Raw genomic sequence first — 71,543 nt, 5'->3', positions numbered from 1 at the left:
AACCCAGTTGGTGTCCTAGGTCCTGTCCTTAATTCCTAGGCCCAAATGGCTCCTTTCTGTTTATTACAGATGCTTCTCCCAGTGGAATATCAGAGGGGTTTCAATGAGGCAAAGCCCACCAAGACTACTTTCACCCGTGACCATTCATGTTCCTTCCACAGTTGAGTCTGAAGCAATGGGGCAGGGGCACCCTTGAGTTTTTTTTATAGATGTACTCAAGGTCTACAGAATCACAGGACCAATGGGAAGAGACATAGCTGATCGATGGTGATCTGGGACTGGAGGATTATCAAGGGTCAGTGTAGGATTTGGGCAGGTTAACTGTAAACTGTAACTCAAGTGCAAGACAGTGGGAGAGAGCCTAAGGGGAAGAACACAAAGGAATCGCAGAGAGTTTCAGGGTTCCAGAGCCTTTAACATCTCTGAGGAAACCATTTGAAAACCTGATGTGCACTTCCCACAACCTAGCACTCTTGACTCAGAACATTAGGAGGAGGTCTGTCTGGTGTTGTGTGAGAGGCTGTCTAGGGGAGACCCAACAAATACATGTACCCACCCAAGAAAGGAACCTGCAACAGACCAGTGTGTCCATTGCTCTCAAGTCCAACTTAAAAAAAAAAACCGAAAGTTTCATTAGTGCTGATAACAGAAGTGTGGGTGTGGGGCTACTTATAAGAGCAAGAAAGACACAAAAGTAACTGTGTCACCAAGAAGCTCAACCCACAGACTCACGAAAGCCTTCTGTGCCCAAGTGAAAAAATCTCCTCTCCACAGCCGGGATGATGAGAGTCAACTTCTGGCAGCTGTTGTTTACTGTTTCTCAACAACGAAGAGGGGCCTTTTAAGTCTTGCAAGTTTCAACTTTCCCGGACATGTTTGTTTACCTCTTGAGTCTCATGATCTTCCTGTCTCAGTCCTGGAGGTAATATTTTAATGTCAAGGAAACTACTTATATAACACCCGGACACTTATGTTGTCAAGAGCAGCCCCAGCGAATCTAAGTATCTAACTTAGAAACCATCTGTCTAGTGCAAAAGTGAACAATATGTGTACAGACTCCCCCCCTCCCCACCAACCCTGGCAGTCCAGTTGCAGAGTCACAGCCTGAAGAGACATCGAAGTTGCGACACTCAGTGGCGTGCAGCGCCTCCATGATGGCAAGTTGAACGAGGACCTCTGCAACATAGAGACAGAGCATCACAGAAGACGTGAAGAAATATCTACCCGAAGCTGGGTACATGGTGTCCATGTCGCCACTCTCTCTGTCTGTCATCTTTCCCCTTCATCTGACAAGACTTGCCCGCTGCCACAAGCCTCTCTAAGTGGCACATATGGGGATGTGTCTGTTATCTTTCTTCCAGAGTAGCGTGTGCTCCTATAGTAGGCTGGGGCATTGGTCCTGACTGATGCTTGGAGGTGGAGCCTTTGTGGCAGATGAGACACCCAGAGCTACTGGATCTGGTGGGAGGGTGACACAAGCCTGTTTGCCTCTACACTGAGTCACTAGATAGTGACCTTAGGCAGTGCCTATCCCGTGAGAGGATTCTTAGCCCTGCCCGGAGTACACTTGAGTACATGTTTGAAATAGTTTTTCTACCAGCTTATCCCCAGCCCGTGTACACGCGATGCTGTGTATGTGCGTGGAGTCGTGCTGCTTAGAAGTGTGACTCCTAGAGCTGTAGGAATCTGTGAACTCTTCCCCCCCCGATCCCTTCATCTCTTGCCTGTAATGCAGGCCCACAAAACTGAGGTCCAGAAAGGGAACTTGACATACGTCTTTGCACAGAGATTCTGTGCCACTTCCGGCACCGGCGTCATCTCAGCTTCTGACACTGCTTTCTGCAGATGCCATCCTCTTCTCCCTCAGACTTGCAGGCTAAGTTGGTCCCCACTGCAGGGAGAAGGTTGATTTCTGCAATAAGTCCCAATTTGGAAAAAGAAGTTGGCCAAGCTTTTTTGCTGCAGAGGACATTTGGGGGAGACCCCAAGGAAGAGGAGGTCTTATCTCCAAGCACAGACTAGGTACCTCTGCACTGGGACAGTAAGAGCAATTAGCATCATGTGGTATTTGAGAAGTTGGTCCTAGGACCTGGTGCCCAGCAATCACAGTCTGTCCTTACCTTCCATACATCTCAGTGCAGCCTGCTAGTGCTATGAGCCATTACCATTTTTCCATGGCCACAAGAAGCATACTACTAATTAGGTCTCCTCCCTTTCTCGCTAGTTCCAATGCCCTTTGTGATAAATTCTTTGTCACCTTTGGGATAAAGTCAGGTTGTACATCTTGGCACCTTAAGGTCATTCCAAATATGGTTCTGTGCTTGTCATCTTGAATTTTTCTGATTTTTTTTTTTTTTTTTTTTTTTTTTTACCAAGAGCAAGATGCAAAGCCTGCCAGTTAGGATTTCTGTCTCTTTTTGTCTTTTCCTGTCCACTCTACATAGATCCCCTTTCATCTCACTCCATCTTGGCCACTGGAAAGGGAAATATAACCACTATGGTCATTGCTGCCTCTTTCCCTGGGGGGAGTGTCTCTCTCTTCATAGATAAGTGAGTCATTGTCTAGGCTAAGAGTAGATTAGATGGAGATGACAAGGAGCGGAGGATGTTCTGGACGGTATTGCAATGGGTTGGGGGAGGCACTTGCCCCAACGGGTGGGAGATGGTCTGCTGAGCAGGAGGAGGAAGGAGTATCCTGTAGGGAAGAATAAACATGTTTTTGTTTTGATTCCAAGTGTGGGATAGGGAACAGACTTGTGAGAGAGCAGGATGTTTATCCACTTAGAAGTCGAACCACTTCATGGGGGAGCTTGGTTGTTGCCAGCTGAAAAACATCCTAGAAAGGACTCTGAGAGGAGATATATTATGAGCCCCAAACAAGAGACTGGGCTTTAATGGGGCTTGGTATTGCTTGGCTGTTCAAGATGCTCCTAGAGAGAACAGCTCCGGGGGTTCCAGGCTTCGGGCTCCAGCAGAAACTTTGAAGGAATTGCTGGTCTGCTGGAATCCTGCTGACTATGACAGGAGAATTGTCCCCAGGAACTGATACCCAGAAGATTTCATTCTTGTTTTCCTTAATCTCCTTTCCCTCTTGTTTAGGATAGTCATGTTGTAAAGGAGATACAAGTTCATAATAAAGTGTAACTGTTAAGGACATTGAGCCTACTGTAACCAAAGGCTGGACAGACAGCAACCATAATCTTGGCTTCCAGGAAGCTGATACTGGGTACTGAAACCACCACATCAGCACAGCCATGGAATACAGAGTAGGCCTGAGCTCAAAGCTGGTGTCAAGGAAACTGCCAGAAGCATGGCCTGTGTTGAATCCCAGAATCTGTATGAGAAAGACGACTGTGGTGGCACGTGCTTGCATTCCTCGAACAGGAGAGGCAGAGACTGGAAGATTCCTAAGGCTTTGGCCAGCTACCTCACCTCCTTGGCGAGTTTCACACCAGTGTGAGAGACTCTGCCAAAAAGCCAGTTGGACAGTTGAGCCTAGAGAATATCTGAGATTGTCCTCCTCTGGCTTAAACATAAATACATGCACACACACACACACACACACACACACACACACACACACACACACACCACAACACAAAATGAGAGACCCTGTGTCAAAATCAAGGTAGACAGTGATTGAGAATGACATCTGAGGATTCCTCTCTCTCTCTCTCTCTCTCTCTCTCTCTCTCTCTCTCTCACACACACACACACACACACACACACACACACACACACACACACACACAATTTATTAGTTATCTGATTGTCCCAGAGGTGCCTAATCTTGCTACAGGGATGAAGGGTTCCTGCTGTGCTGAGCAAGCTCCGGGAGTGTCGTGTGCAGAAGCACTGCTGATCCGTCATGTTGGAGGAGTCTAGTTGTCTAGTTTTCTCTTGGCCTCTCTACTTTGAGGGCTTTTCCTGGTTTTTACAGGCTTTCATCCTGCTCCTTGATAGCAGATGGAAGTCCCAGAGATGAGAGGAATTCCTTGGCAGGTCATGGTCTAGGAATGATGACATGAGATCTCCAATCTGCAGAATAGGCACTGTGCTTTGGGGAAATTTCCAGGAAGTGAAAGAGGGAACCTGTGGGCTTGGGGGTGATCAGAGACTTCCATCCACTCATGAGGCTCACAGGGAGAGACAGGGAAAAGAGGAGCAGCCAGATTCCATCTAAGGACCGAAAAAGCTGGGAGTTGGATCACCCTGCTGGCTCTACTTCCTCTGCCTTGGAATGTTTTCTGTGGAAAAGGGAGAAAAAGAAGCTGTGGTTCTCAGAGAGGTGAGCAGACCCAGGTCCTTCTAGTGTTGGCCCCATCAGCATTTCAGGCTGTAGGCCTTGTTGAGTGAGTACATTGGCGGAATGAAGGACTATAGAAGTCTTACCAGAAGAATGTTCTAGGGTCTGGTTATCAAAGGATATCAAAGCTGGGGCCAGTGGGGGGTTATGGGGTGCTTTGGCTTTTCAAGCCCCTGTTAAGTTGTCAGAGTTTTACCAGAGTGAATGGTAGCAGGGATTCCAAAGTGTGGGCAAGTGGAGTAGACTGATGCAGGATCTGGAAGAGACTGATGCTCACTCCTAGCTCCAGAGAACAGCACAGTATAAAATACATGGACCCAGCACACACAACACACACACACACACACACACACACACACACACACACACACACACACACACACAACCACATGGGGAAAAGGTGTCTGATGCAGCATAGACAGAGCTTCTTCTGACGCCTTGCTCCCCCCAGTGGACAGTGAATGCAGCATGGTAAATTCTACGCCATATAGCAGAAAGCTACATCAGCTACCATAATGGAGTAGCTTTCTGTCCAGCTTTGTTTGTGGTCCATGCATCCCTGTGCTGTCTGCTCCTCCTCACCTTCATCATCAACTTCTCGAATTGTTGCCTTCCTCCATACCTATTATTCCAAATTCCTCCCTCTTCCGTGCATCACCCAGCACTGCTCAGATTTTATATTACACAACAGCGTTTTCATGGTCTGGGTTGCAGGTTCCAGTCAGTCTTTAGTAGGCATGATGGACAGGCCTTTTCTTCTTCCTCATATCTGAAGAGGATTTCCTCAATCATCCTGTGGCCCCACAGATGAAAAAACTGCAATACTTGGCTATTGTAAAGGATGCAGGGGCCCCAACAAGAGGACACATGATACCCTTTGGGAGTGTTGGATCAATAGGTGAAAGGCTATGTCCTGTACTTGCCTCAGAGTATTTTCTGTTCTGAGACCAGGCAGGATGCTCACTTGTGTCTACTGGGTAGATGCAGGATGCTCACTTGTGTCTACTGGGTAGATGCAGGATGCTCACTTGTATCTACTGGGTAGATGCAGGATGCTCACTTGTGTCTACTGGGTAGATGCAGGATGCTCACTTGTGTCTACTGGGTAGATGCAGGATGCTCACTTGTGTCTACTGGGTAGATGCAGGATGCTCACTTGTGTCTACTGGGTAGATGCAGGATGCTCACTTGTGTCTACTGAGTAGATGCAGGGTGCTCACTGTGTCTACTGAGTAGATGCAGGATGCTCACTTGTGTCTACTAGGTAGATGCCCTGTGCTCACCTGCCATGGGATATGGGAAAGGGTGAAGGATATGTAGCTGTAACTCAGTTTGTACTTCAAGAACTGGTAGTACCAACAGAAAGGGTCAACAGGTTGACACATGAAAAGTATTTAACAGTGTGTGTGTGTGTGTGTGTGTGTGTGTATTCATGTGTGTGCACCCATGTGTACATATATTTGTGAAGGCTAGAGGTTGATGTTAGGTGTCTTTCTCTATTTCTTCTCCACCATATTTTAATTTCAGACGAGATCTCTTCTGGAACTTGCAGCTTGATGATTCAACTAGACCAGCTGTCCACCAAGCCCCGGAGATCCTCCTGTCTCTGCCCACACAGGTGCTGGAATTGCAGGTGCATACTGCTGTATCCAGCTTTGTATGGGAGTTCTTGGAATCTGAATTCAGATCCTTGCACTTACAAAGGAACTTTATTGACTAAGCCACCTTCCCCAGCCCTGAAGTGTTTTATCAGTGACAAGCACATAAAACATTTTCAGTAAATGTAATAGTCATTGGGATCAAGGATGTCAGAGGAAGTCTGGGATTATGTGAAGGCCAAGTAAGAGAGTAATTCTCAAATTTTCTCCCAGAGGGTGAGTCATGCTTTTAAACTGGGCATAGCAGTGGGCTTGATTTTCCAAGGAATATCTTTGTTCCAGAAAAGATAGATAAGAAATACCAGATAAAGGAAAGAGGCCCAAGGTCTCTTGCCAAGGACTAGACCTCTCTGGGCCTGAAGGGTGTGGCTAATGTGAACCAGAGAGCCTGACAGCCTGGGTGACTGGCTGAGGTTCAATGATGTTAGGCAGTTGGATTGCTATTGCTAATCTGGGCTTTTTTATTAATTTATTCATATTACATCTCAGCTGTTAGCCCATCCCTTGTATCCTCTCATTCCTCCCTCCCTCCCACTTCCCCCCACCTACTCCCCTCCCCTATGTCTCTGACTGAGGGGGACCTCCTCCCCCTGCATATGCATATGCTCATAGGGTATCGAGTCTCTTCTTGGTGACCTGTTATCCTTTCTCTTCCTCTGAGTGCCACCAGGCCTCCCCATCAAGGGGAGGTGGTCAGAAACGGGACACCAGAGTTTGTATGAAAGTCAGAGCTAATCTGAGTTTTTAACCCAGACTGCAGCTCACTGCTATCCACAGGGCTTCAGTGGGTCCTGTCAGGCCATCATTTTAGCTTTGCCTCTGGCAGTTACTCTGTCCAGCTCAGTTGCCCCCAGTGGGGAGCAAGGGGCTGCCTGGCTTCTTTGTGTATTTCTCTTCTGTGGTGGCTTTGTGCAGCAGCTGTTGACTGTGAATGTAAGTCATCTTCTCCATTACTGGAGAATGGGAAGAAAGCACATGGCCAGAAATAACTCTGATGGGAGCTAGGAACAACTCACCGATGGAGAATAGGTTCCCTGGCTTTCTACCTGGTCTCCAGAGAGTACAGGTGCTAGGGGCCACAGAGCTGGAGATCTGATTCCCAGCTTTACTCTGTAGCTGTCTCTGATCCCCTGGACCATACAATTAGGGGAAGTACCATACAATTAGGACCCCAGAGCTGACTCTGTTCCATCCTATCCTTCCCCAGAGTGGAAAAATGAGGGCTTAGGAAGGACAGAAACAAGATGCTTAAGGCATCAGTAGGCTCCGTGTCTCACACAGAGGTCCCATGTCCATCTCCTGAGCCTGTGTGTATTCTCTAATGCCTGGGCTTCAGTTTAGTTACGTGCTAAAGAGAACACATTTGGATTTTGCTAGTAACTTTGGCCAGAGTTGCTTAGCACTCCATAGATGAAATGTTTTCACAAACCCAATTTTAATACAGAAGTGTATACCATGCGTGCTTAATAAATATTGATGGCTACTCTTCATGCCAGGACTTTAGAGTTGGTGTGTTAAGTAGTTCAATCCTTAAGATAAATCTCTGGTGTAAACACTGCTTCTCTGGCATTCAGTATAAAGTTCTTAGTCCCAAGGCTCAGGGAAGCTGTGTGTTTTCCCCACAGGAGACAAAGCCTGTGGATATGCCCTTTGCCCCTGCTGAGCACATACCCACACACCAAAACATATAGCATTGCTTGTTTATTATTCATAAAGGCCTTAGGCATGTTTATGCCTTCTTCTCCAGTGTGACCAAGTGTGGGGTGTCAGAACTGTGGGAAGGCCAGGAGGTGGAGCACAGCCCTGCTGTGGCACAGCAAAGGAGAGCCTCTGGAGAAGGTGCTTTAGAATCTACGCTTGGGTTGGTGAGGCAGCTCTGCATAGAGAGGTGCTTGCATGCAGGCCTGATGATCTGAGCCTTGAATCCCCGCATGGTAGGAGGGGATTGCACTTCGTTGTCCTCTGACCTCCTCACATAAGCCATGGCGTATGTATACAGCTTTGGGCAAACACACACACACACACACACACACACACACACACACACACACACACACACACACACTTACTTTATAATCTGTGCTTTTGAACACATCCCTGGCTATTTAATACAGAGATGTATAAGAAGAAGAATATGAATAAGATGTATAGTTCCTAAAGCCCTGGAGGAAATATGAGGTAGAGAACAAAGTTATGACTAGCCAACTGTGCCTCAGGTCTGGCATACGTCCTGTCTTGGTACCCCATTGCTCTACCCAGAGCTCCGTCAGGATCAGGAAAGACATTCCTTAGCTTTGGAACTGCTGGTAGGCTGTGAGTCTCTACTGGGGGGGGGTCTCCTTAAAAACTGCTGTGGGGAATAGAATGACTTTGCAGCACTACTGCCCATCATGAACTGGGTTTAGGAAATCCGCTAAATTGTGGCACGGGGTGCAATGGTACAGCAGCGGTCCCCTGGGAGACGAAGCTGTTGGTCCACTGGGATTAACACAAACAAGATACAGGAAGCCAAATGAACAGGTGGCTCAGATCTCCACATCAGCCTTTCTGCCATGACACTTACTCTGTTGCCACCATGGCTACCCGATCAGTCTCTTATGAGAAGTCACAGTAGAGAAAGGCTGACCACGATTGCTGAAAGGTTTAGCCTCATATGTGTGGGTGCAAGGCAAACACAAGTACCAATCAGTCTACTGCCCACGTCAGAGCGGCCACAAAAGACAGAAGTAGCAGGGACACCCTAGTGGCTATAGTTTGGGGAGCTCTTCTGCTTGTATAGAAAGAGAGGAGGCCTGGGGTTAGAATGTGATATCTGAAGGGCAGAGACAGTGTCCTAAGATATGTGTCACTGGATTTGGTCACTGTGTGAATACCACAAGGTACTCAAAATAAACCTATTGGCACTGCCTCGGCACACCCAGGCTGTGTGGTACAGGCTACGGTTCTGTGATATTTTTCTTCTGGAGAACCATTTTCCTCCCTGACTGGCTTCCCTAAATTGTCTTCATAGAAACATTCGGCAGTTTGCCGCTCAATTTTCTATCTCATCATGAATACCAATGCTTGAACTATATGAGGTTCACCGGAAGTTAGCTCAAAATCTGACAGCATGCTCAGACCCAGCCTCCTCCTCCCGCAACACTGAAAACCATCATGATTCAGCCAAGATCACCATGGGACATCATGGGGCATGCCTCTGTGCACCCCTCACTCAGGTCACCAGAATTCTCTCTGAGGCAGGCCGTTCTTGAATTGGTGTTAGTCTCATGGCCTTTAATGGAGTGAAAGCTTTAATAGCCTCCTTTGCTTTGCTTTTGTTCTTCAAGATGGCCACCGTGATAAAACAGGACATGGTTGGAGAGTGATAACAGCCTCTGCTTTTCTACCTTCATGATCCCGAATCACGTTTAATTTCATTTTCGGATCAGTCATTTGATGGGGCGACTTACTGAGACCGTCTGATATGCTAACAGGGCATAACAAGCAGGATGCCATGAGACTCGATGAATCAGCAGCAGAGAAAAGGATGCAATAAAGAAATACAGTCACCGAGCTGCTTGGTGTTGCTGACAGTGGAACACAGCACACCGCTTTGCAGTTCTCTTAAAACAGAAGCATAACTGGAAGTAGTGCACTCTAAAAGAATGCTGGAAAGTATGGCATAGTAAATAAACACAGGAGCTAGCAAGCAGTGATTTACTGCCTTTGGGAAGTATGATGGAATTTGCCTACCTGAGACACCAAGGATCCACTTCCAAACCCTTGCAATAAAATGATATTCCAGAGAAGAGAGCCACATGAATTTTGTTGTTGTTTCTCAGTGCATATAAAATTTAGCTTTAGGGTCTGCTCTATTCCATTAAATGTACACCGGAGTTATGTCTGGAATCAGTGGACACTCCTTATTCAAAAACGTCTCTTTACAGGGAAAAAAAAAACCGCTAATGATTATGGTGATCTTCATTGAGTCATTACCTTTCCTTGCTGGTGGAGGGTCTTGGCTGGGTATCAATGGCAGCTGCTCACTTAGACTGGCCACTGAATGATGGAGTGACTGGGACAAGCATTTGTTTGTTTATTTTTAAGGTTTATTTATTTTCATTTTGTGTGTATGGGTATTTTGCCTGCATGCGTGTCTGTGTACCACGTACATGCAGTGGCCTCCGAGACCAGGAGAGGATATGAGATCTCTTGGGATAGGAGTTACAGGCAGTTGTGAGCTACCATGTGAGTACAGGAAACTAAACCTGGGTCCTCTGGAAGAGCAGCCAGTAGTCTTGACCACTGAGCCATCTCTCTAGCCTCCCTGAGCCAACAGTGGAATTTACGGTATTGCCTTTTTCTTTCATGGAGGATCTCTCTGCAGTGGGTGATACTGTTCAACGTTTTGTTATACAAAGCTGATCTTTAATTTTTTGTTTGTTTGTTTGTTTTGTTTTGTTTTTTTTTTTTCAAAATCAAACCCTTGTAAAACCACATTATCGGGTAAATTTATGTGAGGTCCTAAAGCTTCTATTATCATCTCAGCAATGTTCACAGCGTCTGCACTGGGAGCTGACTCATTTCAAAGACCCGTGATAATGTCATCCCTAGGCGTGTCTCATTGCACACGGTCCCCTGGGCCCTCCCATCTTGTGTGATGTCTGCAATTGACATACTTTTTTGGCATGTGTCTCTACATGTGCCAATAGATAATGATTACTGCTCTGGATGGTTTGTAAGGGGCCTGATAAAAGAGAAGCAAAACCTTATTTGGAGTAAGAGGCACAGTCGATGTGTCTACAAGAGCGCACACAGCGCAAGAAGACATACTGACCTCAGGGAAGCCAACCCCCCGATTTTTGTTATCACAGTGCTGGGACAGTGAGAACACGATTAAATTAGTCATAGGAGCAGGTTTATCTAATGCCCGGGCCCCATGGCAAGAGATCCTGCCTACAAAGATTGATGTAGCTGACGGTACAGCAGGCTAGGAACAGAGGCTAATGCTGATCCCGGCTGTGGGACCATCCACCCAGGGAACGTAACCAGCTATAGCACAAGCTATGCGTCTGATTAATGTAGTCAGGCTCTACCCTGAAAATGGCAACAATTCTTTTTTAACTGGAACAAACACTCTCCAGGTGTGAGTTTGACACTTTTAGCTCCAGTACTGCAGCCAGCACCACTTCCCGAGACTGCATAGGATGTTTATTCTCAGCACAATGAGTGACTTCTCGTCACTGCAGAATACCGGGAACAGTGAAGCAAATGAGGTGCATCACTGGATTGCACCCCCAAGATCCTTGGCTCCTATGGAGAACCTATGTTTCCCTAGGAGCTCCCAGCAAGAGAGTGTAGTGGATGGCCTGTGGAAGGTATAGCTGAGCTACTAGCTTAGAGAGAACACCTTATAAAGATGGAGTCCACCTTTGAGAATGGACACATATCCCCAAAGTCATTACAATATGGTGTTGTATCCCTAGTAGGTGAAATCCACAAAACAAGACCCAAATACGGAAGCAATAATGACCTCACTTTTCATCCTTTCTTATGGCCCACTTCAAGTATTTATGTCTACTGTTCCTATCCATCGGGGTGGTGTGGTTGAGAAATCTTGGCTCGTAGGAGAAGAATATATTCATGCATTCTAGAAATACCTCATATAATATCAAGTTATAGCCATGTTATCATGTCGTCACTTGCAGGTCAATAGACTCAGAGGCAAGGAGAAGAAGGTAGAAATCGCCCCTACCTGGATGGGGGCTGGATCCGTGGCCATTAGCAGGAGATGGAGCTACTCCTTCTCCCTGAGCATTTTTTGGCATCTGGGTGGTACAGTCACATATTTCTTGTGGTTCTTTCACCCAAGGTTGACATGGGGATAAGGGCAGCCGATGCAAGCTGGCCTTCAGAAGAACAAGATGACTGAAGGTTCAACCTTCATGCATGGAGGTCTTAGTCAACAGCGAAGTCCAGCTGCTGGGCCCAGCTTAGGTGTTGGCTGAGGTTGGGGGACTGTAGGATGAGGGTTCAAGGAAGGGGAGCACTGTTTACAGTCTCAAAAGCATGCATAGCAGTTGGAAGGAAGTTGAAGTTCACCCTATTGACCTTTCTCTTGCAAGTTTTCAGGGCGGGCGGGAGGGCGAGGGAGCTTGAAAGACTTCTGGAATTTTCTAGATTTCATGTGATCCAATGAATCTGAACAGCAATAAGGGAGGATCCTAATAGAGTCTGGTGTTCTGCCCAGATTTTCCCTGCCCCAGGATTGAGGCTCTCCTTCAAAGTGTGAGCTGCAAACAGTTCCCAGCAAACTCTCCTCTACAGGATCTCCCCCTGAAGCCATCAGCCAGGAGGCAGGCCGCACTCTTTGGGTTAGCCTCGTCTGGTACTCTCTGCAGGATTAGCTGGCTAGGACTACATTGTGATGAAAATTCTCTATTTTCTTTCAATTCCAGCACTCAACCTGAATCTCATCACCTAGGAGTTTCCTTTCCAGCAGACCAGTGACATCCCAGGTCTTGATTAGAGTCTGTCTACCTGTATGTGGCTGCAACATGCATGGGCTTTGAAAACCTGACTTCCTATTCCAGATCACGCTATGATCTACCAGTGGTGAAACTGGACTCAAGATGCTTCAAAAGATAGGAGAGAAAGCTTGGTGTAGGGGATGTGACCAAATTCTATTCAGTCCTTCACATCACGAGGGTATCTCTCCCCTTTGCTCCTCTTTTCTGAGGTCGCCTTGGTATTTGACTGACACTGGAGGGTCTGATGGTGTGTTGGTCTCAGTGGGATGTCTCATGGTCACTTCATGACTGGTATGTGCCTCCTAGGCATGCATTTCATCTCTGGTTGATGTTTAGAACTGGACCATAGAAGAGATAAAGGGCTTTTACTTGAAGTCAGAACCATGACACCCCTGAATGGGAGCCATTATGTAGTTGCTACTAGAAGTTGTTTCATAGGGAACCTTTTAGAAAGGTTCAGTGTAAGATTAGGGATTCCAGGTACTCAGTGTGTAGAACTTTCTTGCTCCTGTGAGCGGAGACTGTTCTCCACATAGGTAATCTTACAGGGTCATTGGCCAGAGGCCTCAGTTTTCTACCTAAAAGACAGTATCACACGAACACTACAAAGACCCAAAACAACAGTAAGAGCGATCACTCACAGTTGTATACTGAGATCGTTCACTTCCCAGAACAATGTGATTCTGAGTGCCTCGTGCTGACCTCTTTATCATCTTGGACCACGGTGATCATGGTCCCAGGAGAGCTTGGTGTAATGGTACAGAGTTATTTAATGTGGTGGCCCTTCTGTGCACAGCCTAACCCAGAAAACTATAGCTTCAGGACTGGCAGCTTCAGATGATACAGTTATTCAGGCAGGAAGCCATGACCTTTTCCAACCTTGGGGACAGAGCTGGTCTCTGTGGCTAGGTATGAGAGTCATGTGAGGTCAGAGATGCTGGTCCATCTGAAGATGCTGAAGGGGGATGCAGATTTGAGCTGTTTATGCAGGAAGAAGTGCCCCGTCTCTTTGCGGCTGGGTTCTCTCAAGTGTGTAACATTGGAGTCTAATGCTGGTCCTCTTAGTCTGCTGTTAGAAAATAGCTTTAATTGTGGCTTTGGTGGAGCTTGGGAAGTTTTTGCTACCAGTTTCTTAACATGTGGTATTTAATCTGGAATTGGACCACTCTTGTGGTTACTCCTTCTTCCTATTTATCTACCAGTGGTTACCCCCAACACCACACACACACACACACACACACACACACACACACACACACACCACAGTTTCTTGCCTCCCTAGTGGAATAGTATGTCAGCCGCTTTTCCCTTTTCCACTCAGCAATCCTGCCCATAGCTACCTGTTTTTCCTGCAGTTTCTCTCTTCTCACTAACTGGAAACAATGTGTGTTATAACCAGGGTGATGGTTTACTAACTTACACCCTTTTTCTAAGAGGAATTAATCATAGCTCCTTTTCATTCTGAAAATCGCCCCAATTTGGGAGATAACACGTTCTGTTCACTTATGCGTAGCTATCTGAACTCCTCCCCTTGACGGCCTGGCCTGCATGCTTTTTGCCCTCCACGCCAGATATTTATACCTATGGGAGGCGCCCAGTGAATTTGGTAGACGTCGCTCATCCTCATCCCTAGGCACTGGCTGAACAATGGCTCTTCTCTGCCTGGATCAAGATCCCTCAGTGTCTGTGTGGTCTGTGTCGCAAGACAGAGCAGTAAGGGTGAGGTGAGAGACTACCACAGGCAGTTGCAATGGGTTCCAGGGAAGACTTGGAACAAGCATGGTGTTACATCATGGTGTGGGTGGGGCGGGGCTTCAGCAGAATGAGTGAGGACTGTGGAGCTGGGACCTTTCTCTGATAGGAGCAGGAATCCCAGAGCTGAGCACAGGTGCAGTGGGGGACACCTGCAGAGTGACTGGCTCAGTTTTGTGTGTGTGTGTGTGTGTGTGTGTGTGTGTGTGTGTGCATGTGTGTAGTTAGGACCTTGTTGATGGAAGCAAGAACTGTAGGGACAGAATGGAATATCTGAATTTTGAAAAGCACTAGCCAAGTCAAAGTGTCATTTTTGTAAGGAACACAGCCCCACCTCACAAATGATTCTTCCCCAACTGGCATCTTTTCCCCCCACCCCCAGATGAATGGGCTTTCCCACCCCCCCAAAAAAAACCCAACACAAATGCAGTGGTAATAAGATATGCATAGATTTTATGAATGTCCAAACCAATCCACTTTCATTAAATACCACACACCCTGCACCCACAATAACAATATCCTTCTAGAAATACAAAACACTTCGACAATAGTGACCTTTACATGGTAAATGGGAGGAGAGCACAAAAGGGCTTAACCAGAACTAACAGATGGACAAGAATCTCAAAGCTTTAGAACTTAAAAATAACATGTTGTGGTAAAATATTATGTATTCTTGATATATACCAATAAAAATCATTTAGGCTTGGCATGGTGGAGCATGCCTTTAATCCCAGCGCTTTAAAGGGAGAGGCAGATAGATCTCTGTGAGTTTGAAGTCAGTCTGGTCTACACAATGAGTTCTAAGACAGCCAGGATGATACAGTGAGACCCTGTCTCAAACAAACAAACAAACAAACAAACAACCCAACAAACGAACTGATATCCATGAAAAATATGCTTTAAAACTCCAATTATTTAAATGTAACTTGTTTTAAAATATTAACATTTTGAGCTGGGTATGGTGGCACACACCTTTAATCCCAGCACTTGGGAGGAAGAAGCAGGAGGATCACTGTGAGTTCGAGGCCAGCCTGGTCTGCAAAGAGAGTTCCAGGACAGCCAGGGCTATTACACAGAGAAACTTTGTCTTGAAAAACCAATATATATATAATATTAAATTTTAATTAGTGTATATTCATTGTGCAAAACAGTGGATCATATTGTGACATTTCCATATGTGTCTTTAAGGTGCTTTGACAGTATTCACTCCTCTATTATCCTCAATTATTCTCCCATCCCATTCCATCCTATTCCTCAGTAATCCCACATCTACATTCATGCCCCCCCTTTTAAGATTCTGCACATGCCAGAAGTTACACAATCTTTTGAGTCTGGCTAATTTCACCCAACATAATGAGTTCCAGTTCCATCTATAACTACACGAAGCCAAGTCCTTGGGCACGGTGCAGAGATTGCCTCAGAGTGCATCTTGGAGAAGAGAAGGAGTCAAGCATTTCTTAGGCTCTGGTTTAATCTCAAAAGACAGTTGTTTATGGTTTGGAAGTTGGGCGTTTTTGGTCCAGGTGTTTTGTAGCATCCTGGACCCACTTCTGCTTGGGGTCAGCACAGATCTCTTTGCCCAACTTGGTCTTGAAACTGTAGAAAACAAACAAACAATCAGGAGAATACTGCGAAAATTCTCCCCCTTCCCTCCCAAACCCTCCCGGATCATTTGTTATGGCGTGCAGAGGCCACTGTGGTACAAAAATGATGGTCAGAGGAAGAATGGGCGCCGGGCTTGCCTCCTGCTCTTGATGGCCCAGTAAAGACATCTTTTCTCTTGACCGGAAAGATCTAATCTGGCCAGGAACCAGTTCATGAAGAGAGCTGGGAATAAACACCACATTCTGTGAAAGCTCATGGATTGAGTTTCAGCTCTCAAACAGTGTGATTCTTTAATTAGGACACAGCTCTTGACTGTGTGTCTTGGAAAGGAGTTTGGGGCCTGAGGAGTGTGTGCGTGTGCATGTGTGTGCGTGTGTGTATGTGTGTGTGCGCGCGCGCCCATGCCTGCATGCATATGTGCGGTCGGGTGTTTTACTCACACTATGGCTTTCAAGGTGCATCTGCTGTTGGTGATTCTTTTGTAGCTCTTCAGTAGTGGGTTGGGGATCTTCTTACCGGTCATAACAAAGCAGCAGGAAATTGGGATAGCGCCTAAATTTGGGAAGAAGGAAATGGACAGGAAGAATAAGTCCCCTTAGTCTGGAGTCTGTAAGAAGAAAATCTATAGGGAGAAAGTAAGGGTGCGTCAAGGGTGGAGGTAAAGTCATGAGACCCTGTACTTTGATGTGATGCACTCACCTCCCCATGGTTCCTTTGTGCAGTGGGGACCCACTGCCTCTGACAAGGTACGATGTACTTTACACTGGTAAATTGTGATAGATTGTTGAGCCCACCGAGAAGCTGGCTCCTGAAGCGGGTTTACCCTAATCCTTCCATTTCTGACCTAAGCGTGTTTGGGTCAAGTTTCCCCCAAGATTTGTCTGGCAAGGGGATGAGTGTCCAACTCTGTGATATAGAAGAGGAAACAGCAGAATAGATCCCAAGGAATAGTACTGTGCCCCAGAGAACAGTTAGAAGGGAAACTGTCGTTAGCAGGACACAGAGAGCTGCAGCCAGGAAGTACTCTGGGAGACTCCACAAGGGCTTCCTTAGCCAGTTTCTGCTGGTTTAAGCCCCCAATTTGATGATGTTACCTTTCCATTATTAATTTGTTCTCTAGGGAGGGCACTTTCTCCTCTCTCTCTCTCTCTCTCTCTCTCTCTCTCTGTGTGTGTGTGTGTGTGTGTGTGTGTGTGTGTGTGTGTGTGTGTGTGTGTTTGTTACTTTTATTTTTACTATTACGTTGGCTTTATAGGTACTTAATAAATACACTCCCTCATTCAAAACTTCAAGTGTGGCTACAGAGACCACTCCCCCGACCACAGAGAATGTAATTGGCATCGTCAGCAGGCTGTGAACTGCCGTTTCTGTTTTAAAGAAGTAACTCTCATAAAAAGTGAAAAGGGGTGTGCACAATGGCAGTGATGGAGGGAGTAATGACACCCCCATAGATACCTGGCTCCCCGTGTGCCCGTCACTAGGACAAGGGAACGGGCATCTTCTGTGCCTGAAACTACTACTGCAGGGGTAACATGTAAAGATTTCATCTCTCTGTGAACACTTTCTTTGGTCTTTTCTCATTTACAAAGAGTGTTGACTGAGCAAGGGCGTTGATTTCCCTGCGGGTTCTTGGAACAGTGCAGGAAGTTTCTCAAGACTCTGAAACCAGAAGGGAGAAAAGTAAAAATTCAAGTGCTAAGAAGGGTTGTCTGAAGACAACAGAAACAAACAAACAAAAACAACCCCCAAGGAAAAATAATAATGATAATAATAATAACAACAATAATAGATTTTTTAATAATATATATGGTCTTATAATGTTAATTTCCTATACAGTAGTATGCATATAATTTGCATTCAACTCTTATTTACAGAGATGAATTGTTTAAGTAGCTAGATGAGAAGAAGGGGCTTAAAGAATGTAAATATGAGATAATTTTCCATTAAATGGGTAAATTTTAAAAAATAAACGTGAATTTTGTTTGATAAGACAAAAATAAAAAAGCTTAAACCCAAGTCACCAGAGGTATGGATGATTGTGCAAGGTGCATGCAGTGTGGGCCTTAAAGCTCCTGTATGTTTGATTAAATTACTGAAGATTATTACAATTCCTACAGATATTGATCTTCTCAGGGCAACATTTACAAAAACTGATGCAAAAACCAAAAATGCATGTCTAATCAAGGTAGTTATTTGTGATTTGCTAACTTTGTTAGGCTGGTTCATACTTGGATGGGGGCGAATGACATTTTAGCAGAATCAAGATTCATTCAAATTTTTCTTCATCTAAGCTCTATTGAAATGTTACACAGAAGTTGTAAGATGGTAAGGCTGCCCTCCTGGGTGTCCAGCAACCACAGCTTGGGGGCCTACATCAGCGAGGAGAAAAGGGCCAGAAACTAGAGCCAGTATTTTAGCCTTTGGCCTCTTAAGTCAGCCATTTTGTTGGGATCCCTCTAAATCTCCAGTCCTCTTGATCCGGGAGGCCATGGAATTTTCAGAGCCTGGACTATAAGGAGTCCACGAGACCTGGACACAGCACAGAAGGAGACTCACCAGAGAAGGATGTGTTCCCTATGCTTGAAAAGGAAGCCACACGATGAACAGGCACTGGCCCTTCCCTCAGAGAGCACAAGGAATGGGAAACAAGCTAAATTATTGGAGCCAAGGCGCTTCTCCCAGCACCAAAGAGTGGTCCCCTGGGGGGTATCCTGTGACTTATAAAAAAGTTTCTCCGTGGTTAGCCATGTGGTCTTAACCATTTCCTCCCCATAAAAGAATATTTAACCACAACAAAGGCATGGATAGTTCAAAAGAGGGCAGTCTGTCAAATCCTATAACATTACTACCTGGTTTTAACTGTCCAATGCTAAGCCTTATTTCTATAAGATATTCAAAAATATAGAAGAAGAAAGACACACCAACAACCAACAAGCCAGTTGAGGACTTATGCTTTCTCTTTAAGAGCTAACCCCAAAACAACTCCAGATAAATACTTATGCACATTATGTACTTACTTATTTGTCTACAAAGCCTTCTTTAAACACTCCCTGCCTCCTTAAGTGATCAGACAGGTGTGTTTCTTCCAGAATTTAACAAATCATTCACGAGACATCAGACCCGTCATGATCTTAGTACTTTAATTCTACTTTGTCTCTTTGGTCCTTTACTTATAATTGATGTTGTCCAGTTCCTAAGCCCTAAAACTTCAAATAATTCAGACAGAAGCAACTAGCTCCTGATCACATGCTCACTGCCTTCTACTGAGGGCTGCTGGGTTACCCAGAATAATGCCATACATCCTACCTGTTCTCTGCATGAACCTCAGTGAGGGGTTCATCCAGCCCTCTCATTAACATCCTTAGCCAGCTCTGAAGGAGCTAGAATCAGTCAACATCCAAACCCAAAGACTGGGTCCCAAATCCTCCATGTTATAATAAAAACAAATGTGTACACTAAATATACTAAAATATTAAAATATGTTATTTAAACTCACTGAGAAGCCTGGAAGCTGGCTTGCTCCTTCCCTGATTCCCACCCACGTAAGTCCATCTCACTGTGTAATCCTTCAAAAGCCAGTGTCTGAGGAGGGATCCACACACCCCCACCTCTACCTTGCAAGTCTATAACAGCTGGGCATACAGTAGTCAGACTAAGCATATTTTAAAAAATTAAACTCACATCTCTAAAAGTAACAACACCACCAAAATGAAAAAAAAAAAAAAAAAAAAAAGAAAAAAGAAAAAAGAAAAAAGTCAACAAAGTCTATAGTTAACTAAGTTTTGATTACATCCACTCCCCCCAATGTGTTAAATCAATCCCCTTATTTATTCCAAATAATAGAGATCTTGGTGCCATATTACAGCATACAGGCAATTTAAGGGCTGAACAGAATGTGCATCATATTGCTAAATCGTTGTGTTGTTTGGGATCACTTAGAAGCTGGCTCTGGGAGTGGGCTTGCTCTCGCACCTCAATTTCAGACAAAAACATGTCTGTCTCACAGAGTTCTTCAAGAGCTCTTGCTTGGGGACAGACTGCTCACACCAAAGCTCGATGTCGATAAAGAGAGGACAGCCAGACACTCGGGAGTAAGAGTAGCACGTCCTTAAGAACAGCTAAAATGTGAACTATTGCCATCAGAGGCTCAAAGGGGAACTCCCTGTTCCAACCGCCCAGTCACTTTCAGATGGATGCTGTGAGTCCCAGTTTAGTGCTGTACTTTTCTGTTATTACTCACTCTTGGTTTGGAAGCCTCATCCGGGGGACCCTATCCGTTAGGAACCCCAGATGACTGCCTTAAAAGGGCTTCCTTAGTCAGTTTCTGCTGAACGTTTTGAGCACTAGAGTTGATAGTTCGTGCCTCTCCCTATCTCGCTCCATCTTTGGAAAAATCTGGCTTGCTGTGTACTTAATAAACCCACTCGTTCAAAACCATGAACACAACTGTCAAAGATCATTCTCTCCTGGCCAGAAAAAGCCCCATCACTCCGACACTCTTTTGCTGTCCTAAAGAGAAGCGCACATCCATCAATGTAATAGTCTCAGAATCAGTCATCAAATACTCTCCATTGCCTGCTCTCTGGGCACAAACTCACCTGCACCCTTGGCCACTTTTCTCGGCGGGAGGTATTAACCAGTTTGGCCAGGAAGGGAGAAGATGGGGTGGCATGTGATACCTTCTGATACTTGCAAGTGTTGCCTGTGGAGCCCCTGAGCACTCTTTTCCTTTGCTCCCTTAACAGAGCTGGGACCCTGAGTATACAGTACAAAAGCCAAGCCTCTGTGTTGTTATTGTTTGCTAAGGGCAAGAAGCCACCCCTTGTTGACTCGATTTGGATTAGCTGTCACGGCAGCATGCGTTAGTTTACACGCCTAGTCAAAGCAAGCCATCAAAAGATTGCAAAACGGGGTTTGGCACAAACACCTGCAGCAGGTTCCTAAACAGAGTCAAGAGCAACCTGCTCTAGAGGGTGTCTCAGGACCTTCTGTTTTGCCACTACTGCTATGTTAGAATCCTGCAGAAACTCTTCCCCCAAAATAGGTCCTTCGATTTCACCACTATCCGAACGCTCACTGTGACACATCCATACCAATATCCATACCAAGACACTGTGAGGAGAGCTAGCTGTGTTTAGATGCACTTGGCGCCTGCCTCAGTATTCATGTCAGAGAGAAAAAGAGAGAGAGAGAGAGAGGGAGAGAGAGAGAGAGAGAGAGAGAGAGAGAGAGAGAGAGAGAGAGCGAGGAGGAGAGAGGGAGGAGAGAAGGGAGAGAGAGAGAGGAGAGAGAGAGAGAGAGAGAGAGAGCCAGAGAGAGAGAGAGAGAGAGAGCCAGAGAGAGACATGAAGAGAAATATGAATGCAGACCAGTGTCAGTTCTGGCTGTTTGACTGGTTGGGGTTTCTTGTCCCGTCTTTAAACTGCAAGGTTAGTGGTTAGCAGCAAGTCTCTGAAGAGCCCTGATGTGTGGCTTAAGAAATGGATACCTTCCCTCACAGGGTCAACAGGGGACTTACCTGGGTGAGCCAGCACCTGGGAGGTGAAGGCAGCAGCCATGAGTAGCAGGCATAGAAGCGCTATGGAGATCCGCATGGTGGAGGAGACAGTTGGGAGTTATCTGCCTTAATCTCAGCCTCTGTGCTCTGCTGGCTAGTCCACCCACCTTTATAGGGAGTGGAGTGGGTGGAAGCTTCCAGTGAAGACTCTGCCTGCAGAAGGTCATGAAGGAGGGGTCATGAGCAGCGGCACACAGGCCAGCTCTTGGAAAGACAGCAAGGCAGAAGAAACACAAACCCGTGGGTGGGACTTGGCATCTGTCAGAGGATGGGAGTGAAAAATGAGATTATGTGGTTATGAAATGTAACTAATCACTAGGCGGCAAGACAGAGAAGTCAGGGAACGGCATGGGAAAACCAGTGGATTTAGGAACCCTACTTGGTCCCTGTGTTCACCTGGTGGCCTGAAGGATTTTGGAGGCCCAGAAGGCCCGCCTTCAGGAAACGGGAAGTGATAGTCTTGCTTGACCTTTGTATGTAATTCAGTTGCTATACAGCCTTAGTGTCCAGGAACTTAGTATTATGGGAAGCAGCAAGAGTAGGGATAGCTTTAGAAAACTAGGATTACACTTGGCTTGAGCTACCCATACACGGACAGACAGACAGACAGACAGACAGACAGACAGACAGACACACACACACACACACACACACACACACGGTTAGCAACTCAGGACCACCTCCTGTACCAAGCTATGTGCACATCTTTCTCCAAAGAAAGCAACTAGTCCCTCGGCACTAATAATCCCTAGCAATTCCTTAGCACACCCCCTCTGCCCCTTCTGCCTGTGAGAAGTTATTCAAACACATCCCAGGATACATCCTGGAATTAGGAGCAGTGGTGCAGCTGTCCTGGATGGGCAAGCTATGTTCCAGGAATGAACTTCTTAGGGACAACTCTCTCTACTATCCTATGCATGAGTGGGTGCGCATATGATGCAAATCAGGCGCATCGTGGGTGGGGAGAGTGTGCAGCAAGCAAAGGCTTAGGTACCCTAGCCTGCCAATCAAAACAGAAAACTCCCCAATGGCCCCCCTGCCCTATCAGCCAACTCCACTTGCTGGATTCTCAGAAGGAAATCCAGGAAACATGACTAACTTGAGACTCTGGCGCAGTCTCACTCAGAGCCCACGGCTGCCTTGCAGTGCTTCTGTGCTGTAACTACTCTGTGCTTTGTCTATTCTGTGATTTTGTACAAAACCTCTTGCTATTTCGCTCTTCCTCAACAAGAACCCTGAACACTCTGACCCAGACAGCAACCACCACTGACAAAGAATTCTTAAGGGGGCGGGGGGAAGCTAATTCTTACTGACTTTGACTCCCTCCCCCAAAGCAGGGACCCCTAAATTTTTTATTTCAATAAAAACATCTTAAGTGAATTTGAAGTTCATACCAAACTGAAAATGCTGATCTAGAATATGGTAGATTAAAATGGAGAGAAAAGCAAAAGGTCAGGACTAAGTAAATATTTAAAATATTTAAAACCAAAATACCAACTGACACCAATCTATTATGATTACCTGGTTCCTCAGTCAGAGCATCTCCAATACTCATAGATAGAAATATTAGGAAAAAGAAGACAGCAAGATCTCTCTATACCTCTAGGCACCTCACACAAGAATACAATTTTGAGGCTGGGTGTGGTGGCCCACGCGTTTAATCCCAGCATTTGGGAGGCAGAGGCGGGAGGATCTCTGTGAACCTGAAGCCAGCCTGGCCTACAAAGTGAGTCAAGGACAGCCAGGGATATTATGCAAGAAAACCCTGTCTCAGAAAAAAACAAAACACAAAAATGCAATTTTTGAAATTTTTTATACAAATTTAGTGTGGACAATAATGATCATTTGTTTGATTTGCCGTTTCCAGTGTCATCACCAATAGGAGCATCAATTGAATATAATCATTCCAAGAACCTCATTTAGTAAAGGAAGTAGTAAGCCTTTCATTGCTGTCCTAAGACCTCTGAAAATACACACACACACACACACACACACACACACACACACACACACACATATGGTTATTAGCTGCCGAAGACAACTTGACATTTATTCCATTTAAGAGTTAGGATTGGTATTAGTAACAAAAAGAGCGGACAAATGACTCAAACAGTTAAACTAGGAAAGCTGATGATAAGAAAAAAGAGTTAGGCACTCATTTGGAAGTAAAAGAAAAACAGTTAAAATAAAAATAAAAATTAACAAGTTTTTATGATTATCCAGAACCACATATCATCCATAAAGGAGAAAACTGATAGAATTCCCATAGCGAAGGTTTTCAGAAGAAAACCTTCCAGATCAGTATGTTTTTAAATTAGAGACAGTTTCTTCTCATGAGAAGTGTTCATTTCAGTTACTATCTTAATCAGTGTTCTATTGCTGCGAAGAGACACTGTGACCAAGGCAACTCTTAATTTTGAAAAGCATTTAAATGGGGGTTGGCTTACAGCTTCAGGGGCTTAGGCCATTATCATCATGGCAGGAAACATGGGGGAGTGCAGACCGACATGGTGGCTGGAAAGGAAGCTGAGAATTCTACATCTGGGTCTGCAGGCATCTGAGACACTGAGTCTGGCTTGAACTTTTGAAACCTCAAAGCCCACCCCCAGTGACACACTTCCTCCAACAAGCTTACATCTACCCCAACAAGGCCACACCTCCTAACCCTTCACAAGTAGTGCCACACCCTGATGACAGAGTGTTCAAATATATGGTGGCCATTTTTTTTATTTATTATCATTTATTCAGATTACATGGCAATTGTTATCCCCTCACTTGGATCTTACCATTCCCACCCTCCCTCCCTCTTCTGCCTATTCCCTTCCTCTAGACCTCAGACAGAAGGGGACCTCCTCCCCCACCAAATGACTACAGCCTATCAGGTCTCATCCAGATAGCCTGCTTCCCCTTCCTCTGTGTGTCCTAAAGGCTTCCCCATCAAGGGGGAAGTGATCAATTTGGGGCCACCAGAGCTCATGTTTATTCAAGCCACTAGTCACCAAATCAAAAGAAAGCCCATTTTATGGGCGCACTTTTGTTTCTCCTTTGAGAATTTCATTTATGCGCACAATGGGTTTTGGTTATACCTGCCAGCCCCACCCCCACCTTTGACCTCGGTTTCTTCCACATTTTAAAGCTATTTGCTTAGCTGCTAAAGCCCTTTGCCAAATTAGATCAAAACAGACTCCTGTTTATCAAATATATTTCCCTGGAACTAGTCTGTGTGTAATAGAATAGATGCCTGATGTCTTCACACCCTAAGGACTCAGGAGCACACAGAAAGCCAGACTTGTAGTTTACCCTCATCCTCTGAACATACAGCAGACAAGATGCTTATTGGCTTCAAAACAGTGAAGACAAAGAACACAAGAACCACAGTGTTCATCTATGTAAAACCCTAGGTTCCCGTGTAGGAGGATCAGCTGTGAGGAGAAGCCATGTCTTAAACATACTGCAGCTGCAGTAAATTGCTATGCTGACTGTGAGCCCAAGGGCAACATGTGGTTGGTTTGTGGCTTTTCTGGGACAGTCCCACATCAAATAGATTGATCCTTAAAGGTTACATGGCAAGATGTGCTAAGAAGGACTTGAGTTAGAAAAAGGCAGTTCTATGGTCAACTTGTAATGTCTGTCCTAAGGACTGGGCTATGGTGCTCTTGCTGGCCTACCAAGACCATCTCAATTAGTCAGCAATTACCTAAAAAGCAATGAAATAGGAACCGAAACACTTGATCTTTTGTTCCTTGCTGCTCAGGTAACCTATCATTGTGAGGACAGAGGATCCAGAATATCTGAACTGGCTCGTGACTCTTTGTCACTGAGAAACTTCATGCTGTGGACAGCTTATCTACACCCCCTCAATCAAGCCTACCACAAAGGGTTGCTAGGAGGATTAAACCCATTAATATAGAAAGTGCTTGAAAGAGTGGGCAGATCTCTGCCAGATCTCAGTGCTTAGCAGTTCAGCATTTGGTATTAGAAAGTAGAGTGTACTTTGTGGGCCAACGGTTGTTAGAAAGAGATTATGTCTGGGCAGATTGATTCCCACGCTTGACTCCCAGAATTCCCACCACTTCCAAGGAAGACAGCATACCCTAGAGATGGTTTTAGGAAGTCCAGTGTTGCATACTGGGGAAGCCTGGAGTTCAGAAACTGTGGCATAGTCAGAAATTTAGAACATTCCTGACATCAGAGGTGCCTGGGTGACATCATTACATTGTTATGCACACTTAGCAGGAATAGTTTTATAGTTCAGTTGGGAACACAGAGTGGCTTAGTTCTTTACTTTTCTCATTGAGCTCTGGAATTTGATAGCAATCCAGAAACCTCAATGGGAATAAGTAAAATAAATATTGAGACTTCAGAGTTCAGCAGCTGTTCCATCTAACTGCCTGAGTGTTCCTGGCAAGTGGAAGGTAAAAAGTGGAGCTCTCCTGTTCTCCGCTTCCCAGAAGTCACCAGCAGAAAAAGGCATCTCATTAACCTGTGATGTGATTCTGTGTCTGGTGAACAGGGTGGAGGGATTTCTTCCAAGAAGGACCAACAGTGGGTCCCCCAGTAGGAAAACACAATCTTGGATTCGTCAGTGTTTTCTTTTTCTTTTTCTTTTCTTTTTTTTTTTTTTTAGGAATGCTGGGAACAGAACAGGGAAAGATTGCTGGAAACAGGGCCCTTGGCTTGGATTTGCTGAGTTACAGATTGTGTCTACTGTGTCCAAGTCACGGGGCGGGTTGCAACTCAGCATCAGAAAGCTTGCCTAGCACACACAGAGCCCTGGATTTGAACTCTAATAAACAAAAGAAAGCAAGGTCATAGATTATAGTTCATAGACCTTGCCATGACAGCCTTGAAAGAAACATAGACATGCATTTTATTTCATCCCATTCTTTAAAAGGAGAGAGAAAGAGAGACAGAGACAGAGACAGAGACAGAGAGACAGACAGAGACACAGAGAGAAGGGAAGAGGAGAGGAGAGAGAAGAGAAAGAGAAAGTTGAGAGCCTGGGACCAGAGATGGAAACTCAAAGGGTCTTCTGTGTAATTTAGGGGGAAAATGACCCCACTTGGCTGTCTTTTAATTCCTTTCTTTATACTGTGAAATCTCTACTGTACTATAATAATTGTGTGCTGGCTAGTTTTGTTGTCAACTTGGTACAATCTAGAGACACCTAGGAAGAGGAAATTCCAACTGAAAAGCTGTTTCTGTAAGATTGGCCTGTGGTCATGTCTGTGAGGCATTGTCTTGAGTGATGATTGGCATAGGAGAGCACAGCCCACTGTGAGTGGTATTTTCCCTGTCCAAGGGGACCAGGGCTTGACAAGAAAAGGCAGACCAACCAATAGAGAGAACGAGTAACCAGAATTCCTCCGTGGCTTCTGCTCGAGTTCCTGCTCTGAATTCCTTCAGTGATGGGTATAAGCTTATTTAAACAGTCCCTTCTAGAAGATTTGTTTGTTTGATTTTGGTCATGGTGTTTTCATAAAAACAGAAAACAATTCAGAATGTTCAGTTTAACCTTGTACAAAACAGAGCCAAGGCAGGACCTCTGTCTCAAGGGTCTCCATGATCATGCACAAAGTTTTTCTGCTATTTTTTTTAAAAAGGTAAATAAGTCCAATGTCTATGTTAGCAAGATCTAACATTGTGTCTAGAGACTAGAAAGCTGTTAGAACACTAACACATAAAGTCTAAACCAACCCAGGCACCTTTAAAAGAGAAAAATACAGACGTAAAGAAATCAAATTATCTTCTTCATCTGTAAAAACATTTGTGAAATGGAGGCCACTTTCTCTGGTTTCCCAGGATGTGTGCGTGTGTGTGTGTGTGTGTGTGTGTGTGTGTGTGTGTGTGTGTGTGTGTGCTCGTGGGAATATGAAAGTCAGAAGATGGTGTCAGGTCTTGTCCTCTGTAACTCCTCACCTATTTCTTTGAGGCAGGGTCTCTCTTTCAACATAAAGTCCATGTTTTTCTACTGTAATTTCCCAATTCTCTTGTCTTTGCATCCCATCATGAAGCTGGGAGTATAGGCATTGATGCCTGACTTGTTATTCTGGTGTTGGGATCCAAACCTCTGTCCTCATGATTGCACAAGTGATCTTAACCACTCAGCCATCTCCCTAGCCTCAAATGTCTTTTATTTGAAAGGCTCTCATTCTTACATAATTTTATATTTCTCTTTAGGGGCTATCAACTCTCTTCTTGTACAAAGCTGGGACACCAATGTGCACAGCAGCTAGATCCCTGGGCCCATTGGTCACAGTAATACTGGCCAGTCCTTCAACAACGAGTGTACCAATGTCTGCCCAATCTCAACAATTACCTACTTGTGGTTGCATATCAGCCAGATGATGCTCAGTCAGCTTACTTTCTGTAAGACGTTGCTTCGGAGAATTAGGATGAATAACAACCACAGCTATCACCTGGGATGGATAGCCTCTACATTTACTGAGGCATAGTTTACAGAAGCGGGCATGGAAGCAGCCTGAGACACTTCTGCCTGCATGCCACTGACCTGGTTTCCTTATGTATCTCTGGTTTGCCTCTAGACTAAGGAATTAAGAGGCACACATCAATGTCTTTTGAGGAGTAAGTTTTTTTTTCAGTCTGTCCTTCCCTCATGTCTCATAGACAGAACGCAACTGTAGTAGCCATATTTCTCATTGATGAGACAAAGTACCTGCTAAAAACAACTTAAGAAAGGAAGGGTTTATTTTGGATCGCAGTGTGAGGGTCCAATCCACCTTGATGGAAGGGGTGTAAGCCCCTGTATATGTGGCCATCAAGCAGGAAGAGATGAATACTGGTGCTTAATTCCCATTTTCCCTTTTTATTAGTCCAGAACCCAAGCCCATGGAATGGTACCTCCTACATTTATAGTGGACTTTCCCCATCTCATTTAACCTAATCTAGCAACCCCTCACAGACACATGCAGATGTGTGTCTCCTAGGTGGGTCCAGACCCTGCCAAGCTGAGAGTTCGTATCAACCATTACCACAACTAACCCAGTCCTAAGGGAGATGGCCCATTCCTATGGCAACATAGCATAGACTTGGATGTTCAGGGTCCTTTGATCATGGCTGATCCTCTCTGTCAGATGAAGATTTGGGTCTACCTTGTCCATTGCCATGTGTCAGAAAGACAAAGACAAATCATGTAAACACAGTAAATTATGTCAGGTTTTAGAAGGACAGTGTAGTTGTATCTAGTTCTCTCATTGGCTATGCTTGGCAACAATCCCACAGCCGTTCAAGGCTTGGATCTCCTATCTGGGAATGAATGCTCTTCTGTCTTTTTGATATTTGTTTCTTATTGCCCTGGTGAGAGTCTTCATTTTCCTTCCTTCTCCTTGGCCATTTCTGAGCAAGATGTTGTATTCAAAGCCCCCAAAGAATAAGCCCACACTAGCCTTGTTAAACCCTAGTGCTTCAGGTTGTTTGTTGTTGTTTGTTTTGTTTTGTTTTATTTTGAGAAATTCTAAATTCACGTATCTTCATTCAGGTAGTGTCAATATCTATGCCCCACCCTCTTTTTTGGAAGCTTTGTGGCTGGCATTTTCATATCTGCATTTTGTTTGTGTCTAAGTGATGCTGATGTTTATGGGAGAACTATTCATATTTTATAAATCTCCATTTGTGGAGGCTCAGAGAGATTAGGCACAGTCTAATATTTGAGTCCTATTATCCTTAAGGTCACCATGATAGGAGGGAAACTTGAAGTGTGGGGTGTTTGTAGGGACAAGGTCTCAAAGTGGCTTACACCATTTGGTCCCTCACCCCATTGGTTAGCACTCATTCACAAGGCCCTCAGATAAATGCTATTTATTCTAAGGGGGTGCTCTGTAATCTTGGGAACCATGTTCATTTTGAATTCACTGTGGCTTTTAGTGAGTCTTGGCTCACTAATGGTTTTATTGATAATTTAATATGATTTTGTCAATAACTTTCGGGGGGAGGGTCTCTCCTCTTGGCACTCAGCCAGTATCTCATCATCTGCTTCTTAAAGAGACACTGTGTTTCCATAACAAAGCTATGGTTTTTTTCTGTCTTATTTTTCTCCATCATTTCATCCAACTAAGAGGGTTTTCCATGAGAGAGAGAGAGAGAGAGAGAGAGAGAGAGAGAGAGAGAGAGATGGCTAGAGCTTTACCTACAGACAGATTGCATTTCCTGTGATATAAATATTGAATTTGAGGACTTCATTCTCTTGCATATAACTAAAGGACAGCCAGTTCTTTGCTAAACTGTTTTCCTTACAGCAATAACTTGACAGATGCAGACAGAAGCAGCCAGCACACTATCAATAACCATTTTTGCCAAGTGTCCCTTTGGAGCTAAGATTTCCATAGACAGAGCCTGACAGCTTTGGAACAACGGCTTCCATCTTTCCAATCTGAAGTATTAGCTTGTTCCACCTTCTGTCAGCAGTGTGCTGAATGCTATTTTATACAGTTTTTAAATTTAATTTGTTTTACTTTGGGGGGCAGTGTTTTACTATGTATCTCAGTGCTGATCTTGAATCCACTGTGTAGGCAACTGACCATGAACTTACAGCAATCCTCCTGTATCAGCCTCCTAAATGCTCTATTATAGCTGGGCATCATCATGATGGGTTTTTAATGATGGTGCATGCTCATTGCAGCTGTCTGTCTGTTAATCAAACAAATGACACTGTTTATGTCTAAGCCAGAGATTGTGACTGCCCCCACCCCACTTCCCTCTTCCTTAGGGATCATCAGCTGATATGGTCCACAAGGACTAAGGGAGCAGAGGTGACAGAAGGGGAGTTCAGAAGGCCGGGGAGTATCATAGAGTAGCTTTCCCATGGTGAACAAGGGCTATACGTAGTTCTTGGGAGGTGGGTGGAGGGTTCCCAGGGTAAGTGAATGCCACTGGCTGGGCCTTGAGGTGCCAGAAATGCTTTACATTCTAGGAACTCCAGATACTTATTGGGCAGGAGGTTCTTATCAGGAGAAAGAAAGTTGAACCTGCATTTTGGCCATGGCTCATTTTGGCTCTCAGGGCTGAGGGTCCTGATTAGAGACAGTCTCCAGATGAATTCAGGCAGAGAGAAAGAAACCCCCTCGCTGAGAAAGGGAGTCCTTCATTTTGCACCAAGCTCTGGAGACCTGTCTAGACATGGTGAACTTCGACCTTTATAGGGTCTTCCAACAAGAGATCATAGAAGTCCTGTAATATGGAAAGAAAGACCTAGAGAGGGGAATAGGGTAAAAGTGGGAGGAGGGAGGAATGGGAGGACACAAGTGATGGGATAACAATTGAGTTGTAATCTGAATAAATTAATAAAATAAAAAGAAGAAAGAAAGAAAGAAAGACTATGAGGGACTCTCAAAATATAGCCTGTCAACAACCCCTATACCTGAAGTGTAAGTTCTTAAAAGGTAAAAGGGACATCTACCCACCAACCACTCCTAATTCATGTATTTGGTGGTACTTGGGCATCTGTGATGGATAGTCTCACAAATGTGAAAAATGTGCTCATTTTGGCTTTTTTTTTTTTTTAGTGCCTAGATGATGCTGGTGCCAGAATGAGGGCCATGGATCTACTGTAGATTCTCAGCTTAGTAACTACCCAAGTCTACTAGTGATAATAACTCATCTAATCTTTGAATCCCGTTGACCTTGATGGTCAACTATAAATCACCTTCTGCTTCTGGTCACAGTTTGGGACTTCTCTGTAATTATCCAAGCCTAAAGGAGACAAGAAAACCAAACTAAACCAAAACAACAGCAACAACAACAAAGACAAACGAAACGGAGAACTAGGGTTGGTGATGTGTCTCGCTAGGTGGCTAGAGTGCTTGCCTGGCATGCAGAAAGTCTTCAGTTTTATCGCCAACACTTCAAAAACCTGCTCCACCCTCTGGAGGTAGAATTTGTAGGATCAGAGTTCAAGATCATTCTTTACTACAAATTGAATTTTAGGCCAATCTGGGCTACATGACACTTGGTTTAATAGTATAAAAAAAAAAAAAAAACAGAAAGGGGGAAAAAAAAGCAAGGAGACAAATAGTGAGGAAAGAAGAAGCAAAGAGAAAGAAGAAGGAGGAGGAGGGGGGGAGGAGGAGGGGGAGGAGGAGAAGGAGAAGACAAAAAGGAGGAGTTTCTTCTGGCCTTGGCTACAGGGAGCTCCTCCTCTCTGTACTGTGCATGCACTGATACTCTGCTTGACACTGATCATATAACACCTATCCCTTCCTCTCCCACAGCACTTTCATGGCTATGAGATGAAGCATGAGACAGAGAGATGATAGTTTGAGTGATGCTAGACTGCCTCCTGGTGGCTCTGACAGGACTGGAGCAGCTGTTTGTTGTTGAGTTGAGATGAGGACTGATTGGAGGCTGCAGAAGAGGCAGAAATCTCTGCTGGATTTGGCTGGAGCATCAATGTATGGTCACTGGTGCACTGTCTGTTTGCCACTAAGGTGTCAGCTCTCCCCTGACACCTTATGTTTCTAACTAGGGCTTTGTTGGAGGCTCAGCTAGAAGATCCAAGAATCTGTCGAAATGTCAGAAGATCCAGAACCTGTCGGTGCAGGATCTTCACTTTTCCCTGTCCTTTCTGATTGATTGGCAAAGATAGATCTGGTTGAAGACTCGTGGCTCCCAGATGTGGGAGGGAATTTGCAAGGTCATGTTGGTCTGGTACCTCCATTCTCAAAGCCAGAGATGTGTTTAATATTTTGATCTGGATGGGGTTGGAGGACTGTGAAGAGACCAGACAGACAGGAGTCTGGTGCAATAAGAGACTGTGAGAAAAGCCACAGCTTTGGGAACCAAAAAGGTGCCTGGTAAAGCGGCTAGGGGTGATGTCAGCTGTCAGAGGCAAACCTGTGGACCTGGCTTTTCCTAGCTCCAGCCTGTTTGGCTTTCCCCACTAAGAAGAACCTAAGCTAAAGACCCGGGGTCACCATGTATGGTGCTCTCTGCACCCATGCTGTACTTCTCACCACCCTGTTTACCCACCCAACCCCCCTGCTTTGTTTTGTTCCTTAAAAGGACAGCATCAAAGATAGGCTTTTGTGAAAAAATATATTTTATATGAAAATTCAATAGTCAATACACATAATAATTCCACAGTATCATAATATTATGATTTTACCCTAAACGTTTTTAAATAAAATATTTGCATTGTTTCTTGCAAAGCCCTTTCATAATACAGAGCGAAATAAATGGGGGAGGGGCCAGTAAGCATTCTGCAGGTAACACAACATTAAAGTGACATGAGTTGTCCATGCGTTACACTCAAATCACGCCAAAGCGCATGGCAAATTAAATAAAACATACTAATAACTTAAAGATCACTCCTTAAGCATGTCTATTTCACATTCCTACAGACAGCCCTTCTCCCTTGGAAGTATCAACCCATCTTGGCACAGTTCTCAGAAAGGACAAGGGTGCAGAGTTTTTGTTTCTCGGCTCCTAGGTTGGCTTCAGTTCAGGCACGGGTCTTCAAGGGTTTGGAGTTTGTGTTTTCTTGTCTAAGTATCTCATGGCCTCCTGGACCCACTTCTCATGGAGTTTAGTGCAGACTTCCATGCCCTTCTTCGTCTTGAAGCTGAAGGAAGAGAGCTCAGTTAGAGAGTATGTAACGTGCTTTGTGGGTTCCTGACTGGTGCAGTACTCCAAATTGATAACATTACCCCAGGGCTGGAGGAGGAAGAAAGTAGGACCAAGGAAGGGCCCAGTAGGAAGATGCAGGCCTCACTGGCTTTGGCCCTGAAGAGAGTGCTGGGCTTCAGTTTCCCCACGGGGACTTATGTGAGTTTGTGTTAGATACAGTCTCCACACATTGAGTATGTGGTTCTGTTTACTGCCTCAGGGAATGACTTAGCACAGAGGGGCAAAGGCAGGTGGCATGTACTCACATTACAGCCTCCCAGGGACAGACACTACTGGTGATCTTTCTGTAGCTCTGGAGATTCTTCATGGGGATCTTTTTATCCTTGGCATCATAGCAGCATGTAGTCGGATTGACCCCACCTACAAGGAGAGAACAAGAAAAGGTTCCTTGTGGTAGATTCTAGGTCTTTCATTTACCATTAATGGAGTAGTAGGGAACAGTCAAGGAGGTAAGAAAAGATGAAAGGACAAGTTGCCCGTCCCTGGTTTAGTGTCTCTCCCCTTTAAGATATCGCTCAAGTCTTTTCTCACTTGTATAGGTTCTATGACAGTCAACAGGCACAAGAAGAGCTGATGACAACTCTGAGTGTCATTGGAAAGCACTAGTATAATGACCCAGCTCTGTAGGGTAAAGAGACCCTAGTCGCGAGTCCCCCTTTTTGGAACAGAAAGCTCGGTGTCTAGCTATGAGCATCTTATAGAAACAGCCTTTACAGAACCGCCCTCTCTGGAAGCTGGGCTGCTTGAAGCACCCATTAGATCCTGGGGCACTTCCCCCTCCTTCTTCTGCCTGAGAACACACATCATCCCAGGAACCCTCTTTGATGGCCCAGGGCCTCATCACTGCAGAAGCGGCTAGGGCAGGAACCAACAAGTTTCTACAGATGAACCCTGGAGGAATCAGATTCAAGTTCTGGCTCTATGACCGGGCTGCATTTTTTTACCCTTCTTTCTATTGCCTTACCTTGGCAAAGCCAGTAAGATAAGACTACGGATAATTCGCATTCTGGAATGGCTCATGAAAACCCAGAGAAGGGACAAGCATGCTCTAGGGAGAAGGAGGCTGGGCCAGTCTCACCTGGTTGGGCCCATACGTGGATGCTGAAGGCAGCAGCTGTGAGCAGCAGGCACAGAAGTGTGGCGGAGATCTGCATGGTGGAGGAAAAGAGAGCTGTCTTCAGTGAGAGGTGGCAGAGTCTGTGCTGGCCTTGCCTCTCTGCTCTTCTGGCAGCTCTGCCTCCCCTTTTATAGGCAGCAGAGAGGGAGGGACTCCTCCTTTGGAATGAATCACAGGGGAGCATAATTGAGGGCTGGCCTATTTCCATTTAGTACCAGGAATGGAAAATGGGGTAGTGGCTCTGTCTAAAGAGAGCACCGTACTGTGGACTCTGGCTTTTCCTACCAGCTCAGCTCCTGTTGGAAGTACTTTCCGTAGAATGAGGAAGGAAACCGAGATGGCAAAGTCAAGGGATTCCCGTTTCCTCCTTTAAGCAATATCCTTAGGACCCGCAAGTCCAGAAACAGGCCCTAAACTTTCTCCTGGATTAAAAAAATACAGTCAAAGATGGACAGCCCTGGTAGCTTTTCAAATCTCAGAGGAAAGGAGAGTAATAAAATGATAGGGGAAAAAAGGAGAACATTTCTGAAATCCTGTGTTTAATATAGTTTTTAGATACTATGTAACAAAATATCTCAAACCGGTGGCCTAGAACAGTGCTGGCTTCAGATAGGAAGGCTGACTGGCCACAGCTAGGCAGCAGCTGCTTAGAGTCCCTCACACTTTGTAGGTACTTGATGGCTGAGGCTGAGGACCACATCAAAGCCTTCGCTCCAAGTCTGGTGTCCGGAAGAGCTCAAACAACTGCAGTGTGAGCCACACTACAGCTCTTTGGCTTGCTTTCTCTCCCACTGTGAAGGCCATATATTTAACATGATGCCTTAAAGTCTCCAGGAGCATAGACCACACTTCTTAGCAAGTTGAGTGTAAAGGAACCTACAGACATGTTTTAAAACCACTGTGTAGGACTAAGTCTGTAGCTCAGCATCAGAGAGAGTACTCTGGAAGGGGAAGGACCCAGCTTCTGTCCCCAGAACTACTATGCAGGGGAGTTAGAGACTGACACAGCACATAAGGGTCTTGTGGTTTTTTTTAAAATAATGCATTAGCTATGAACATATCTTTTCTAAGTAAAAGAACACAGAGAAGTCAAGTTGCGTGTAGTGTCATGTCTCTTTATTCTCAGCCTTCAGTGGGTGAGAGGCTACAGCAGGAGGATTGTGACCTTGGGACCAGTCTACATTTTGTAGTGAGACATCATGTCAAAAACTCCAGTCTGGGGAGGCAGAATATACTACCCATGAGCACTTGCCCTGGCTTCATAACAAAGACACAAACCTAAACACTAAAGGGCTGGTGCTTTTAATCTCAGTAGTAGAATCTGGGTTCCAGTATATTACTATTAAAAAAAGTTAGCAGACGAAGAAGGAAATTGGGAGTTGCTCGGTGAGTATATACTTTGCGTTTTATGAGGTGAAAATGGCCTAGAGGTCTGTTGTTCAATGATGTTATGTGTGTCAACATTAATTCCATAAACTATGCTTAAAGATGGAAAATATGAATTTTGAGGTTTGTGCTTCTGCCACTATTTTAAGAAGTTTAAAAGAGAATAGAGTCTTTAAAAAAGCACATTTATAATTCCCAGTAAAAACTGATGATTGTTCCTAAAAATCATGACTCATCAATCTGTTCCCGACTCACTGTATGCAATGGGGACTAGGAGCAAGGCACAAGAGATGTTTACTGGGACAGCGAGACTGGGCTGTGGAGAGGGCTCACTTGGTAAAGCACTTGCCAGGTTGGCGTGAGGACCTGAGTTTGATCCCCAAGAGCTGAGTGGTATGCACTTGCTATCTAGTGTTGGGGAGGCAGGGGCAAACAGATCTTTGGGGGCCCTCTGGCCAGCCAGCCTGACCTGGATGAGTGAGTCTGGCTTCAGTGAGAGATTTTGTTTCAAAGAAAGTGTGGACAGTGCTTGAAGAGCAATGCCTGGACCTCTGGCCTCCACACGGATGTGCCCATGAAACCCAGCGTGAGGGATGGTGCTCAGCAGGTCTTGTGCTTCTCGATAGGCACCAGAAAAGATGCTCCCAAAACAGGGATTTTGGTCTTGTTCTCAGGACTAGCATCCTTGACCATGGCTTCAAGACCCATCATCCATAGGCTTCTGCCTGGTTCATTTTCTCCTGTTGGCTACACTGGGGTGGAGCTGGGCAGACACGCTTGTCTTAAGTAGCCATCACTGCTGTTTTCTGGCTTACAGAAGGCTGAAGCTGGTTTACAGCTGATTAACTTGGCAGTATGATTCCTTAAAACAAACAAACAAACAAACCTACTGATGCTGTTCTGGGCTACTGATAACAGACACGTCATACCTCTCCCTATGTGCTTTTTTTTTTTTTTTTGGACTGGTTTCCTTGCTTCATCCACTTTAGATCCATAACTCTTTTAAGCCAAAAATGCTCAGGCTTGAATGGGAGCTCCATGTTGCTAACCATTCTAACCAGTTCCCTTCTTTAAACCACTTTCTCCAACCGAAAACCTTTACAGATGCTTTATTGTCCAAAACCTTTTTTTAAAAATTCATCCCGTGCCTTTTAAGTTAATTTATTCACTTTGCATCCTGATTTCAGCTCCCTTGTCACCCAAGCCCCTCCCCAACACCCTTCCTCTCATTCTCCACTCTCCCTCTCCTTGGAGATTGGGGAGGTCCCCCATGGGTACCAACCCACCCTGGCACATAAAGTCGATGCAGAACTAGGTGCATCCTCTCCCACTGAGGACAGAGAAGGTAGCATGGTTAGGGGAACAGGATCCAAAGGGAGTAGGCATCAGAGTCAGAGAGGGTCCCTGCTCCGGTTGTTGGGGGATCCACAGGAAGAGCAAGCTTTGCATCTGCTACATTTGTGCAGGGACCTAGGACCAGTCCAAGTGTGCTCTTTGGTTGGTGGTTCAGTTTCTGTAAGACCGCCATAGGCCCAGGGTAGTTGACTGTGTAGATCTTCTTGTAGAGACCTTAGGAGAGGGGATGGGGACAGGAACAGGGGTGGAGATTGGAAGTAGGGAGAGGAGGGGAGAGAGGGCCAGGTGAGAGACTGATAATTGGAGGTGGGGCATCTCTGGGATTTGCCAGATACCTAGGGTAAGGGATACCCCTTGGAAGTCTATGGAGGTCACCCTAGCTGAGACTCCTAACAGTGAAGGATATGGAACCTGAAATGGCCACCTTTTGTAGCAGGACCCCCAGTGGAGGGACACCAACCCACCCACAAAACCTTTGACCCCAAATTTGTCCTCTGAGAGGCTTCACCCCAAAGCTGATGGAAACATGCAGAGACCCACAGCTAAACATTAGACAAGCTCTGGGAGTCCTGTAGAAGAGTTGGGGTAACCAGTTGATTGAGGGAGCTGGAGGGTTCAGGGTCTCCACAGGAAGACCTACAGAGTCATCCACATGCCTTTATACCAAAATGTTTTTCAGTAGAATTGTGAAGGATATGTGCTTGAGAAAAGATAGTCTTCAACAAATGGTGCTTGGAAAGCCAGATATCCACATTCAGAGGAATAAAAGGAAACCCCAGCCCTCATGGTACATGAAAACCAACTCAAGTGGGTTAAAAAATGTAAAATGTAAAATGTGAGACCTGAAGTCATGAAGTAACTGGAAAAAAAATAATACTCAGGAAATGCTTCGTGATGTGGAAATAGGCACAGAGTTTATGGATGAGACCCCAAAGCATAGAAAACAAAAGCGAGAGTCAGCCAATCATATTTTATGAAACTAAAGGCACTGGAAAACAATCAGCAGGGTTAACAAATTAACCCATAGAATGGGAAAAAATATGACACCTGACAAGGGGTTCATAACAAGAATGTATAAGAAACTCTATAGCAAACAAACAAAATCAAAAACAAAGAAACAAAAAACAACCCCCCCAAAAAAAACCAGAAACCAAAACCAACCAACCAAAACAAGTGAACTCTCATAAATAATCTAATCAGAAATGGTCTATAAGAGCCAAATCTGGTGGCCCATGCTTGAAATCTCTGCACTTGGGAAGTGGGGGGAGGGGGATCAGGAGTTTAAGGCCATCTTTGGCTTCATAATATATTTAGAATCAGCCTGGACTGCAGGAGACTACATCTCGTCTTCACACCACAGCAAACGTATAATCAGCATTTCTAAAATGCAACTTCTTAAATGAATGCGTAGGCAAATAAAAGAATCCTCAACTCTACTGAACACAACAGAATCCAGAACTGCCTGGGAGGAGGGCCTGCGCACCTGTGGGAATGATTTTTGACTGTGTTAGGTTGACTGAAATGGAAAGACTTGCCCACTGCTGGTGGCGCCATTTCTTGGCTGGGGTCTTGGACTGTGTGACTGGGGAAAGGGAGCTGATCAGCAGCCTGCATTCCTCGCTCTCTGATACCCTGCTTTGGATGGGGCATAATAAACTGCTTCGAGCATTTCCTGCCTTGATTGCCCTGTCATGATGAGACTAAGAAGAAACCTTTTCTTTTAGAAGAAGAGTATTTTTTTCACAGTAATACAAAAAGAAATGAAGACTTTAGGAGAAAGCAAAGCAAAACCACAGTGAAACATCACCTCTCTCCAAAAAGAAACTGAATAATGCTGGCAAGGATGTGGGGGGGGCGTGGGGAAGGGAAGGGGAAGTCTTGAAACTGTTCATGAAAATGTAACCTAGTGCAGTCATTGTCAGGAAAAGTATGGTAGTTCCTCAAAACATTAAAAAGTAGAATTAGCGTATGATCTAGCAATCTCGCTCCTGGGCGTGTAGCCAAAGGAATCAGAATCAGTATGGCAAGAAATTTCTGTGCTCCGTGCTTATGAGAGCACTGACCACAACAGCTAAGAAATGGAAACAGTTTCTTGCTAGTTGATAAGTAGAGGAAGAGGGTGTGGTAGCAATACAGAGTGGAATAGCTGCCACCAAAGGATGGGACCTTGCCATTTTTGGCACCATGGCTAAAGCCGGATGTCATCATCGGGAAATAAGCCAGACACAGGAAAGCCATTCCCATGTGATCTTCCTCATATGAGAGCCGTGAGGGTTGACCTCATGAAAGTGGAGAGTGGAATGTTAGTTACTGAAGACTGGGTGAGGCGAGGGGGGGGGGCGAATAAAGTCAACTAACAGACACCAAGTTACAGGTAGCTTGGAGAAAGGAGTTCTGGTCATTGTGTTTCATGCCATTAACTTATAACTAATTAATTCCGTGTCTATTTAAAAGGCCAGAGCAAAGGATTCTGAGTGTTTTCAATTTAAAGATGATAATTGTTTCAGGGTGTGTGTGTGTGTGTGTGTGTGTGTGTGTGTGTGTGTGTGTGTGTGTGTGTGTGCTCTTATTTGAACATTATTCAATGTACACATGTACCAAAAGATCACGTGAAAGGCTGCAGTAAGTGTTCAGTGGACAAAAGTATTTGTTTTGTATATTGGAAAGCCTGAGGTCTGTCGTCAGAATCATCGAAAAAGTAGCATCTGTAGTAGTATCTGGGCATTCCCATGGTGAGGTGGAAAGTGGAGACAGAAGAATCATCCAGAAGCTCATAGGCTAGCTAACATAGAGTACACACTCAGTGGCAGATACATGCTTCTTCAACAGGATACAAGAGAGAACCAACTCTCAGAAGTTGTCCTCTGACCTCCATACATGCTCTGTGGCTTGTATGTATCTGCGCGCGCGCACACACACACACACACACACACACACAAACACACTCACACACACACAGTGACTATGTCATAAATATATATGATTTTCTGCACTGGTTGTAATTTTTAAAAAGCTGTAGAAGTCCAAAATCATGGCTTGATTTGGAGCACCAGCTGTGCCACCAGATTCCATATGATTCTGAATTTCTTTCCTGAATTCTTATTCCTTTTCACTCCTAAGTGGAAGTTGACCAAGTTCATATCAGAAGAAAGGACACAATGAAAACCCATTCCAGAGGCGACAGCACCCATTGTGGGTCCAGTAACCTGCCTAAGAGGACCAAGAAGCATATGTCCTAATCCCCACCAGTGGGCCACCAGAGCCTTCTGGGAAACTCCTAAAGCCTACGAATGGGAAGAAGAGCTTCTCCCATTTCAACACCCCACATCAGAACCTTTGGAAAGTTTTATACTTAAGTTTTTTTTTTTTTTTTAAGTTTACATTTAGTGGCCGGAGAGATGGCTCAATGGTTAAAAGCACACATTGCACTTTAGGAGGACCCACATTTGGTTTTTAGTACATATGTCAGGTGGCTTACAACTGCTTGTGACTCCAGCTCCAGGGGGACCCAATGCCTATGGGCTCCTCAGGCATCCACAGTCATGTGCACAAACTCACATGCAGACAGAGAGATGCACACACAGCTAAAAATAAAATGAAGACATTTAAAACTCTATTTGCTTGTTTGCTTTTATTTGTTTTCTTGTGTGTGCGCACACGCATGTGCCATGGCTTATGGCTGGAGGTCACAAGAGTCGGTTCTCTCTTTCCACCCTATGGGTCCCAGGGACTGAACTCAGGTTGTGCCTTTACCTGCTGAGCCGTCTGGCTGGCCCACGTGCTCTTATTTTATGTGGAACTCAGATGTATAAACACAATGTATTAGCTAGGCTTCCCTCACTGTGTATATTGTATATTAGTTATACAACAATACACTTCCATACGTGTATACACACACATACACACATATGAGTGTAATTATAAAAGAAAGTTGATTACATTGGGTTTCATAACTGCCGGCTCAGTAATTCCCCAATGCACCCTGCACCTCGGAAAGCCAGCAATCCAGGAGCTATTCAGTTGGTGAAGCTGGGCACCCAGGAGGAAAACAGAGGCTAGTGACGCAGCTTCAGTCTGAAGCTGACGGCCTGCAAGCTCCATGGAGAGTCTCTGCTGTGAGCCTGTACCGAAGCCTAAAGAAGGCAGAGTCTGAGGACCACTGGGGCGGAGCTGCTCATGCTCTTTGCTTTTCTTGTCTCTGCTTCTCTTCTGGACCCCCTGGACCCCTGGTCGGTTGGATGCTGCTGCCATCTTTACGGTGGCTCTCGGTCTCTGCTAGCTGCTGTCCTGTGCTCCAGGCATTTCTGCACTTTCATAGCAACAACCGGAAGTGTGAGTCACTAATCGCCTGAGCAGCACTCAGTCACACCGTGTGAACGAGGAAGATAAGCCCTCGTGCGCAGGCCACTTAGAAAGCACCTGCGTCACAAGGTAAGGCCTTTCTTACCCACACAGTCCCAGACAAAAGGTGACAGCCACAAGTTTGTTTGGCCATCTTCTCAGTGAAGCAGACAAAACTTTTGGAAACTGGGCCCAGCTACCGAATATAAATCTTTGCCTGCTCCCTGGGCATGCAGCCTGAAGGGCAGCTCTGTCTTCCAAATGCCAGTATCCTAACCTAACGCCTGGATTCTGTTCATGTCCACCTGACCTTACAAGGGGGTTTGTGGATATAACTGATAATGAAGACCCCGAGACAGGAGACCTCCGACTGTGAAGATGTTCTCAGGACAATCACAAAGGTCCCCTGGATATGAAAGCAGGAAGGCCGGAGTTAGAGAAAAGATGTTGGACAACAGCTGGGTTTGGTGGTGCGTGCCTGTAACCCTATCACTGGGGAGCCTGAGGCAGGAGTATTGCTGTGAGTTCAAGGCTAACCTGTGCTACATAGTAAGTTCAGGGCCACAGTGTTGAGACCTCATATCAAAAAGCCAAAAACAGCAACAAAGAATGCGGTTAAAGTAGCAGAGACTATGCACACAGAAGGAGGAAAAAGAGGAGGAGGAGGAAAGAGAGAGAATATAAAAATGGTTTCTAGAAGTTGCAAAAGGCAAGTTCTTTAAGGGATTGTAGCTTGACTGCTCCAGTGTGGACTCACAGCCGTAGCAATCCAACTGCGTGGCAACGGATTTGGTTGTTATAAGCCATTAAGTTTATGCGATTTGTTAGTGGCAGTCGGAGACTACTGCAGAGTGTGGTACCTGGGGCAGGATGCGCGCTGTTGTAATAAATCATAGAAACGGCTGTAGAATTGAGCAATAGACAGAGAGGCTGGAAGCCAAGAAATGATGGGAAAGGATGACACATTCTGGAATAAAGTGTTGGCAGCAACGGGAAAACGAGCGTTTCTTACTTGACTCCCTCGAGCGCCTAAGCACTGTCGGTGCTTTGTGTTCGGTTCCATTGTGCAAGGACCAAGAAACCCATGCTTGCTTCAAGAAAACGAAACCTAGTCAGAATTTCACGAGAATGATCAAATGGGTCTTGCAAACATAGTGGGAGCAGGATCTCTGCAAGGTTAAGTACAGATGCCTGGCATCAGAGACTGCCCCTCTCCCCCGCCCGCTCTATAAAGCTGCAAAGTAGTGACTTACTCATTTCTACTTTATTCCTTCTTTGACCATTCCCACCCACAGTGACTTAAGACTTTTGTTTTTTCTGGCCGGTAATAAACACTGAGGACCATTGAATCTAGAATGTAGGGTCAGTGAATTCTGCACACAGATACCTATAAATTGTTTGTAGGGTCTACTGTTCCAGGGCCCTTGGAACTCTGGATTAAAAAAACAAACAAACAAACAAACCCTAGATTCAGCCCGAGAGCCTAGTATGGCTCGGGAATGCTCCAACTCTGAGCTGCAGCACGAAAAATTTCCAAGAGACGTGCTCCTAAATCAGGAAGGGACCACTGGCCTCTGTTCATCTCGGCAACACCTCACCTTCTCCACTGAACTGACAGATGCCACTTGGTCCTAAGTGACTGAGTCAGTGTCAGCCCAAGTGTCCAGCTGGCCAGTCAGAGTTTTCCCAGCACCTGGTGTTGCCAAAGGCACTGCTGGGTCTAGCTGACAGAGTATTTCTCCCCACTAGATGGGGAAGCTGAGCACCGTGAGCGGTTACTTCCTCTCTTTTGTGGAGGAGGCTGTCTGTGTGTTCCTGTGGTTCAAATGCCCCTAAGATGGGATTGGTCCCATGCCACAGACCTCAGCTGGACATTTAGAGAGAAAATCTATCCATTTAAACGAACGGCCTAGGCCCCTCGGTGTGGAGTCAGGATGGTGATGGAAATAAATACCTCCAGGTTTCAGAGGAGCTGCCTCATTAGCAAGTTCAAGTCTGTACCTTAAGCCGTTTCCCAGTGCCCAGCACATTGTTTTCCTGCACCCTGTGTGTGAGCCACCGTCTATTCACTTGTCTCCACTTCTTGTGTGCATGGAGCCATCAGGATGCATTTTCCGAAACTCAACTCTGAGCCTCTCCGTGGGACACATCCCTCTTCGTTGGACCAACGATTTTCAGCTTCTCCTTTAAACTACAGGTTGGAGGTAGTATCACCTCCTCACCCTCACATTCAAAACCCTATTCAGCCTTTCTTTGAAAAACCCCATCCCTACACACACACACACGCGCGCGCGCGCGTGCGCGACCCTATCTGATCGTTTCTCTCTCCCTGTTCCCTTTGATGTAACTTGACATATGTGTCACGCCCCCCCATCAGATTGCTTCCCTCTCTCTTTCCCCTTTGATGTATGCACCATCTTCATTTCAACCTTCAGATGATTTCCCTTGCTTCTCTTTCTTTTCCTTAATGTGTCTGGCTTTTTTTTTTTCTATAAAAGCTCTAGCCATTATCAAGGATACGTTCATGTCTTCCTCCCCCTATGAAGTGTTAACATAACCTCCCTATAGAAGACAGTTAGGCCTCCCCTCCATTCTCCACTGCCTGCCCTGCCTACCCGGTTAGAGAATTATTTGGAGAGTTACAGACAGAAGTGATGTATCCCAATTAAATGGCAGTTGGAGCACACGACTGGGGAAGGACTGGAGCTTTTGTCAAGCACGTGACTGAGAATCAACACTGGGGATTGGAACAGTGGTACTGGCATACCTGACTGGGCCCCCATCTTAAAGAGTCCATGACACTCAGATGAGATCATTCAATATAAAAAGATCTCCCATTCCTCCACATTCCTCCCATTTCTGCGCTGCTCCACAAGCTTAGATTCTCTCAACTTTGCAACTTCCCTCAAGAAAACACCCAAAGCCGGATTGCATACAAAAATAATATATTTCTCTGAATAATTAGAAATACCCACTTGCATAATAATGTCTCAAACACAAAGTGCTACTGTTCACCTTTACAAAAATTCACTTCTCATTACATTTAAAGTGTGGAGTCGGGGTTCACAGAGGGGAAAAGAAACAGACCAGCATCGTGCATCTAAGAAATCCTAGTATTCATGGAAGGGAATATAATAACATCAATAAGTTAAATAAAATTAACATTACTTAAAGCATCACATTCCAAGTCACACTAGTTCACTGTCACACTGGTCACTCCTACAGAAGTGCTCGAAGTTGCTGTGGGAAAGGTAGCAGTGGACGCATTCGCTGCAGGTTTGTGGGTCGACTTTGCAGCGTTCAACAGCGCTGAAGATCCTGGGGAAGACGCAGTTTTAAATACAGCTGTAGCTTCTGATCTCCTTTGGTTCTGGTCCAGCTTTTGAATGTACGACTGGACCCAGTCCATAGTGGGGTCAGCACAGATCTCTTTCTTGAGCTTGGTAACAAAACTGTGGGAAGACAGAAGACAAAGGATTAGGTGTAGTTCAGCCTGCTGTGCATGAGATGAGGATGGACCGTGTCAGGCTAGACCAGGAGGGGAGGTAGTAAAGGGAAACTCAGAGTGGCCGCCCCCACTTCTCCCCACAGGGTTTCCAGGGTGAGCTCGTGATAGTGGAAGGGCCTGAACAGCATCCAGAGAGACAGTGCTGTTGGGAGTCGCCTTTTCCTTCGGGCTTCCCAGTGGGAACCACTGGGATCTGACTGTGTGTAACTGGTTATAAGTATATGAGGCCCATCACTCGCTCCTGAGGAAGAACATTGGACCTAGGATGGGGGGTGGGGGAGGGGCAGAGGGGAGGGGAGGGGCGGGCTGTGTAACTCACACTATAGCTTCTTTGGGACACTTGCTGCTGGTGATTCTCTTGTAGCTCTCGAGCCTCTGCAGTGGGATCTTCTTGCTGGTGAACGAGTAGCAGCAGGTGCGTGGGGAGGTAACTGAGTCTGGAGAATGAAGCAGGGAGGGGGCCGGTCAGGACAGGATAGACGCTTCTAGCCTCAGAGAAGAGAAGACCGCGAGGAGAAGGCAGTTTCCGCAGGGCAGGGTGTGATTCCCTCAGGTATTCGTGTCTTAAGGTAAGGTCACAAGCTTGGCTAAAGGGATGCCATGAAAACTAGGCGACTCTGGGGATTGTCGTTGGCGAGAGCCAAGAAGCCAAATTACCAGTGTGTGAGAAGATTACCTGAGTACATTATTCCAGGCTTCCAAAAAAAAAAAAAAAAAATCTGTATCTAGTTCTGAGTATCTCTGAAACCAACTGCCTCTGCTAAGCTGCTATCTCTGGATGCTGGGTTGTCCTTTTCTCAACTGCCTTAGCTTAGTTAGTGAGACTATGCTATGATGGCCAGTGACAATCCAATATGGTCTAATATGCTGTGAGGAGAAGAAAACCGGGGTCTCACCTGGCTGAGCCAGCACGGGGCTGCTGGAGGCAGCAGCCGTGAGGAGCAGGCACAGAAGCTTGGCAGAGACCTGCATGGTAGACGAGGAAGGGAGAGCTGGCTTAGATGAGAGTTGGCAGGTTCTGGCTTGGCCTCTTGTCGCTGTGCTCTTCTGGCAGCTCTGCCTCAGCCTTTTATTCTATGCCTGGTGGGTGGAGTCAGGCAGGGGGCCTGGTTCCAAGGAGCAGCAGCATCATCCTCACTGAGTGATGAAATGTGGAAGATTGAATCTGCTGAGTAAGTGCAGCCCAGCCTTGGGATGTTTCCAGGAAGTAGAAGAGAGAAATTGAGGGTTGGAATTCGGTACTTTTTCCAGCCACTGCTGTGTGCAAATAGAGCTAAGCAGGGAGCCAGAGGGGGGGTTGGGGGGGGAGAAAGTGGGCGGGAATGGGGAACAGTCACTCCAGACTGACCACAAGCGTGCATGGAGTGAATCTGCTTTCACTGAAATAAAATGAAGTGGGCAAGGATGCTAAGGTCCTCAGGGTAACATCTGGAAGCATATCCCCCCTCAGCCCTGGCCCAAGGGACCCTGGAGCTGGGAAAGGACCCCCCCCCCCAAGAAGTCCACCAAGTTGTTGTTTAACAGGCCTTGTTGAATAGGGCATTCCCTACATTTAGTGGTTCCCAAATAGACTGCAGACTTTAAGAGCTTTGTAGTATTGATAGGCACTGTCTGAGTTGCGCGATTCCAGACCTGGAAAATCATACAGATCAGTTCATGGTGCAGAAGAGATTTCCACACATTGCTTACTCTGTGCCAGGAATGTTTGGAACTCTTTACGATGTTCTCTCTCTCTCTCTCTCTCTCTCTCTCTCTCTCTCTCTCTCTCAAGATTTATTTATTTATTATTGTGGTCTGTCTGCATGTACACCTGTATGCCAGAAGAGGGCATCAAGTCACATTATAGATAGTTGTGAGCCACCATGTGACTGTCAGGAATTGAACTCTGAACAGTCAGTGCTCTTAACCTCTGAGCCATCTCTCCAGCTCTACAATGCAGTCTTTAAATTTTCCCAGTTCTAGTATGCAGATAGAGTTAGTCCCCATTCTTTAGATTCTTCAGCTGAGGCCCGGAAGGCTTATGCAGGTGACTAGCCTTGCCCCAGGTCCCCTGGAATGGGACCCGGGTATCATTGGGTCGGTGCTATCATCCTGTTTCCCATTCTCTCTGTGCTCAGCTAACAGGCCATGGAGAGGCATTACTTGTGGTTAAGTCACCGCGAACTGGGAGCCTGTGACCAACATTTCCTGTTCCTAGTAGCTCTCCTCCCTACTCCCTTCTTGATTTCCAAGGACTGTGAGTGAGCCAGCTGGAATGTCCGCCTTCACTCAGCTATCTGGGCTTAGATTTCTCCAGAAACAGTGAGATCAGAGCAGTCATCTGAAAGTCCGTAGAACTGATTTCAGCTGACTCTTTTACAGAATAGTAGAGAGCTCTCCTGGGCATCCCAGACGCCGAGCAGAGTCTACCACTCAGGTGTCCTGATTTCCTCATCTCACTATAGCATCCTTCTAAGCCTTTCCTGACTGGCAGGGGTAGACCTAGGGCTCGTCTGTCTTTCATAGAGGGTCATAGAGACAATGACCGTAAAGGAATGGGGATTCTTGGAAGAAAGCAGTTCTCCAGTTACGAGATTCGAGGTAGGAAATAAGTGATATAAACAAGCAACTGTGTTCAGTCCACAGTGAGTGGCCATTAGCAGCCTGATTGGGAACTTTATTGGGAGCCAGGCATAATTAGTTGTCAAAAGCCATAATTACCCTTAGGTGACACAGGAAGCTGATGCTCCCATCAGGGACATACTGTGGTTGCAGAATCCCTACCCTGGACATGAGATTTAATGTCCTATTGGGAGAACATTCCAGACCATTGGGAAGAATTAGAAATAAGATAAGCCAGGCATGGTGGCACATGCCTTTAATCCCAGCACTCAGGAGGCAGCGGCAGTTGGATCGTTGTGAGTTCAAGGCCAGCTTGGTCTAGAGAGTGAGTCCAGGACAGCCAGAGCTACACAGAGAAACCCCGTGTCAAAAAGAGAAGTGGGTGAGAGAGAGAGGACAGGACACTTGTGTGCTGCTTTTCTGTACCTGTTGGGACCTTCTTTTTGTTCCACTCCGTCATAATCTTGCTAGTCACCATCTTCCTCCAGACTACTATGCAAATCTTTCTGAGTTTGGATCAGATCAGCCTCATTCGATTTCCCCCAAATACGTGAATTATTTCAGGGCTGGAGACAGTAGTTTTGCATAGTCATTTCTACCCAGAGTGCCTCACTGTAACATCCAAGAACCCTTCACAATGCATTCTTTAAATTCCCCAGCTCTATTAAGTAGATACTGTTCATAGAAGCCCATATCTTATCTATGTGTATGTTACCTATGCAATCTAGTCATGCCTTTGGGCTTTAAGTAGCGCTGACAACTTGAAAGACACTACTATTACTCCTAAGAATCTGAGATGCAAACGCCCCAGAGAGATTGTATACTGTAACCTTCTTTTTCTATGTGAGGAAGCCTATTTCTGACTGAGATGCACAGATTCGTGAGGCATCATGACCACAGGGGGAAAAACCCTTGGCTTTGTGGAGCACTGGGACAGGCTTCTGAGCCTGGGGGGTCAGCGCTGGAAAGTGAATTGGCTGCTGCAAGCCTTGGTTAACACGGGGAAGGCAACATGACATGAATCATAAACCAAAGAAAGGAAAGTTAATGTCTGTCTCCTTCTCATTTCACTCTGTCAACAAAGGATGCTCTTCCCAGCTGGTAGGTCAGAGGCAGAGTAGGATAAGAGCATGGAAATTCCCATTCTGAGGCAGGATTGGAAGTTCCCAGGTCCTTCGGGAGAGATATTTGGCTGAAGTGTGTGTTCCAGATGCTGGGCCAGCAGCCAAGCAGTTCTCACGCGGGCCTGGGAACCTGGAATGGCTCAACTAAGGTCTGGGCTGAGCTCTGACTTGGGAGCAGCCAAGAGATGTAAGGGGGTGAAGACTGATGTTCCGCTGGTCCCCAGCATCCCAGGAGCCCCGGGGTTCCTCCTTCTCCTCTTCCTCCTCCTCCTTTTTCTTCTTCTTAAGATCAGATGAGCAATGGAAAGTTTCCCTGGGTGAATGGCCTTCTTCTTCCTCCACATGTACCCTGGCCAAGGCCACACCCTCCCACTCAGCCTAAGAATGAAAGAAAGAGGAAGCTTTCTAGAAAGAGCAAAAAGCACTTCCTAGTCCCTTAGCCGGCCACTTCCACAGCTTACTCCTGTCCATGAAGCTCATGGTCTTCAGATCTATGCTTCCAGATGGCCTCCCAGTACCTCCAAGCCTTTGAGTGATGTGCATAGTGGGCATCTGTCCAAGTCACCCTCCAGAAGCTCCCCTTTACTCTCCCCAAGTGAGCTCTCAGGACCAGGTGGACCGGCCTGTGTGCCTAGGACTTTGAATCTGCCATCCTTTCAAGGACCATGGTTTTCTACTATTCCTTCACAGACTGTCTAGTGGAAATGGGATCTCTAAGATGAAGTGCTTATTTCTCAGATGGATGGACTGGGCGGGGGGCTGGGCAAGAACAAGGGCATGTCATACCCAGGGTGACAGAGAAGGCTAAAGCAAGTATTCATGCTGGCTTGGCTCTAAGCGTTGTCTGTGTTCTCTACCACCTGGTCACAATGATTGTGCGGTCAATATCCACCTTGGGCAAGCCTCGGGGAAAGGGCCATGGTGAGGAGCAGGCTAGACTCAATGAGCAGCTACCATCAGTATAACAAACACAGGGCTGCACTTCAGAAGAAACCTGAGCACTGCTTTCTCCACACCTCTGGCATCCCAGCACTCCTGGGTTCTGCTCTGGCTATGCGCCAGCTCCATTTGCATGAAGGAACTGAAGGTATTGTTAAGACGGAGGCGGTGCTGGTGAGCAGTGCATCTTGGAGAGTAAAGAAGAGAGTCATTTGCGGCAGTCTGGGTTGGGTGGGAAGAGCCTCATCACCTATCCTGTCTCCTGGACCAGTGATGGGGGGAGGCTCCTGAGAGTTATATGGTGACAAGGAGAAGTGAGGTAGACTGGTGGGAGAGCAGGGAGTCTAAGTAACTGTATAGTACCTTTGAGTTACCCAGTATGGAGAAGCCACTGTACTCATTCGGAGCCTGAATGAGACCGGTGATGATGGGTGTAAGGGTATGGCAAGCACATCTGAAGTATCCCTGTGAAGGTGCTGAGCTCCAAGCAGCCTTAGGTGGGGCAAGAGTCTCAGGGAAGCAGTCTGTGGATCAGCCAAAGGGAGACAGAGACATTGTTTTAGAGGTCTTTACTGGAGTCCTTGAACATGAGCCCTTGCTCACCCAAGGGAAACTCAAGTGACATATTGAATAATTATATTAGACACACAGCATATAACAGTTCTTTGTGGATACAGAGAAGGCTGTGTTGGGACATTTATGGTGGGTTCAAGGGTTAGACAGGGTTTTAAAATTTTATTTTATTTTATTTTTTTAATTAATTTATTCATATTACATCTTGATTGTTAGCCCTTCCCCTGTTTCCTCCCATTCTTCCCTCCCTCCCACTTTCCCCCTTCTCCCCTCCCCTATGTCTGTGATTGAGGGAGACCTCCTCCCCCTATATATGCTCTTAGAATCTCGGGTCTCTTCTTGGTAACTTGCTATCCTTCCTCTGAGTGTCACCAGGTCTCCCCATCCAGGGGATGTCAGATCTCACTCTCCACTCAACGGTAGAGAATATCATGTTCGTCGGCTAGGTCTTGGTAGGGGTTCGAAGCTTACTGCCTATATTCTCCTTGGCTGGTGCCTTAGTTTGAGGAGGACCCTAGGACCCAGATCTGCCTGTCATAAAGTTCTTCTTGTAGGTTTCCAGGACCCTGTGGGTCCTACTATTTCCCCATTCTTCCATGCTACTCTTGCCTAAAGTCTCAATAGGATGTCCTCTCCTCTGACCCACTTTCTTGGTAAGTAAAGTTTTTCATGGTACGTATCCCTTGGACTAGTGTTTTGATATAAGTGAGTATATACCGTTTGTCTCTTTTTGCTTCTGGGCGAACTCACTCATTATGATAATTTCTAGATCAATCCATTTGTCCACAAATTTCGGGAATTCCTTGTTTTTAATAGCTGAGTAGTATTCCATAGTGTAAATGTACCACAGTTTCTTAGTCCATTCTTCTACTGAGGTTAGACAGGTTTTGCACTTGGATTATCACTGGGTGGAGGAATGGCATGTGTTGGAGACAATCTCTGGACACTGCGCATGTTACAACACTTGTATAGTCCTTGGCATCTTACTGAAGATTAAATGCTGATTCAGTGGGGCTGAGCAGGCTAAGATGCATATTTCTAATTAGATATGTGGTCCTGATGTTGCAAGTGTTCAGCTACCTTATAACCACCTGGAAAGAGCAAAGGATAGAAAGAGATGCTTAAGAATGGGACACCATGAACTGCACATCTAGCCAAGAGTAGTTTCATGCCTGTGGTCCCTACATAAGCTTCAACGACTAGTGTGTGATGCTATCCATAGTAATTGCATCTTTTTCTAGAGGAATGGTACATGATTCTCTTAGGTCATCAGTGGCATCTACAACCTCCCAATAGCCAAGAACCCCTGAACTATTGGAACTGAGAGTTCTGGGCTTCACTGTAGGTTTCCTCAGTCACAAGCTTCATACATTTTCCCCCAATCTATCTCCTCTTATCTGGGATAGCTGATGATCTGTGTTTGAGAACTGCAGGGATAAAACCTGGGCTTCATCAGGTAAAGCCTGTACTGACCAGGCAGGGCAGCCTTCAAAGGAAGAAGGTACAGGAGAAAATAAGAAGAAATGAGAGATGAGGGCAAGAAAGGGATGGGGTAGACAAGGGAGGCTGGAGAAATGGGAAAATCCCTCAGTTATGTTACGGCCACCACAGCCAGAGGCCTGCCTCTACCTCTGTCCAGCTATGTGGCCTTGAGCAAGTCCTTTGGCCTCTCTGGACCTCTTGTGTAGAAGGTGATGATGAGTAAACAGCTGTTTCCAACATCATCATGTGACTTGTATGAAGAAATAAACCAAGGCGCTTTGTAAGCATCCTGGAAAGAGCTGTGTCTGTCTAAGGGGTTGGTGGGCATGGCCTTGGCGACATCTAGAGACACACAGCAACTCCAGTAGAGCTGTATGCTCCCAGCTTTGAGCTTACTATGTAGCCCAGGATGGCCTGAAACTAGTAACTATCCTCCTGCCTCAGCTTTTGGAGTGCTGTAATTGCAGGCACATATGCTATGCCTGATTCTTACTGCCTTATCGGAGAGGGACAGTAAGATTTCATTTTATTAAACTTTCTCTTACTCCTCTGTCCTAACTGCCCAGAAGTAGAAAGCCTTCTGGGGTTAACAAGATAGCTGAAGGGCTGGGAGAGAAATCCCAAAATCAAGTCAGGGCTGCAGCAAAGAAGTCAGCTTCCAAAGCTCTCCAGCAAAGCCTGGCCTTGACTTGCCCTTGTCTGCTTTTCATCCCCCCCCCCCCCAGTCCCCCGCCAGCTTACTTTTTGCTTCTGGAACATTCTGTGCCCCCATCTCATCTCAAAGCTTTTGTCCACACTGGCTCTCAGGCCCTGTAACAGTTTCATCATTCAAAGCAGTCACAAACAGTTCAAGCCACTCAACTCATTAAAAACTAATAGAACAGTTTAATATGAGGGAGGCAAGAAACTGGGAAGAAAATGGGGACTTCTGGTTTTTCCTTTCATTTGTTTGAGAAAGCAAGTGACAACGGTGAAAGATGAGTGGCAGAGGAAGTGACTTTCAGGGGCCACATGGATCCCTTGGGTGGGGGTTATCTGGTCATCCTCATTTACAGGTTGTGATATGTTATCTGCTGAAGAGAGGAGTTTTGTCTGGCCACAGAAAGGGGCTTATTGGTTCGTACCTGTAGCTGTCTGGGCAGCTGAAGCTCACCCTGCCTTTTCTGTAAGTCAGCAAAGAGAATCTGAAGGGAGCTGTAAATGCCATTTGTCCAGTCAGGAAAGGTAGCCATCGGAAGTGGTTGGGAAAACACACTCTTTCTTCGGGCTTCAAAGGCCTCACCAAAGCAACCCTTTGATATAGTCAGTACTCAGAGCGATAGCAGTGGCAACAAGACTTCACAGCACTTTAGAAAGTGCTTGTGTGGGCTGAGAACAGCAAGCCCTAGAGGTGGTAGGCCCATGGGTAGACAGGGTCTTCTTCTGTCTAGCTCGCTCTTGCACTTTATCATTAGCACCCAGCACTGGGGTCTTAATAAAAAAGTGAAGAATGAGCCAGGTGTGGTGACGCACACCTAAAACTCCAGGCCCAGGGAAGCTGAGGCAGGAGAGTTTTTGAGTTTGAGGCCAGCCTGGGATGTATATAGCCAGACTTTGACTCAAAAAAGAAAGAGAGAAAGAAAAGAAAAAGAAAGAAAGAAAAAAAGAAAGAAAGAAAGAAAGAAAAGGAAAGGAAAGGAAAGGAAAGGAAAGGAAAGGAAAAGAAAGTGTTGACTGGGTTAATTCAGCTGAAAGATGTCATGGAGGTCCTCCAGTTTGGACCCTGTACTGCTACATTGAACAATACGTGTGTGGAATGAAATAGAGTGCCCGGGATGGAGTGAGTGTCGGTGCCACTTCTAGCATGCAGACAAGCTGCGTGCACATTTGTATAAGTGTGCATTGTGTGTGCTGGGGAAAATGCCAGTTGACACAGATCTTAACATTTTCCAGAAAGATGGCTAGCTACATTTTCCTACTGTGGAAACCCTTTGTCTGGTGAAACCCTCAAGGAAATCGAAGCAGACACTTGTAAATGGGTTTTTGGAGGCAGAATGTTAGTAGCCAAAATGACACACAGGCATACACCGCCGCCAAGTCCTCGGCAGGGCTGGAGGCAGGCAGCAGATAGATGCACGTGATAGAGGACCAAGCGCCTTCCCAAGAGGCAGTGAATAAGAGCCCTTTCTTCTGAGTCCAACATTGTTAGACACTGAGAGTTTGTGGACTCTCCAGCTACATCAGCCATGCAGCTTTAACACCAAGGATGGGGAGTCAATGGGTGGAGTGTGTGTGGACTTACCCTTCCATGAAGAGAGAGCCATCCTGCTTTGTAAGAAGTATCCAAACCTCCATAGATGTTACAGTCTTGGGACTGCCTTGGCAGCCGTTGGTAAAGGCCATAGGAGGCATCAACGAGCAAGCACCAGGTAAAGCTTTGGGGTTTAGGGAGCCAACAAACCATGGTTACTCTCAGGAGCAATGGCAGGCATGAGCTACGGCCACTGGAAAGTGGGTCACGTCACCCAACTCCTGCTTTGCCGGAAACATCAACAGGACTTAGGACTTGACTGAATAGGTTCTTTGTGGTTCTTGGACGTGGTGAGAGAATTGGATGGGATACTTTCTTCCTAGGTGACAGTTTGGGGTGACCTGAACTGTTTGGATACTGAAGTGGCAAGGGGTGTGCTATAAAATACATCTCTTCTTACTATGGATAGCCCAGTACACAGCACCACAGCATCTTGTTTTTCCCTATTTACCTCCAGAGAAGTTGGGATAACTTCATATGCCAATCTTTCATCAGGAGCCTTGTCATGCAATTCTGACTTAATGACAATTTTAAACAGAAAAACTTTTGAGTATTTACTGAGTACCTTCTATTCCAGCTAATAAGGAAAAGTTTCAAAACCACAATCCAAGTAATGTCCTTGATGATTTAGTAGCTTGTAGGAGTTTCGCCAACTTCCTTATAGTCTAAGTGGACTGGTATTGTTCATCTGGGCTTTTTGCTTGTCTGTTTCATTTAGTTTTCTGAGATAGGACCTTGATATGTAGCCTAGGCTGGCTAGTACACACTGTGTAGCAAAACTCATGATTTTCCTGTCTCAGTGTCCCAAGGGCTGGGATTACGGGAGTGCACTACCATGAACAGCTTCTACCCCTGATTCACAGATGGAGAACTTGAGGCTTCCATGCTGACACGCCCAAGGAAAAGAGAGCTGGGGAATGGAGGAGCCAAGATTCTGAGATTCCAACTAGGGCTGTGCACTCCTAGGCTTAGCCCTTTCTGCTCTACGACGCTGCTATCGGGGCCTGTCTTCCTCAACCCCTCTCTCTCTCCTTCTGGTTCTTCTTTCTCTTCATCCTAAGGCTCACCTCTCAACAGCTCCTCCTCACATCCTGCAAGGGTTGGCTTGGTTAGAGACTGGAGGAAGCAGGGGATTTGAGGGAAGGCAGCTCTTATACCTCTCTTCAGGAGAATCTGTCAGGACTTTTGGGTCCACCTTCCAAGGCCACACCTCAGACAGTTTATTGTTCCGGAATCTCCCGATTCCACAATGCTCAACTTGGCAGCCTGATCCTTCCACCACAGCCGAGCACTTCCTTCCGCACCTACTGCAGCAGCTCTGCCAGGTCCCTCACCCCTTCCCGCTCTCCCTTTCTTTCTACCACATCTAGTGTCAGGCACTCTTCACCAGCACTCGTGGCACCATTTTGAGGCTTTCGTCTCCCCGCATGCTGGTGCCCAAACCTAGGTCATCTGCTATGATCATCCCCTGCCACTGACCACTCTAAGGTTGCCAGCTTTCTTGAGGACTTTCTATCTCCTTGAGTTCAAGAGCTGGCATGCTTTGCAGTGCTCCGTAGCTTCCTCTAGACTCTAGAGTCTGGAATTTTCTTATGTCTTTTCTGCCATGCTCCATGGAGTTGCCTCTGTCCTTCACTGTTCCTCTTCCAGGCAGTGCCATCATCTCAGACTTTGGCACTCCTATAAACCTTATCTTCCCCAGTGAAAACAGAGACCATGAGATAAGAATGCCCCAGCATCCACTTGGAAACTTCGGTCTTCACGTTAGTGTATCTCCTAGGTCTAAGATGGAGACCTGCTTGCTCTTGGTGAGGATCAGGCTTCTGTCTGGATCTCTGGTCCTCAGTTGCTTCTCTTGACACTGGCACTCATTGCTAGCAATGGGCCTTTTCTTTCTCTATCTCATTTCTTTCACCCACATGTTAAATTGGCCTTATCTGTTTTTTAAAATGCATTTTCCTTAATCTTAAATTCCCTTGTTTTTCTCCCATATCTAATTGTCTTTTTATGACAAATGCTTTTGAGTGATTGTCTGTATGTTCTTACCTCCAACAGTTCCCTAGTCAATTGCCATTTATCCATCATTAAATTGAACTTCTTGGAGTCCCAGAGGTGTCTTCCTTGCCTGATATGAAGAATTCTTCGTAGCTCTGACCCAACTTGAATCCACACTCCCCATCAACTTTCCTTTCTATCCTTTTCACCTAGGTCTCTGCTCTCTCCTCACATCACAGTCTGCTTTCTCTTCCTGTGCTCTCTATCCACCCTTAAGTCCTGGTCCCCCTTCCTCCCAAGAAGAGTTTCAAGTAGCTCATATTCCATTCTGGCAATAACACTCTTCCATGCTTAAAACAAATATAATTACTTTTCAGTACTTCACATCAGAAAATTCCTCATTTAAAAATTTGTATTATTTCTGGTTTCCTTCATAAAGCCATTTGGCAGCGCTGAGTCCGCATGATAATAGAGAGACAGTAGCCAGTCTCTGAACTGCATGGTCACAGGGCACACAGACTGCTTGCCCTCCTGCTCTCCTTCTCTACCATCTCCTGCTTGGTCCATTTCATGTGAGTACATGCCTGGCCCTTGATGTGGTCACTTTTAGGGTGTTTCTACTACAACTCTCACATTTTCCCTAACTCAGGCACAGATGTAAGATGAGCTAAGGACTTGGGTGTCATGAGCTCACTGAGTGTTCATGTGCTCACTGGGTGTTCACATTTGGATGTCTCTCAACTCCACTGAACTCACTCTTTCTTCCTCATTTCTGTCTTATCTATCTATCTATCTATCTATCTATCTATCTATCTATCTATCTATATCTGTTTCCTCTCTTCCCCTAAAAATGGAATATGCCTCCAGGGCACAAAGCTGTGCTTAGGCATGCCTTGGGGAGCTATGGGGGATTGGTGTGACTGGACACTGTGATCTGGGACTGGGACTGTGGGGGTGCATTTCCCCCTGTTATTTTAGATGTTGTTTGGGGACAGGGGTCTTGGGAGGCAGTTTATGGAGAAATTTTGGAATGGATCTTGGTGCTGGGCATGCTATACTTTGATGGCATCACTGCAAATGCCAGGCACCATGCTGAGCATGTGGAAAGCAGCCACCATGGCCATGAAGCCTGGCACATGCCAGATCTCTGTTCCTTCCATGAACCCACACTATGTACTGAAGACAGCTCAGATAGAAAGTGGAGAACCATTTTTCAATCCTGCCTTGCTTCCTTCTAAATCTGATGGTCAATGATCTTCATCCAATTAGATCTAGAATGTACCTTGTAACTCATTTCCTCTTATTCATCCCAGTAGCCTCTGCCTCAGCCTGAGTTCTGTTGAAATAGCTTAGCAACACATTTCTTGGTAAGAGAAGCTCAACCACCCAGTCTATCCTTTGTGTGATGAGCTTTCCCAAATCATCCATATCTCCCCTACCCCTCTCTCTCTCTCTCTGTGTATGTGTGTGTGTGTGCGTGTGTGCGCTCGCATCACAGTGTATGTGTGGACATCAGAGGACAACCCGCAGGAGTCTGCTCTCCTTCAATCCTGCGGATCCTATGGACTGAACTCCAGTTGTCAGCCATGGTGGCAAAGGCCTTTACCCACTTTACCCACTGAACCATCTCACAGATCTAAAATTCAACTGTTGACTGTGGCCTTCTTGAAAAGCCCAGAGACTACTCAACCATGTTAACAGCCACAGCTTTTCAAGTGCCCTGTGACTGTAGTGACACTCGTTTTTCTGTCTCTCCTTCCTTTCCTCCTTTCCCCCTCTCTGTTTTTCTTTGTCTTTCCCTTCCTTCCGTCCTTCCTTTCTTCCTTCCTTTCTTCTTTTGTTCTTTCTTTCTTTCCTTTCTTTGGTTTTAGAGACAGGGTTTCTCTGTGTAGCCCTGGCTGTCCTGGACTCACTTTGTAGAACAGACTGGCCTCAAACTCACAGCGATCCACCTCCCGAGTGCTGGGATTAAAGGCGTGCGCCACCACTGTCTGGCCCTCCATTGCTTTTCACTACACAGACCTTTGAATTCTCATAGCCTGCTTTCCTTTCCACTTAATAGCATTTCGTTTTGTTTGAATAGGCTTGGTATATACAGCTTCTCTGCCACACACATGCTAGTATAGACAGAACTAATAATCTTCCTTTGAATCTATTTCAATGCCTAGGCCGGTGCCCAGCATTCTACCATTCATTCATTCATTCATTCATTGAATAAGTGGTAAATAACTATCTGTTCTAGCCTGGACACCATATATGTGTTTGATGAAAGAATGAATGAATGAGTTGGAAATGACTAGACCTCAGCTACATAAAGGGTTAAAGTCCGGAATAGTTTCTAGCTGAGTTTGACCACAGAGAAGACAGACTCACGAGACTCACCCCTCCACTGAATCACTGTCTGACCTTGGCCAAGAGCACAGCTATCCCGGGCCATTCTCTGCAGAAGGGAAATGATGCATTTACAAACGCTTCCTGCCTCATTTTCCTCTGTCCTCTTCTCATTTCCAAAGTGGATGTCAAAGGGTGAAGTCTTTTACTTCTGGAGAGTTCCCCATAGGACAGGCTATGAGGCTTAGTGCCCAGGCATGCTTTTTTATTAACATTTTTTTAATATCATGCAATATATTTTGATCATGTTTCTCCCTCCACCAGCTCCCCCCAGCTCCCCCCCCCCCATGCATACTGTTTCAGTGCATTTTACTCCACTCTCTGACATTCTTATAGACGGCGCATCATGGGAACTGTTATACAGAGAGGTGAGATGACCTGTCCCAGGTCTCTGGGGGAAAATGTAGTGGAGCAAAGATTAGGAGAGGTGTCTTCTTTAACCCCAGCTAGCACAGTGAAGATGCTCCAACACCACTGTGCCAGGTACCTTGCAGGAAAGCAAGGCTACACACAAAGACTGGAAAGCTGGAGAGGTCCACAGTAGGATGTGCCCACACCTCAGCCCAGGCCGATTCCTTCTCATCCCTCTCTTCTGGATGTGTTTTGCAATATAATTCTTTAATCTTCACTTCCTGGGCCCAAAACCCAAAACTCTGGTTCCTTTTTCTACTAGTCAACTTCCGCTGCTTGGTTTTTGCTTAGCATTATTGTTTCCAGTTCCTCATTTTATGCTATTTCTCACTTGGTTTTCACCTCTTCGGGAAATTGTCATAGAGCGGGCAGGCAGTTTCGGTGACATCACATGTCCCATTTAGAAGGATGATACAGAATTTTTCCAAGGCAATGGCAGCTTCTGGGTCTTCTAGGAAAATATGTCAGAAAATATAACTCCTAAAAAAAAAATAACTCCTGTCTGCCCCACCCTTGATATTTGTGTCTTGTTAAATAAATTGGTCTCCCAGCTTGATGAAGTGTTGGGTCCTAAGGGAGGCCTTCAGAGAAACCCAGAGTCTCTTGGTTTGCATCTCCTCACTGTAAATCCTTACCCATTGTGTGTGGCCTTTTCTTCTCATGATTAGAGTTCAGGGTATTAACACTCTACAGACTAGGGGACTTCCCTTCCACAGGTGGGTGCAGATTTTAGGTATGAACAACCCATGATGTTGGTATCCAAGTCTTTCCCGCAAACTGAGTATCCGAAAGCATAGCTTACACAGAAAGTGCATGACCTGGCCTTGGGCTGCAATATAGGTCTCAGGTTTGTCTTTCAGGAAGGGGTCTTTCTTCTATTACAGGGTGAGTGGAGAAACACTGAAGATCCCTTGTGAGCTGTTTGCAAAAATCTCTAACCCTGGATTCTTGATATCACTTGCAGTCACCTTTTCTTTATATCATTAGTCCTTAAAGATGAAAGGCATCATTCACAGTCACATGCAAAGCTCTTCAGAGATGTGGCCGAGCTTGCCTGTTGCATTGGAGAGGGAGACTGACGCATGGGCACGCTGAGGTACTTACCCCAAAGCTGCAAGGACACTGGCTGTGCTCACTAACTATGCCAAGGCCACCAAACCATCTGTTCTAAAAGCAGACCCCTTCCAATGCTAACTATTGTTACAGCCACTATCAGCAGTCCTGAGGGATTTGTCATGTATTTTACTGTTAACCAGACTCATTTGCATACATTCTCTCAGTTCTCTCTCTCTCTCTCTCTCTCTCTCTCTCTCTCTCTCTCTCTCTTTCTCTCTCTCTCTCTCTCACACACACACACACACACTCACACACACACACATATACACACATCCGTACAGCAACCTTCTGGGCTGAAGACTGCCTTTAATAGGAGACGCTGAGGTTAGGAAAACATTAAGTGAGCTGACTCAGTAGGACCACAGCTTCAAGGCACTTTCTATTCCCCTGGCCTGTCTCCTGTGTCCCAGCCCATGGCCTCCTGGGAAAATCCCAAGCTGTGGTCCCAGGAAGGCAAGGTCAGGGCAGTGGCCAGTCTCCTGCTTCCTATCAGGGCTCCCTCTGAGCCCAGCTAGGTCTCTGTGGTGGAAGAAGGGAGGGCGCTCTGAGTAGATGAAGGGTTTCTGGGAGTCTCATCTTCTATCAGGAAGGAAGCTGGAAGATGATAAACAACATCAATAAGATGCCAACAGTCCCCTGACTGGTCCCAGAGGAAGACGTTTATCTTGTTACTCGTTTCATTCACTCGTTCTCCCACTTGTATTTTACTAAGGTTTTATCAAAAGCACATTCTGTGTCTGGCATTTTTCTAGGTGCTTGGAATGCTGGGATTGATAAAGCATAGTTTATGGCTATTAGAAGCTGAGCTTTGGGGTCAGCAGATTGGGGTGAATGAGCAAGTCTATCGGGGCCTCCTCTGTCTACCTTATGCAATAATATCGTCCCTGTTTCACATCCCAGGTAACAGTACCCTTTACTAGTGTCTGTGTGTTAGCTGTTTTTTTTCCCATTGTTGTGACAAAACAGCTGACACGGTAAGCAACTTAAGGGAAGGGGGCTTATGTGGACTTGTAGTTGTAGGCTTCAGTTCATCACAGCCGAGACATCACGGCGGCAGTTGAAGGGAGCTGGCACGCTGCATCCGCAGTCAGGAGGCAGAGGCAGGGGGAGGGAGGGAGGGAGGGGGAGAGAGAGAGGGAGGGAGAGAGAGGGAGGGAGGGAGGGAAAGAGAGAGAGAGGGAGGGAGAGAGAGAGAAGGAGGGAGGGAGGGAGGGGAGAGAAGGAGGGAGGGAGGGAGAGAGAGACAGAAGGAGGGAGGGAGGGAGGGAGGGAGGGGGAGAGAAGGAGGGAGGGAGAGAGAGACAGAAGGTGGGAGGGAGGGAGAGAGAAGAAGGGACGAGAGAGAGAGAGAGAGAGAGAGAGAGAGAGAGAGAGAGAGAGAGAGAGAGAGAGATGGATGCTGAGACTCAGCTCACGGTCTCCTTTATGTTCAGTCCAGAACCCCAGCCCATAGAGTGATAAAATGCCCACACTAGGGATGGGTCTTCCTGTCTAGAAATTCCTTCAAAGACATGCCAGAGGTGTGTCTCTCGGTTTTTCTAGATCCTGTCAGGCTGTCAGAGTCCCCCATTACTCCTGTTTTGGGTTCTGCCAGGCTCCTAAGTAGGCTTCCCGTCTGCAACCTCACACCCCCCAACCCAACCTCTGCTGTGCTGCCAACACACCCAGAAAGGCCAAACAGCCTGTGTTCTCTCTCTACTGAGAGTTGTTCGGTGGCTCCCCTCTGTCCTCGGCATGCCCACAACAATGAGAGCTCAGTCGTGGCGTGGCCCCTACCTGGGACTCCAGCTTTGTCTCTCTCTTCTTTCTCCAAGGACTCTGGCCCCTCAGAAAAGCCAGTCTGGTTTATAGGGATCTACATTTCCTTCTGGGTTTTTGTCCAAGCTGATGCTGCCTTTTCATGACAGGTCTTCTCCTTCACTGCCAAACCACTATCTTCCGGTCTCACAGGGCCCATAGCTGTGGCCTGAGTCTCCTGCGAACCGTAGCAGGAATGAATGACTTATTCTCTTACAATTGGATTTATGTATCAACTAGACCAAACAAAAAGATGCCCAGAGAGCTGGACAAACATTTTTTTCCAGGTGTGTCTGTCAGAGAAGTTCTAGAAGAAACTAGCATTTATATAAATAGCCCGAGTGAAGAATGTTACCCTTAACCAATTTGTGGGCATCTTCCAGTCCACTGAGGGTCCAGCCTAGACAAGGAGGAAGAAGAAAGGCCAATTCTTTCTATGAGAAGTGAGACATCCATATTTTTTCTGACCTTAGCTATCAACACTTGGTCCTTAGACCTTTGAATGGAAACTAAGACTTGCCAACACTGGTCCCGTGACTATGCACTTGGGCCACAACTACTCTACCAGCTGTCCTGGGTCTCCAGTTTATAGATGGAGCTTTTCAGCTTTTGTATACAAGCGAATCATTTGTAAGCATTCGCCCCCTGCACATGTGTAAGGACCCTTTTTTGTTTGTTTCTCTGAACAACCCTGATAGATGTGTCCACCTGCCTGGGTGATGCCTGGTCTATGACCGTGGTCGCTAACATTCTGTTTGGCAAGCACAGGAGAAAGCAAGCGAGAGGCTGCGAGAGGCTACTGTGCTGTCTGCTCACTTTCGCCTGCAGTGACGGGAAGGCTGGGGCGCTGGTGGATGGAATGCACTCGGCTTTCTGGGGGAAACAAAGGGGCTCCCATGGGACCTGCAGATGCCGTGGATGACAGGACAGCTTAGTCACTGTAGCAGGGAAAGTCCGCACGCATTCTGGAGACTAGTCCTATGACACAAGCTTCTGCACAAGTTTCCAGAATTTAACAAAACAAAACAAAATTAAACAAACAAACAAAAAACAACAACAACAAAAAACCTCATTGGCCTTTCTCTCCATCTCTGTCTCTGACTCTCTCTCTCTCTCTCCCTCCTCTCTCCTCCACTTTTCAGAATTTGTCTCTGCTTCAAGGACAGGATTCTAGGCCCAACCCTATGCTAATCTCACTGAAACGGGCAAAGCTAGGGCTTGGAAAACTACAGGATCAACCCTATGCACAGTTGACTTATGGGACTTCAGAGTTGGGAGTCTCCCCACCTGTCAACTCTTGGGATGTCCTAGACACCTCAGCAACCTTCCCACTGCTGTCCTGTTCTGGGTTCATGCCCATTGCTGTCTTGTTCTGGGTTCATGCCCATTGTTGTTCTGTTCTGGTTCATGCCCACTGCTGTTCTGTTCTGGTTTATGCCCACTGCTGTCCTGTTCTGGGGTCATGCCCACTGCTGTTTTGTTCTGGTTCATGCCCATTGCTGTCCTGTTCTGGAGTCATGCCCACTGCTGTCTTGTTCTGGGTTCATGCCCACTGCTGTCTTGTTCTGGGTTCATGCCCACTGCTGTCTTGTTCTGGGTTCATGCCCACTGCTGTCTTGCCCTGGGGTCATGCCCACTGCTGTCTTGTTCTGGGTTCATGCCCACTGCTGTCTTGCCCTGGGGTCATGCCCACTGCTCTCCTGTTCTGGATTCATTCCCACTGCTATCCTGCCCTGGGGTCATGCCCACTGCTGTCCTGCCCTGGGGTATGCCCACTGCTGTCCTGCCCTGGGGTCCTGCCCACTGCTGTCCTGCCCTGGGGTCCTGCCCACTGCTGTCCTGCCCTGGGGTCCTGCCCACTGCTGTCCTGCCCTGGGTTCATGCCCACTGCTGTCCTGTTCTGGATTCATGCCCACTGCTGTCCTGCCCTAGGGTCATGCCCACTGCTGTCCTGCCCTGGGGTCCTGCCCACTGCTGTCCTGCCCTGGGGTCATGCCCACTGCTGTCCTGCCCTGGGGTCATGCCCACTGCTGTCCTGCCCTGGGGTCATACCCACTGCTGTCCTGCCCTGGGGTCATGCCCACTGCTGCCCTGCCCTGGGGTCATGCCCACTGCTGTCCTGTTCTGGGTTTATGCCTACTGCTGTCCTGTTCTGGAATCATGCCCATTGTTGTCCTGCTCTGGGGTCATGCCTACTGCTGTCCTGTTCTGGAATCATGCCCACTGCTGTCCTGCTCTGGGGTCATGCCCACTGCTGTCCTGCCCTGGGGTCATGCCCACTGCTGTCCTGCCCTGGGGTCATGCCCACTGCTGCCCTGCCCTGGGGTCATGCCCACTGCTGTCCTGTTCTGGGTTTATGCCTACTGCTGTCCTGTTCTGGAATCATGCCCATTGCTGTCCTGCTCTGGGGTCATGCCTACTGCTGTCCTGTTCTGGAATCATGCCCATTGCTGTCCTGCTCTGGGGTCATGCCCACTGCTGTCCTGCCCTGGGGTCATGCCCACTGCTGTCCTGCTCTGGGTTCATGCCCACTGCTGTCCTGTTCTGGGTTCATTCCTCCATTACTGGAGTGCAGATACTTTTTTTTGATAGCTGACATTTCTAAAAGGTTGTTTTTTGTTTGTTTGTTGTTTGTTTTGTTTGTTTGGTTTTTTTCCTGCTAGATACTTTCATACACCAATTCACTAAAATAACTCGGAGCCTCCTGAGGGATAAATACAGGGGCTGTGACCAGCACCCACTGCATGCAGGATTCCTGTTCATCTAAGGCTCTCTTGACTCCTTCATTAAGCCAAGTGATGCTTCCAAGTCTTCCCTTGATTGAGCAGAGGAGAAAACTGAGGTGTGGGCAGAGGATGCAGCACAGACAGGTGAAAACTGATGAAGCGTGTGGTCCACTTCCCTTTGTACCGTTCTCTCTCTCGGCGGCTCACAGAGTCATCACAGCCTGCGGTGACTCTCACCCTGCCAGCCAGAAACCAGGAGTGATGCGGCCAGCAACCTCATTACCTCCTTTTCTGTTTCATCTCCCTGGGCTCAGGCTTCCTGATACACAACCTCCAGCCCTTCCTGTGTGCTCTGCCTTTAAGGTCCTTCAAATTACAAAGAAAGAAAGGCCCACTGCTTGACCAATACATGCATAGACAGAACAAAGCGAGATAGGTTTTCTGCCACCTCATTTTGGTAGTGGCCCCCCTCACCGCAGGGTAGCCTTGGAGCTAAAATTTGACAGAATATTGGGAAACAGAGTCTTGGGCACCAGTCAAGGGGTCTGGAATTCTCAGGGCTACAGTGTACATCTCTGCTAATGCTTATCCTCAATGGCATCGCCCTGCCCTGGGGATTTTTAAAAATAAGTCTTCATCACATTGTTCTCTTATACATATAAGAGGTTCTCTTTAGAGGGCTTCGTTTTTTTTTTTTTCAGTGTAAATAAATTCATTTAGATATTATCTGTCATAAGTACAATCAAAAAGAGCTTTGTTTTTCAACTTGAACTTGAGGCAGCTTTCTGCCTAGTGTGTTGAGCCACGAGCTTACTTGAAGGTGGGGAGAGAGGGAGGAAGAGCAGGAGGAGGAGGAGTGGGGTGGGGAGAGATTGAAAAGAACATGCAATGGCATTTTCCTCTTGGATCCACAGCAAGGTCAGAAGAGAGATGTAAGAGAACGTCCCTCTCTTAATGCGACTCCTCTCGCTGTCTCAGGCCATAGCCTGTATCACCTTGGGCTATTTAGCAAAGTGACTCCCACTGGACCTTGTTGTAGCAGCGATATCCTGCAGGCAGGCTGATGGAGGACTCGCACTGGGCAGAAGGTAGCAGAGTCGAGCCAGACATTCTTAGAATGCCAAGGTGATGCTGAGTAGCCATGGGGAATCCCTGAGAGTGGTTGGCTCACCCCATCTTCTTCCCGCATGTGCTCTGAACAGAGTCTTGGTGACCAGGGCAAGGGAAGTTGGCGGCTATCCCCTTAAGGGATGAGACAATGAGAAGGCCTGTCAAAGGTCCTCTGCGCGGCTGGCCACTGTCCGCATCATCAAAGGCTCCGGGGTTGCAGGGCTTCGTCTTACAGGCAGCCTCTATTTGCGGGCATCAGGTGAATGTGAGCTTCCTCAAGCCTCAGTTTATCTTCCCTCACTAGTCAGCTGATGTGATATGGAGACCCGGAGAGGCTTGGCACTGATGAAAGGTGCATAGGTGGAAAGAGGTGGAGCTAGGATGGTTCTGGACTCTTTTGGACTCCAAGTGACCCATCCACACGGCCAGCCCCTCCTTCTGGTGGGTGGATGCAGTGTGAGTCAGGTGAGGATCTTGCCTTAACAGATAGCTGGCCCCTCTGATATCCGGTACAGTCATCGCCGTGTGAAGTGACTAACTTCCCCTATTCCCTTTTGGGGTGTGAAAACAACATTAAGTCAATAGGTTGTGGAGATAGCATCCACACCCTGAAGTCACTTTCACCTTCCTCCTACTCTGCCAAGTATCCAGAGCCACTGAGGCGTTGGCGTGTGTGTGTGTGTGTGTGTGTGTGTGTGTGTGTGTGTGTGTGTGTGTGTGTGTGTGTGTCTGTTTTCTCTATCTTGTAGAGAAGAAGAATTCCCTGGGAATTCCCAGCTTACTGGAGTCTGGCAAGGCCCAAGCTAAGAGGAGGAGAGCTGGCTGGCCAGCTTCCCTTTGGCCACTGGACATTTCGAGCTGGGCTGGAAAGCAGCTGAAGTGTGACCCAGTCTCGGGGTTTAGAGTCCAAGCATGTCTATGGGATTCATCCTGGGAGATACTTTGCAGAACTGGGACTTTCCCGTTGTCCAGATGGGGAGGAAATTCCACACAGTCCCCAAGGCTCAGAGCATGAAGGGGGATCTAACTGGGTGGGAATGGGGGTGTGAGGCAAGTTGGAGATAGCTGTGTGGACTTAGGGTGGCATGGTTACCCCGATATGGTTCTCCAGAGCAAGGTAATGAAAAAGCCACAGGTCAGGAGGACGCTGGCTGCCCCAGGTATATCTGCCTTAGAGTTATATCTTCTTTTCTGCTGCTGGGTCTTCAGGGTAGCTATGGATTGGGTCTTTGTGCCCGAGCAGCCAGAACATGTCCCCCTAACTACCACAGTACTCCAGAAGGCTCTAGGTTCGGGTCGGCCTGGTCAACTTGACATTAACTCTGTCTACAGGTCACATTAGCAGCATAGCTGCCATCTCCAATGCCTCCATTTATTAGGCTCCTCCTGTGGGTCGACTCTAGGTTGAATGTTCAGAATCATTTTCATCTAAGCTTCAGAGGCAACCTAAGACTGTCTATACACAACTGTCTGAAATTTGCAGGTCTAGGAGAACGGCTCCCTTCAGAGACTTTGAGTGCTCTCTGGATGCAAGCCTGACCTGTGGTCCAATGTCTCCAGAGGTGCGAGGGCATCACCACTGGGCTCCACTTCCCAAGGCTTCTAAGTGGGAAGAAAGAGACCCCAACACCTGGACTTCTGCAGCCCACCCCTTGGAAGCAGTGAGTGAGACAGAGCCAGGTACATGAGAGAGATGGGTCCCATCAGGTCTAGGAGCCAGTCCACTATATGTGAGTGCCTTCCTGGACCCACTGATCGACCTGTTTGAAGGAGGTAAGAGGGAAGACTCTAGAACTTGATGCCTCAGGTCTGAACCGCAGCTATGTCACTTACGTTGTGCGGCTGTGACCAAGTAGCCTGGTCTCGTGGTTCCTCTGTTTCAACATTTACACCTCAGAGCAATAGTCCCTGATACCTAGGATTACTGCCAGGATTCAGAGAGTTATATAACTAAGTGCTTGCCGGTGTCTTAGAACAGTGCCCAGGGAAATTCACACACGTAAGCTTTTGTTGGTGTCATCCTGTCACCTGCCTTCGTGGGTGTGCATCCTTCCATGGGAGTGATGAGACTGATTCTTCTGGCCCTGCCTCATCCCACTTTATCTCCCTGGCTTGGCTTGGCCTCATCACCTAATGCAGAGAACAGAGCCAAGGAGGTAGCCAGAGAAGATAAGTCCCACTGTGAGGATGCCTGGGACCTTTCCAGGGGAAGCCTGTGTTGCTTAATAGATGAAGGGGAGTCCCAAATCAGTATGTAGATTTGTGTGTATATGAATGTGTAATTGTGTATGAATATTGTATGAGAGAGAGAGAGAGAGAGAGAGAGAGAGAGAGAGAGAGAGAGAGAGTCAGAAAGTGACAGTGAGGACCCGCCACCTGCATCTGCTAGGTCTTATAGCAGCAAGTTCAGGTACACTGGGTGAGACCCTGCTAAGAGACTGCTACTGCCCATGCATAGTTGCTCCTGGTTGGGCTGCAGAGGGATGTCACAGGAAGATAGAAGGCTGAGAAAATAAGGAAGTAAAACACCAGGCCAGCTGTGCCCAGGCAAGTCCTGGCATGTGTCCGTGCATGTGCATGTGTGAGTATGTGGTGTGGTATACCAGCAAGGGAAAACTCTGGGAACCGCAAGGACCCCGATTCAGAAGAGGAGGGAGGCGCAGTCCTGAGTCCATGTGCAGAGACTGCCATGCAGAGAGCTCCAGGCCAGAGGGTCCACATAGCAGTGTGCAGGGAGTGAGCTGGCTCTTAGCTCCCTGTACCTGGTTCTTGGCCCGGAGATGCAGAGGTACAATGCACAGGAAGAAATGAGCACAATTTGTTTCCTTTCTGGTCCCCGCCGCCACCTACACCCGCCGCCAGCACCACCCCCCCCCAACCCCACCGCCCAATGCTTTAGAAACACTCCACTGACAGAGTGGGAAAATGAAGTTTGTTTAGAAACAGTGTCTGCCACTGTTATTGCTGAGGTTTTCCCAGCTGTTGAGAGTAGATGCAGTTCGAGTGAGCTGAAACATCTGTCTCTCGATAGTTGTCACCACCACGTTTGCGACGTGTGTGTTTGTGTGGGAGCAGTGGCCATTTAGGACCAAGAGCTTCCATGGTGGTGAATGATCAGAGACCCTGGACCACAGCAAAGGCAATAGATAAACATACTCTACACAGAAATGACGGCTGACTTCCTTAGAGACTGTCAACCCTTCCTTTTCAGAGTCAGGAAGCCAAGGCTACGACAACTGCTCCCCTGGAAGGACCATTAATCACACTCACTACCTGCTGGCTGCCTAGATAAAAGAAAGACAGTGTCATGGTGGGGCATAGGGGTGGGGTGGGGGGGGGACTTCAATAGAGTCAGTCACCACTCTGTAAGCCTGAATGAAACTCATTCACTCAGCTAGATTTATCTGAACCATTCTTTGGGGCTGTCAGGGTCATCGCAATTCGAAGGCATGTGATTCTTTTATGTCTCTCTAGCAAATGCACATTTATGGAGGGGTATGTGTGTGTGCACACATGTGTGCTCATGTGCGTGTGTATATGCATGTGAATGTGCATGTATGTGTGCATGATTGTGTGTGCCTGTGTGTGTGCATGTATGCGTGTGCATGTTGCATATTTTTATGAGTGGTTTTTTTTGTCTGTGAGTGTATGGTGTGTGTGTGTGTGTGTGTGTGTGTGTGTGTGTGTGTGTGTGTGTACAGACTTGTCAGGAAGAAAGAATGACAGAAATCATCTGTGGCGGGATATGAATAGCAACAGGGAGGGCATGCTGAGTCCTTTGTGTAGTGGTGTGTTGTTAAAGGGAATGTTCATGTTTATCTGCCATGGTCAATAGAGACAGAAAGATGGCACCTGCCTGGAAAGGATGTCTATTTCAGGAAGAAGAAAGCGAGCTCACAGTTAGAGACCAGCACCCTGCATCGCTATCTCTTTCTTTCCTAAGCCCCTTTCCTGTTAGTAAGCTCCTGTTCAGAACTAGGTGCAGAGATAAGTACATTCTGAGCTCCTAGCGTGCCCAGCACATAGTAGGGCTCCTTGGTACTTTGAACCCAATGGAACTGAGAAGATCAGAGCCAAATCATCAAAGGAGAAAGCTGACTACAAACGATATTTGATTAAATGCATTTCAGTTTAGGGTTTCCTCAGCGAACATCTACAAGTCTCATCTTAGAGGTAAAGAGAACCTGAGACGCAAGGATATTAAACAGCCTGGCCGAGGAAACAATGCTAACATATGACAGACACAAGCTTCAGAGTGTGCTTGCTGGAGCTCACGGTCCACAGATCTCCTCCCCTACCGGACATCCTTCCAGAACATTCTACACACTGCGATGCTTTCTCTACACACAGCCTCATTGCTACAGAGATCTCCAAACCCAAGAAGCACCCACGATAATTATTCCAACCCTGTCACTACTGACGGTGGAGGCTAAAAGAGTGAGAACAGTGGTTGAGCCATGCCAGTGGTTGTTGGTTCGGGGCAGAGGCTGAGCATCAGTGGACACTGGCCTTGTTTTGTGTATTAGGTGCTACCTGCTAGGCTCAGATGTGCAGCTTCACTTGACTTCTTAAATTTCTGGTGGGTCTCTACTTCTGGTTGGCTTTGTGATGCAAACTCCAAGGCCTTTTTGGTGTTTGGATCACTGCCCACATCTGTTCGTTTGCTTTGCAGCTTCTGAGTTTCTGTGTCTTGCTTGGTTTATTTAATTCCAGCTGCCTGGAGCTGCCTGGAGCTGCCTGGGCCTGCCTGGGGCTGCCTGGGCCTGCCTGGGGCTGCTTAAAATAATGAGGTCACAGAAGTAAATTTAACCTTAAATCAGATCTTTGGTGCCATTGGACCAAGTTTATTTATCTTGATGATTCAGGCATTCAGTGAAGAGCCCAAGAGTCTAGACCCTTCTGTCCAAATGGCTGGTCACTGTGCCTCGCATGCACTGGGAGGCAATTCTTCATAGCTGCATTGGAAACTAAGCATCTGTCACCAAGCCTTGATTCTCCACATCCACTCATCCAGTCACGACAGACTCTACTGCATTTTACTGTGTCCTCGTGATACAGTGAAGGCAAAGACCAAGTCCTTGGCACTGAGGAGCTTGGGGTCTGTGGGCCTCAAACAATGAACTGTTTCAGTGTGTCACTTGCTGCTCGAGGGTTATCTGGCATGTGGGATCAGTTCCAAAGTATGAACCAGCTCTGAGTTTTCAGAACTCTGCGTGGACTTTTGTCCTCTGTGGCAAGCATACCCTGTGCTGGCCAGAAGCATGAAGGGAGTTGGGATGGGGATTGCTCTTCATCAGTTTGCAGTGGGGCTTTTGACAGCACCTCCTCTGGCTTCAGAAAGGACAAAGGTCACTCTTTTTAAGTCTAGAAGGTGAATGACAACGATTTTTCTCTCTTTGTTTTCAAAGTTACCTTGGGACGACATGGCCCGTGGTCCACTCTTGTTTTCTGAAGCACTGGTGACAGAGATGGCCTGGGTGTATCCTTCCTCCACCCTCTGTCCTCTCTGCAGGAACCATCAGGAATCTTGGGATTCACTGTAAAAGAAACAGCCATTAGCAGAGGTTCTGTCACTTTCTGGTCTCAGGAGGATGAAGGAAAAAAAACAAACAATTTTTTCTAGTTTACCTGGCCTGGTACTCCCATCTCTATCCCAATTACATGTATTATATGTATTCTTTTCCCTTTTTTATTTTTTATTTTATTTTTTTAAGCCTACCTAGTCTAACTAGTGCTTCCAGTGTATGCATGTGAGTAGGACCATGGACCAAAGCATGGTCAAACTACCAAGGAGCACATACCTGAAAACGCTGGCTCCCCCTCCTCCAACACACAAGCAGCAATCAATTGCCAATAGCCCCTTATTTAATGGAGGAGCTTGGCAAAACCCTCCTTTATCTATGTTCTAATGCTGATTGCATTGATTTTATGCAGATCTTCAGCTGACTGCCCCAGCCACTGCCAGTTCATACGTGTGGCAGGACTAACATGACCAGAACACACTTTGTTTGTTTGTTTGCTACCCTCCAGTCCCTCTGTTTTTCACTCTTTCTGTCCCCTCCCCGACAATGCTTCCTGAGTCTTGGGGAAAAGGCTATGATATAGATGTCTCCTATTCAAGGCTGAGCTTTGAGTCTTGCTTTGACAGATGACACGCTTGGCAAGTACATCCAGGCCCCAGGACCTCCTCATCCAAAGCTGTGAGGCTGAATGGCTCCATAGATTCGCTTTTCCATTTGTAAATAAAAAAAAA

The 71,543-nt window shown here is 46.5% G+C and overlaps 1 protein-coding gene across 5 annotated transcripts; it reads right to left on the bottom strand.

Moving 5' to 3' along the window:
- Window positions 1–15,337: 15,337 nt before the first annotated feature.
- Window positions 15,338–45,794, bottom strand: LOC127200058 (eotaxin-like). 5 transcript variants are annotated; one of them, XM_051158119.1, is made up of 3 exons: window positions 45,632–45,794; window positions 45,055–45,172; window positions 15,338–15,821 (listed from the first exon to the last, which is right to left on the bottom strand). In XM_051158119.1, exons 1-3 carry the CDS (start codon window positions 45,705–45,707, stop codon window positions 15,716–15,718), a joined length of 300 nt encoding a protein of 99 aa, XP_051014076.1. In that variant the 5' UTR covers window positions 45,708–45,794; the 3' UTR covers window positions 15,338–15,715. The 5 variants fall into 5 exon arrangements, with proteins under 5 accessions (XP_051014076.1, XP_051014077.1, XP_051014075.1 ...); XM_051158120.1 differs by lacking the exons at window positions 45,055–45,172; window positions 45,632–45,794 and adding exons at window positions 33,273–33,387; window positions 34,106–34,234; XM_051158118.1 differs by lacking the exons at window positions 45,055–45,172; window positions 45,632–45,794 and adding exons at window positions 16,271–16,382; window positions 21,349–21,535.
- Window positions 45,795–71,543: the final 25,749 nt, after the last annotated feature.

Source organism: Acomys russatus, chromosome 16 (assembly GCF_903995435.1).
Source record: "Acomys russatus chromosome 16, mAcoRus1.1, whole genome shotgun sequence".
Classification (NCBI taxonomy): Eukaryota; Metazoa; Chordata; class Mammalia; order Rodentia; family Muridae; genus Acomys; species Acomys russatus.
The sequence above is the reverse complement of the archived record's forward strand: the minus strand, read 5'-3'. Positions and strand labels throughout refer to the sequence as shown.

Bases quoted from the DNA above. Each gene is read 5' to 3' on its own strand.
- LOC127200058 (XM_051158116.1), bottom strand. From the start codon at position 45,707: ATGCAGGTCTCTGCCAAGCTTCTGTGCCTGCTCCTCACGGCTGCTGCC. The intron at 45,173-45,631 runs GTGAGACCCCGG...TTCATTCTCCAG, and splicing joins CCCCGTGCTGGCTCAGCCAG to ACTCAGTTACCTCCCCACGC. The intron at 44,680-45,054 runs GTGAGTTACACA...GTCTTCCCACAG, and splicing joins TGTCCCAAAGAAGCTATAGT to TTTTGTTACCAAGCTCAAGA.